At 38.6% G+C, this 72089-nt stretch overlaps 1 long non-coding RNA gene across 1 annotated transcript; it reads right to left on the reverse strand.

Moving 5' to 3' along the window:
• Positions 1-17778: 17778 nt before the first annotated feature.
• LOC140001504 (uncharacterized) lies at positions 17779-44339 on the reverse strand. The gene is made up of 2 exons (XR_011806750.1): positions 44200-44339; positions 17779-21310 (listed from the first exon to the last, which is right to left on the reverse strand). It is a non-coding gene; the product is annotated as an uncharacterized lncRNA (long non-coding RNA).
• Positions 44340-72089: the final 27750 nt, after the last annotated feature.

Consider the following 72089-nt stretch of genomic DNA (forward strand, 5'->3'; position numbering starts at 1 on the left):
TGTTCCTTTGGGATAAACCTACTCCACCATGGGCTTTACATGTCTACTGTTTCTTCAGGAAATATCCACCTGCTCCAATACAGGGTCTTCGATGGTCTGCACTGTGTATATCTGTTCCAATATGTTCCTTCATCAGCTTCTGGGGCCAATGATTCTGCCTGGATCAGCTCCTCCCCTCTCCCCTCCTTCTCTGACCCTGGTTTTCACACTACTTTCTCTCTCCCTCTCTCTCTCTCTCTTTTTTTTTTTTTTTGTGTGTGCGTGTGTGCGTGTGTGTGTTTTTCTCCCCTGTCCTTTCTTCAAAAGGTTTTTACAGAGGTTCTGGGCTCAGCTATAGCTTTGGTGAGGTTTTTGGAAGTGGCTGGAAGTGGATCAGTCCAACATGGGGAGCCCCAGGCTCTCCTCACAGTGGCCCCTACATTCGTCCTTCCAACATCTTGGCATGAACACCCAGTATAGCAGTGTATGTTTTCAGTACTTTCAATGACATTAGTCAGAAGGACAAAGGAGGAGAGCTTGAAAGAGAACTGACCTCAGCAGTTCTTGGAGAAGGGCTCAGTTAGAAGGTAACATTTATCATTATAGGAAAAAGGTTTCTCTTGACCCATCTTCAGTGCTGCCATATTGAACCATTTAGGTTGGAAAAAACCTTCAGGATCTATTGTTTTGGTCATGGGATAAGTTACTCAAAGTGCGCTTGCAGCCCAGAAAGCCAACCATATCCTGGGCTGCATCAAAAGGAGAATGGCTAGCAGGTCGAGGGTGGTGATTCTCCCCCTGTGCTCTGCCCTGATGAGATCCCACCTGCAGCAGTGTGTTCAGCTCTGGGGACTCCAGCACAAGAAGGACAGGGATGTATTAGAATGAGTCCAGAAGAGGACCAGGAGGATGATTAGAGGACTGGAGCACCTCTCCTGTGAAGAAAGGCTGAGGGAGCTGGGGTTACTCAGCCTGTAGAAGAGAAGGCTCAGGGGAGGCCTTACATACCTAAAGGGGGCCTACAGCAAATCCTGTGAGAAACTTTTATGTGGGAGTATAGTGATAGGACAGGGAATAAAGGCTTTAAACTAAAAAGAGGGTAGAATGACTTTAAACTACAAAAAGGGAGACTTAGATTACATATGAGAAAGAAATTATTTATTATGAGGATGGTGAGGCAGTGGGACAAGTTGCCCAGAGAAGCTGTGGATACCCCATTCCTGGAAGTGTTCAAGGCCATGTTGGATGGGGCTTTAAGCAATCTGATGTAGTGGGAGGTTTTCCTGTCCATGGCAGGAGGGTTGGAACAAAGTGATCTTTATGGTCCCTTCCAACCCAAACCATCCTATGATTCTATGATTTCTTGTTATTATGGTACTTCTTTTCAGTCAGGCTTATAGTTTTGGAAGACCTCGAGTTCCAGGATGCAACTTACTAGGTAGGAGAGAGTATTTTCAGCTACAGACTGCAGTGGAATGAAGTTTCTGACTGAGTAAATTGGAAGATAGCATTTGGAGAGATGGCAGAGGGTACAGATAAAGCTGGAAAGCAATACAGAGGAGAGGAAAGACATGACACTGTTACAATCTTCTAACAAAGCCGTTTGAGCAGAATATTTACTCAAATATTGCAATCACAGAAAGTGGCATGAATTACTAATAATTTGGCATATGGCTCACAGCCAATCTTAATTCGTAAAAGCACTCTTATTGACACAGAGAAATTTTGATCAGTAGCAGTTTCCTGGTTCAGCTTGTCCAGATACATAACTGCGTGATGATGTAATTTCTGTGTTTTGCTAAGAATTGCACTTCCTATCCTGCAGAAAATTCCCTCCCTGTTACACTCCTGCACAAACTCACAGGAACCTCTGGAATATTTCTTCTATCATTAGAATCTGCTTTTATAATGTTCTGGGTTACAATGTATATGCATGTTAATTTGCAAGCACAGTTTAGCTTGCTCTGAACTAGCAGAAAGCTATGTGATAAAGCTCCAGCAGTAAAAGGCCTTCTAAAAGTTAGAATGATTTAGCCCAGGTTCAGCTTGTTCAAAACTAGAATGTAACTTATTCTAACCAGAGGTCATCATAGACCAGGAACTGTTATTAATAGACAGTTTAGGTGCAGCCTCCTTCATTCTCAGGGTAAGACATTTGGCACTTAGAAACATAAGTTGTGACATCCCACTGGACTCAAGGCTGGAAATTGATCCCTCCTGGGGTCTAACACAACTGGATTCTATTTAGGAGAAAGAAGCTATATGAGCTTCCAAAGTGCTACCTCAGCACCTTATTGCTTCAGGCTATTGGCAAATGAACATATCTGCATGATGCAGGCAGCTTGGGTCTCAAAGGAAGCATTGCCATGCCAGTGGTGTGGTTGTGTCTGGAATAATTACCAAAGTTATAAGTGATTATTGTGTTATATTGCTGTGATGACCCTGTCCTGGTCCTGCAATATTTTTTGGTCAACATTTAGCTTAGGAGCAATGTGAGTTGTGTTCCATGTAGTTGTGTCATGTAGGATGCCCTCGGTTCTGTGGTAGACCTCAGGAACTTCAGGAGTAGAAACACTATGTGAGTTAAATAATTCCACCCCGATCCCAGAAATTCAAGAAGAAACATTTAGTCAGCCTTGGTTATGCAAAACAGACTCCACCTCCACAAGCCACACTGCACCTATGTGCTTAAGGCCTGGTTTTGTGATTGTCATTTTGTAATTAGCAGGTCATTTAAAATTCCTGAGTAAAGTTTTGGTAAATGCAATAGGACTGTTATTGTATTAGTCTTTCTTTCTTTCTTTCTTTCTTTCTTTCTTTCTTTCTTTCTTTCTTTCTTTCTTTCTTTCTTTCTTTCTTTCTTTCTTTCTTTCTTTCTTTCTTTCTTTCTTTCTTTCTTTCTTTCTTTCTTTCTTTCTTTCTTTCTTTTCTCTTCTTTCTTTTTTTCTCTTCCTTCCTTCATTCCTTCCTTCCTTCCTTCCTTTGGAAGATATTAGTATCGAACCTAGGAAGAGCCTCATCCTTCTGAGGAATTAAGATGTGAGCTATTTTATTTTTTACTATCATGCAAAATGTGTTGGTCATGATATTAAACTATCCTCAGTTGGTCATCTTGGACCTGAGATATTCAGTAAGTCTTCTTCAGACTGTACTTCTTCAGTTAGAAATAGCTACTTTTCTCTTTATATGTATGAAAAATGTCACTTTGTACATTAGGGTCTCTGATAATGACCTTATGAGTCACCATTATTTACAAAACATACAGAAATTCTGTTTCCATGGATAAAGGTGGAAAGTAATCACAGAAATTCTATCACCATGGCAGACATTAGTTTTCTTGATTCTCTCTAGAGTTTTTGATGTATATCACGGCTTCAAAACAGCATGGGAAAAAAGTATTTGAGAATAGCCTCTTAGAAATCTTCCATCTTTACTTCCTTGGAGGAAATTAAGTCTTCTCCATGCAACCAAAATGCCATGTGTCCTGAACCCCATCTCAAATGTCTCTCAGGTTTACAGAAGGTTCAAGACATACATCTAGAAATCATAGAATCATTAAAGTTGGAAGAGACCTTCAAGATCACTTTGCTGGCTGTGTTGTCATGCTTGTTCCCATTTTCTATTAGTATGATTACAACAGCTCTAGAGACAGACGGTGCCTCACAGTATCTTTTTAAAAGGACAGCAATGCTCTTGGTAGTACAGTGCCTGGAAACCATGTCTGTCAGCAGTCCTTACTTCAGTGAAGCGTGGTGGTGCAACGCAGAGCTTGTTTGGGAAACTAGAAGCAGTTTTCGTTTTCTGTCTTGCAAGCCATACAATGTTTTCGCTCAGCCATGTGCGATGCTCTGTAAGAAGGACTTCATTGGTCAAAAAGAAAGCCACTGTCAGCTGTCCTTTTGGCCTTGTTACATACTGAACAAAGTTCTAATGGTCAGGTTTTTATGCCTTTCTGCTGTTTGGTGGCAAAATGTGAGGAAATCAGCCTAGTGCTAGTGCTAAGACAATTTCATCAGTTGTGTTGAATGTACTAAAAGAAAATAAACATAATTACCCATCTTTTACATAATGAGGTATTCAGATATGTTTCCCTTGGCAGCATTTGAATTAAGATAGAGTATATTCTTAATTAGATAAGTCAGGACCTTCTTATGAATACAGACCAACTATATCAAAATGAGAGATGATACTTTTCTCTCAAATATGCATGTTTAATTGTCAGTGTTGACATTATAATCAAATAGATAAACCCTGATCCAAAATCCACTGAAGGGATTTAAAAAAAATGTTTTTCAGTGTATTTTGTAATACACTTTATAACAAGTTTTATTGGTGGAAATGAGTAAATATTGCAAGTGAAATTAGGGAAATTAGCAACAAACTTCTAAGCATCAGATACAAAAATATTCAGTGGAAGTAATAGTAATCACATACAGTAAATACACAGCTGTCTCAAAAATATATGCAACCTGCTCAGTCTGGGGGGAGTTGATCATGTTTTGTGTGTATGTATGTGCAGAAATTTCATATCAACATTGTACCTTTTTAGTGACTTGAAGCCATACAAACTAAGAAAAGCAGTTGTAACTAGTTTACTGAGAACCTGGAAAGGGCTCAAAGAAAACCAAGGGTTGATAAGAATATGTAGGGGTAATAGAATATAATAGTAAATTTTAAGAGTGAGAATATCAAGATTTCAACTGTAAGATTGGAAAGATCTATAACCAACTGTGTAGTTTTCTTTACAGAATCAGCTCCTGGCATCATACAGGACCACCCAAAAATCAAATCAAATGTTCAAGGACATTGTCCAAATGTTTCTTGGACTCTGGCAGGCTTGGTTCCCTGAGGAGCCTGTCCCAGTGCCCGACCACCCTCTGGGTGCAGAACCCTTTCCTAACACCCAGCCTGATCCTCCCCTACCCCAGCTCCATGTCATTCCTGTGGGTCCTGTCGCTGTCCCCAGAGAGCAGAGCTCAGCGTCTGCTCGCCTCATGAGGAAGCTGCAGGCCGCCATGAGGCCTCCCCTCAGCCTGCTCTGCTTTGGGATGAACAAACCAAGGGACCTCAGCCACTTCTCATACATCTTGCCCTCTAGACCCTTCACCATCTTTGTAACCCTCTTCTGGATACTTTCTAATAATGTTATGTCTTATATTGCAGCACCCCAAAACTGCACACAGTAACTGAGGTGAGGCTGTACCAGCAGTGAGCAGAAGGGGACAATCAGTTCCCTTGACTGGCTACCAATGCCATGTCTGACAGTCCAGGTTGGCCGTTTTGGTTGGCAGACCACTCTGCTGACTCATAATCAACTTTCTGTCAGCCGAAACTCCCAGCTTCCTTTCCATGGGGCTGTTATTCACCCTCTTGTCCCTCAGTATATTCAGGGTTGGCCCATACCAGCTACAGAATCCAGCACTTGCTCTTGTTGAACTTCATATTGTTGGTGATTGCACAGCCCACTAACTTGTCAGGATCTCTGATTTGTCAAAATCTCAAGATTTATCCTTCTTTCTTTCTCATGTGTGCCACATCTGCTCATGAATCCTTATCATAGATATCCTTTCAAACTTGGGATGCTTCCCACTGCCTTTGATCTTCTTTGGAGGCTCCTGATTTTGATTTGAACTTCTACATACAGTTGCAATATGAAGCCTGGTTCATCACCTAGTTTGCTGACAGTTTTAGCAGTCCTAAAAATGTATAAACAATGCAAAGTAACCAATACTTATATTATTATAATTCACAGATAATTATTGGATGGTATACTGGTAATGGTGAAATCCATAGAGGTTTTTGCACTCATTATATTAAATGATTTTTAAATGACAACTCACTTCTCTTTGTGCATATGCCTTTCATTATCTTTTATTACTGAAGTCAATAATCTATTAGCCTTCCTATGCCTGTGAGAAAGGAAAGACTGCTAGAGAGGAGTCTTCACTCCAGTTGAAACAGAGGTTAGTACCAGAACCCACAAATTCTAAAGCAATTTAATCTGCATGTTTTGTTTCTATAATGTTATGGCAACATTAACTGAAATTTTTACTTACATCAGGAGAAGTTTCATAACAATGACCTAATGTGATTTGGATGCTGGAAAGGACTACATAATTTGTAGTATTATTACTAACAAAAAATTACTTAGAGGTTCTTGACAGATGAAATGATGGGCTTTATTTCAAACAGTTCACTGTGTCTTTTATAACATATAACTGAGTACACACTGACATACTACATATTAACAATTAAACCCACTTTCATATGTTATGAATAGGTTATTTTCTCTTCAACTGTATAATACTTTAGGAAAGCTACTAAGGTAAAAAAGATATTCAAATGATCTAAGAACACAGAAACAAGGGACTCTAAAAACCCTGAGGTGGAAATGAAATGGAAGAAATCTGTTGTGCTGAATTTGCTTCATTACCTCATATGACACTGAACTCAATTCTTTCCATAAGGCAATTCATATAAAAATTTCAAAGATTCAGAAAAGAGGTGACAGTTCAAATTCATGTATTCCATTCAAAAAATACAACAACAACAAAAAAAGAGCAACAAGAATACAAACTTTAAGCATGTGTTAATGTTATTTTCCCCCAGAGTAAAGAAGATATGACCCTGCAAAAAAATGAAGCTGAAAGCTCCTCTGAGGTGAGAGCTTCTTCAATTTCTACAGACTTCTAAATGTTCTATGAAAACAACAAAACAATAACTTGACCTCTTAGGTCTGTGGTGGTTTTACTCAGTGGCCAGCCAAGCTTTAATACAACCACTCTCTCACTCCCCTTTCTCAAAGGGAAAGGAGGAGAAAATACGATGAAAAGGTCTCAAGGGTTGAGAGAGATCGTTCAACAACCATCATCACAGGCAAAACAGACTGAGCACAGGGGGATTAAAGAAATTTATTACCTATTCCTAACAAGCCAGAGAAGTGAGAAACAAACATCACTTAGTGGCGTGACTCTGGCCAGTAGGGGGTCCCTTTGAAGCTGGATGAAACTGGCCTTTATCTAACATTGGGCAGCTTCTGGATTCTTTTCATAGAGGCCACCCCTACAGACCCCTGCAATCAAAACCTTGCCAAGCAAACCCACTACAAGGTCAGGCTTTTAGTTTATATTAATCAGAAAAATTCCACCAATGTCAGGCAAATAAGTTTTACTGGTGGCAGGATTTTGTAATTATTCATCAAAGGCTAGAAGAGTCCAAATAAATATTTTTATGTGACAAAATGTGTCATTAAATAATCGAATGCATTTGAAGGTCTTTAGTTCTGATCATGCTCAGTGTTTCACACCTGTGGCTCATCTTTCCAGGGCACTGAGCATCTTTTATTTTAAAGAACTTGTTGCACTTTGCTGTGCTGTTTACAGTCAACCAGAAGACTAAAACCCAACCTTACCCACTGGTCTGAACATTCACATCCAGAGGAAAAGAAAGTTTATTGGTGCTCTTATACATATAAAAAAATGCATTATATTATAAATATCCATATACATAAGGATTTTAGACAAATGCTGTATAGATATACATATACAATCGCACTCTGTATCTCAGAGTTCTATAGTGTGGAAAAAAAAGAGGGAAAAAAGTGTTTACTTTCAAAAATTTGCTTATCTAAGAAGAATCAGAGATTTTTCTTAATCTGCCTATTTAGATATTGACCTTGAAAACAACCCATAAAAATTCTGTCCTGAAGGGGTTTATTTATTTATTTATTTATTTATTTATTATTTTTGCATCCTCAGCATGAACACTGTTATAAATATTTTACAGCAGAATGTGTTTTAATATAGGTTTGCACAGGTTGTAGCGCTGATGAGAAAGGCAACCGTTTACCTAGGTGATAAAACCCAAAGAGCAAGCCTTCTTTTGCCCTTAATTTTTAAGAGAATTTCAAAGTTCAGAATGAAAAGAACAATTCACATCTCCTGGCATTGTTCCAGGATATCTGAGACCACATTACGTGCTGTGTGTGCTCAGCTCATGTTTCGAAGCTTTTCTTCTACCCTAAAGGCCTAGAAATGTAATAGAAACATGAGAGCAAAGATTCTGAACTCAACCATATGCCTCCAGCAGCTGTAGATCAAGGCAATGAATTTTATTATCTATGTCTTACTCTAGCTCTGCCTAACTCATACAACTGAGTTGCCAAGTGCTTAGCAATGTTGCTTCCCGCCCCCCTCCCCGAGGAAAAAAAAAAAAAAACAACAAAAAAAACCCACAAAAACAAACAAACAAAAAAACACCTTGCTCTTTCATGGAACCAAACTTTTTTTTTATTGAAGACTACACATTAAAGATACAGAAATATGGATGGGTTTGAGAGGGTTATACAGGCAGTGCTGTTTTCAAAAGGACGTTATGTCTCTGTGGTGGTTTCACAATTAGATAAGCTTCAGCACAACACTCTCAATCCCCCTTCTCAGGTGGCCAGTAGGAGAAAACATGATGAAAAAAGGCTCATGTGTTGAGATAAGGACAAGGAGACCACTCACCAGTTACCAATATGGGCAAAAAAGGCTGAGTGTGGGGAGATTAACGTAATTTACATTTGAAAAATATTTTTGTATTTCCATACTTCAGAAACATACTAAAAATGCAATGCAACAGCAGCATATCATAAGAGTAAAAGATTGGAATAACAAGTATCCTTGTCTGTAAGGATCTTCAGACGTTGAAGGAGAAACAAGAAGGTTCTTGCAAAGTTTTAAAGAGCATATAGCTATGTCTGGCTTCCTGGTTAAAACCTGAGTACTGCATTAATTAGTTTTCTTTCTTTCTTTCTTTCTTTCTTTCTTTCTTTCTTTCTTTCTTTCTTTCTTTCTTTCTTTCTTTCTTTCTTTCTTTCTTCCTTCCTTCCTTCCTTCCTTCCTTCCTTCCTTCCTTCCTTCCTTCCTTCCTTCCTTCTTTCCTTCTTTCCTTCTTTCTTTTTCTTTCTTCCTTCCTTCCTTCCTTCCTTCCTTCCTTCCTTCCTTCCTTCCTTGATTCCTCATGACTTTATTTTTATTATTTTTTTATTTATTTAAGGGATGTTGGGAGAAACTACTAGCTCCAGCAGATCCAGAACTTGGGGATTCATCCTGCCCAGCCACTTACTTGCCTCTCTTCCTGAGCAGCTGCTTTTGGGGACATACACTTCCTGCCCCAGTTGCTGGCAGACGCCCTCACGTGCTCTTGTAGCCGGCACTGCAACCCCCACTCACTACAGTGACTGACAATATCGTCACAGGGTGCCTACGCCCCAAGTCTGAATCCAGATGGTGACACCAAATTCACTCAGACTGTCAGTAGCTGGCATTTAGTACTTACATGAATTAGAGATGAACTTATACAAAGGGATAGTTAAGAAAAGTTTTAATAAGAAGATAGGACAGACTGTGGTGATCAGGTGCAAGGCTCAGACACACAAGTGTACAGACCCACCCCATTTATATCTTTATATTGTTTTCTGACTATTTCCTGATCTGCTTCTCCCCAGTTCACTTCCTCTGAATGTCCCTTTATCAGCTTGGTTCCACCAACCCCCTCAAATATCCTAAAACCTCAAATTCTTCTTGTTCTCCCTGCTTATGAGTAGTAAAAAGTCCAGGTTGGCCCTCTCCAGAAATGTGCATGGAGTTTCTTAATGGCCCATAAATTACTGATGAGACTTTTGGTTATTGCCATAGTCTGTTATCCCATGTCTGTCAGATTTGTATCTCTGTGTGTTCTTATTTAGTGTTTCCTCCTTTACTTATTATCTCCTTTGCACCGAATGTGTCCTTGATCAGATAAGCTTAGTAAAGCAGATGTTCTCACCTTTGACATACCTTTATGCTTGTGGAGAAACTGAATTTAGAAATAAGTGAAAAACAGGCTATTACGTGTCATCAAGTATAGAGAAATGAAGCATATTTTATTTATGATATTTCATGTCTACCTGTCCAAGAGTAATACAAATATATTAATATGGATACACTATCAATATCTTAGACACTTATTTGCATTGCATTCTTTGGGAAGGAATCAAAAGATTCAACAAAAATGTTTTCCCAACCTGATTTGACTCATAGAACATACATTTCTCCAAGCTATGTTAAAGTCTCTGCCTTAGCTTTCTAGCTGACTGAAAATGCCAAAGCTATCTTTTTGTTTAAACCATCATTCTATACTGACAGTGTGGAGAATACACCTCAGGTTATAGCAGTAGCCAAAGTGTTTCTCTGAACATGTTACACTATTGAAAAAATTATCTAAATATTACTACAGATTTCACTCACCAGAAAAATAACTCAAACTTTTGGGAAACACACTAGAGAATTTCAAGGTTTGTCTCCCTCATCATTTGGTGAGTTGTCAAGCTATTTAAGCATAAATGTCTTATGCCACTTTTGATGTCCTAGGGTACTGTACATCCTCAAGGTACCCATGAAAAGCTAATGTGACTTTAGCAGTGCTAGAATGTAGAAGAAGCAGCAATGGGCAAAAAAACAGAGCACAGGATGTCCCTCTGAACATTAGCTAACTCTTCTGTGCTGAGTGGATGGTGGAGCACTGAAAGAGGTTGCTTAGAGAGGTTGTGGAGTCTCCCTCCTCGGACATATTCAAAAGCCACGAGACATGGTAATGGGCAACTAGCTCTACAGGGTCTCACTTGAGCGGGAGGGTTGGACCCAGTGACCTCCAGAGGTCCCTTCCGATCTTAACCATTCTGTGATTCTGTGGTTCTTGGACATACTTGCCAACACTATGTAGATGTCACATGTACAAAGACACCAGACACCAATTCATTTGAATATCTCAATTTTCACTATGGAATAAAGCAAGAATGATGAATAGCTGCTAAATGTGTTGGGTGGAGTATGATATTTTTCTCATCCCATGTTCTCTTTTGTTATTAACATTCGTTTTTTTCTTCTTACAATCTTTCTGGAAGCAATACCGAAAAAGAGATTTTCATGAAGGGACCTATTTGAAAAATAAATTTAGCAGTAAAACATACTGTTTAATCTATACATTGTCATTTTAACCTTATTTTTGTTGCGATTTACCTATCACATAGAATGAGAGAATGTTTCTAACTAATGAAAAAAAAGGCATTTTAAAATAATGAAAAGTAATGTAGGAACAATATTACAGTGTGTTTATGAACAACTTTTTACCAGAAAAAATCTCTGAAACCAAGATGATCCTGTGAAAAGCTTCAGTTTAGGTAAACTTGTCGTACATTTTAGGAGCAGTTATAAAACATTTGCATTGACCATGTAGTTCCTATGCTGCATTCTGACAGACAAATGTTGGTATTGTTTCTGCCTGGTACAGTGCATTCATGGTCTGTTGGTGTTGAACAATCCCATGGTTGAAAATTCTTATTTTCCAGAGCAATAGAAGATATTAGGGTCTTTTCTGGGATGGAGTTATTTCTCTTCTTATTAGCTTGTATGGTGCTATAGTTTGGATTTAGGAATAATGCTGATAACACAGGGATGTTTTAGTTGCTGCAGAGCAGCTCTCACACAGAGCCAAGGGCTGTTCAGCGACTGGTGCTGCCCTGCCAGTGACGGACCTGGGGGTGCACAGGGAGCTGGCAGGGGACACAGCCAGGAGCTGACCCAGACTGGCCAAAGGGATGTCCCACATGTGGCGTCATGCTCAGCAATAACAGTTGGGGCAAAGAAGGAGGAAGGGGGGGATGTTCAGAGTGACAGCATTTGTCTTCCCAAGGAAAAATTATGTGCGATGAGCCTTGCCTTCCTGGAGGTGGCTTAACACCTGCCTGATGATGGGAAGCAGTGAATTAATTCCCTTGTTTGCTGTGCGTTTGTGTGCAGCTTTTGCTTTACCTAGTGAACTGTCTTTACTTCAACACATTTTTTTTTCTCACTTTAACCATTCTGATTCTCTCCCAGGTCCCACCCGGGGAGAAAAAATAAACAGCTGTGTGGGGTTGTGCTGCCTGCCAGGGCTAAACCACAACAGAGTTAAAACAGGCTAATCAAGGTGGATCAGTAATATGAAAACTACGACATTTTAAAATCTCTTCTAGTGCATATGCCTTAGCAGAGGAATTTTGGCATATATATGATGCAGATATCATATGGTCATTTATAGAGGTTGTGTATAAGCCTTCTAGACTTAAAAAAATAATAATAATATTGACTTATGAGTATAGCTCCCCAGATTACTAACACCTTAGATGAGGATGCTCATTAAGATGTGTACTTTTGGGTTTGTGTGTAAAAAGCCTTATTTTTTTAACAAATATTACTGTAGAACGTAGAGAGGATATGCAGCTGCAGAAAGCAGGAGTAGAATTCTTCAGTAGTATTCAGGAGTAGAACTCTTTAGTAGCATTTCTTCTTGCTTTTACACGTGGCAATTTTTAAATCAATATAATTTCACTGATCCTGGATTCTTGTAGTGATCAAAATGAGAGAAGACTTAGGTCACTTCTTATTTGGAATATCTCAATATTATGTGTTTTCTTTCACTGATTCTTAATTTAATAGCTGCATGGATACTTGAATACCTCATAGTCCTGTTTAATTTCATCTTTTTGTCTAATGCAGTGTTAGATTTAGAGGAAAGGATCATCATCTGATTTTGAAAAGGATTTTAAAAACATCCATGTCTTTACCAGAGATATAGTAGCTCCTTAGAAACGTGGGTGTCTGTCATGTAGGCACAGAAAGAAAAAAGTAAGTACAAAGTAGTGATTATTTCATTTGAGTGCTTTGAAGCTCTCTCTGCTAGCAACATACAAGCTACTTGTTGTTAGCATATCTGCCTATTTTATTTGAACAATTTGTTTTACAGCAATAGTTCTAGGCTCATGGCACATTTGTTAATCTTCTCTAATTTTTGAGATGTGATTCACATCCAGTCAGACCTGGTGTTCTGTAACTTTTAATACCACAAAATATTTATGCAGAAATTCTGAATAAGAAAAAAAAAATGAAGTTGTAGATTTTGATGTTTGTATCAGTGAAACTAATTCTACATCATGCAATATTTCCTCTGCAGGTATTTTTCTCATCTCTTTCATTTTGGTGGATTGTTCCTCTTTATTTTCTCTTTAAAATACTATTACTTTCTATAAAGTGAAGCAGCTAAAATGAAATCTGCTATGGCAGGAATTGGTGGGAATGAGTGTTATAGATAGATAAGGCTATACAGATAAACAAGGAGCTGATCACCTAACCTAAGCAAATTTGTGCATGTAATCTAGTTTCTTTTCATTAATGGTTGGGTTGGTAAGTGAACACTATGCATAAATTTATTATGGGATAAAATTGTACTCAGGAACACGTAGGCTGAAATAACAGACAAAATTGAACAGTGGCATATGCTGAAGCACTTTTGGAAAACATAAAGAATTTCAGACCTTCTGTTGCTTAAAAGAAGAGTAGACAATGAGACGGACAAGAGCAATACTGCCCCAATATTTAGGGAAGGGGTGAACTAGCTGGATGAATTTTTCCACATGTAATTTCATTGTTATCTGCTCCAAACTACAGGTTTTATACTCCTTCATTTGAGATGAAACAGGGAGAGAGCTGTACATTCATCTGAGCATGAGGTTTAAAGTCAGATGCTCCACCATTCTCTCAGACTGATTTACCACTGCAATTTTGTGCAAATCATTACCATTTCATATTTCAGTGAGCCCATCAGTCCATAAAGACTGCAGTATTTGCCCATATCACAATGACATTGCATATATTAATTTATACGTATATTTTGACAAGTACTACAGCTATTATATTTGCTTAAGAATTAACCTGGTCTTTTACCATGAGAGGCAACCACCTTTCTTATCAAATACCCAAGGGAAATTTTAAGTTCCCTGTTTTGTTTTACCACTTTGATAATTTCAGTGGCTTTTTGAAAGAATTAAAATATCTTTAACAACAACAACAACAAAATCTTCATCCTTCTGAAATGCAGACAGCAGTCATGATTTATTTGTAGTGATCTTACAGACTAACTTTTATTGTATTTTAAATGAACATAAAGTTGTTGTGTTATCTTTGAGTAAAACAGGATAACTTTCATTCTGGCTGCAAAAAGAGTGATCTGCATTTGTTTATGCAAAGTCACATATTCTTCAGACTGTTACTGCTCTCCCAGGGTGCCCTATCTTTTATGGCACAGAGCAAGATCTGTCTTATCTTGTGGTTAAAGTTTCCTGATGATTAATGGCATGCAAAAGTAATTATCAGACAGTTATAAATTAAAGCTTAATATTAAGCTTAATAGTAGAGCTTAATATTATTGGTCTCTTCTCCCTGGTAAGTGATGACAGGACACAAAGGAATGGCACAAAGATGTGCCAGGGGAGGTTCAGACTGGACGTTAGGGAAAATTTCTTTACTGTCAAGATGGTCAGATACTGGAACAGGCTTCCTAAGGAGGTGGTTGATGCCCAAAACCTGTCAGTGTTCAAGAGACATTTGGACAATGCCCTCAGAAATATGCTTTAATATTTGTCTAGTCCTGAAGTGGTCAGCCAATTGGAATTGATGATCTTTAATGGTCCCTTCCAACTGAACTATTATTCTCTTCTCTTCTCTTCTCTTCTCTTCTCTTCTCTTCTCTTCTCTTCTCTTCTCTTCTCTTCTCTTCTCTTCTCTTCTCTTCTCTTCTCTTCTCTTCTCTTCTCTTCTCTTCTCTTCTCTTCTCTTCTCTTCTCTTCTCTTCTCTTCTCTTCTCTTCTCTTCTCTTCTCTTCTCTTCTCTTCTCTTCTCTTCTCTTCTCTTCTCTTCTCTTCTCTTCTCTTCTCTTCTCTTCTCTTCTCTTCTCTTCTCTTCTCTTCTCTTCTCTTCTCTTCTCTTCTCATTCCATTCCATTCCATTCCATTCCATTCCATTCCATTCCATTCCATTCCATTCCACTTATAAAAGCTTTAAAAGCATAAATAAATAAGCAGACATAATAGCTCCTAATTGTCAGTTGCATTAAATATTAATCACAACAACATAACTAGTATAAGTGTTATTTCTTTGCAAAGTGCATTGGCTGTACTTTGTAATTGCCTCAGGTAATAGTAATAGTAATAGTAAAAGACAAAAAATACCTTTTTCTGAAGGAAGAACAATATAGACTGAAGGATTTTTTTTTATTTGTAAACAAAAATATCTGATAAAAGCAATACATAAGGCAAGTAGGCTAAAGGAATCACAGTTTGGTTGGTCAATTTGGGGTATTAGTGGGATAGGGCTGGATGACAGTATCAGCTCAAATTGAAACTCAGATATCATTTACTTAAAGACCACTGATATTCAGATTTGGCTCCATCTGTTATGGCTAGGACTGTTTCTGAGTCACTGCATTCTCTGAGAAAATACTTGAACAGTCTGACAAAACTTACATGTGTTGAGGTAATTCTTGCTTCATAGGGTAGAAGACAGTGCTGGAGAGCATTCATTCATGGAAACTTTTTAAAACTTTGTTCACATGAAAGAAATCCTCAGAGAAAGGGATACTATGTCAACATCACTTTAGTTTTATGGAGGGAAGGTAGCATATCTACGGAATTTCTCCCAAACAAACAAAAGCCAGTGGAGACAGAGAGTAATTTCAACTCAGAGATATATCCCTGCCACAGGATTTTAATACCTTCCAATGATGCATCTGGTATTGATCACTATCAGAAAAGAGATTCTGGCCTTCATGAACTTCAGGTCAAATACACCTTCATGTGGAAAATAAAATAGTTCCCTGGTCCAGATTCAATTGTTACATTACAAAATTTTGGAATCTGTTTATGACAGCAGTGGACCCACCCCAGTGTAAAATTGCAAAAATACAAATGAGATTAGTCAAACATTATTGTTTCCTCTTGGACCATCTTCACTGTTTTCCGTAGAGATAATGAAGGCAGAATCAAAACTCCCTTGCTGGATTCTTTTCACAATTTCCCCCAAACAAGATCATGCATTAATTTATGACTTTTTATACTACAGATTGAATTTTGATACTGAATGAACTATTCACTAAGTAAGTTTAGAGTAAGTTTAGATGAATACTACAATGAGTGCAGTTTTTTTTTTTTTTTTTTTTTTTTTTTTTTTTTAAGGCAAAAGAGCAAAAGAGAAAGTACTAATAGTTTAAGATTATTTCATATATATTTTTTTTTTTCTGAAATTGCAGATGAAAAATCTCAGAATGGATATAATTAAAATCTGCAAGCCACAGTAGTCAAAATTAGGATGTCTGCAATTGCTACAAACTAAATTTCAAAATGGCTTAATTCCTCATCTATATGCATAAGTAAAGACGACATGGGCAAAAATTATTCTGATAAATAGATATGTACAAGAGCTGAAGCATCTTTTCTTTGATTACTGTTGGATGGGTTGACCTAATTCCTAAAATAATTTGCTAGATGTTTGATAACTAAATGTTTGCTCAGGTAAGGAATACACGTGCCATTTGAAAGCTAGCAAGAAAGCAGATTTTTTTTCCCTTCCCTTCCCTTCCCTTCCCTTCCCTTCCCTTCCCTTCCCTTCCCTTCCCTTCCCTTCCCTTCCCTTCCCTTCCCTTCCCTTCCCTTCCCTTCCCTTCCCTTCCCTTCCCTTCCCTTCCCTTCCCTTCCCTTCCCTTCCCTTCCCTGCCCTGCCCTGCCCTGCCCTGCCCTGCCCTGCCCTGCCCTGCCCTGCCCTGCCCTGCCCTGCCCTCCTCACCCTCCCTCTCCCTCTCTTTTCTCTTTTCTCTCTTTTTGTTTTTGTTTTTCTTTTCTCTCTTTGTTTTTGTTTTTGTTTTTGTTTTTGTTTTTGTTTTTGTTTTTCTTTTTCTTTTTCTTTTTCTTTTTCTTTTTCTTTTTCTTTTTCTTTTTCTTTTTCTTTCTTTTTTCTTTTTTCTTTTCCTTTTTTATTTTTTATTTTTTTTCTAATATAAAGTGGAGGATTTGCTATGTGCAAAACTTTTGACCATTATAAATGGGAAGATAAAGACTTATGAAGGTACAATCAAAAAGATTCATATATATAATAAAAACTAATTATTCAGGACGACCCTATTTGCACCTCCCTTTTAAACCTCCAGTAATATGAGAACAAATAATTGTGGAGACAATTTATGCCCTGTAGAGTTACAGAGTCTGATTCACCAGTGAATTACTTGAATATTACGTCAATGTAGCATGGTGTTGGGGAAGACTTATAATAATTACCTCTTAGGTGTAATCAGGCAGTTACATATCCTAATGAGATAAACCGCATAAGCAATTATTGTAGATGTAAAACTGTGTTCAAAATTTGCATCTCTAAATTGTGGGAACAGAAAAGATAGCCCATCCTTAAATATCCATCTTTGTCTTTTGTATTTATACCCAAACCCATGGCTACATGATAGCTTGTAATTGCAAGATTCTAAATCAGTTTAAAATACTGTAAGTTTGTCCAAGTGATTGCTATTTTACTGAAATATTTTAATAGTGTTACCTGACAAATTGAATTTTTGTTCTGATACCAGAAGCAGTATCCTAATATTTTGATGTTCAGTAACAAAGTGTAAATTAAATGAAAAGGGATGCTGGTCATTTTCCAGAAGTAAAATGGAAATAGAATATCAATTAGCTATAGCAATATACCTGGGTGTAGTTGTACTCTGTCTAAATTTCGCCACATGCTAAAGTGTAAAATTGAAAGGAGAGAGAGAATGGAAAAGAAAGAAGGGAAAGGGAGGGAAGGGAAGGAGAGGGGTGGGGAAAGGGACATTTCAAACCTTTGGATAATTTCATTAGCAACATGTGACCAGATATATGGGCAGAATCTGTGGTGCTCATAGTCAACAATCAAAACTCACTGGGATGACATCAACATTTTTTATTAGTGAAATAACAGTGACAAATCTGAAAGATGTACTGCTTCCTTACTAGCTCATTAGCAATGTATTTGATTTATTAAATAGTTTTGTAAGGATATGACTATATTTGCATTGCATAGTATACTGAAAAACAAACAAACACACAAACAAACAAAAACAACAAACCACAACACATTTCTGATGGTTTATAGTTTCATCAATATGTGAATAGCAAGTCAGCCAGGTTTACTATTATTTTTCTTTTTTGTATTGCCTTGAAAGTTATGCTTTAGGAAACTTGATTAAAGTCAACATTTCCATTTGATACTTGAAAAGCATATAAAACTGGAAGAGAAGAAGGAGAGAAAACTTGTTGCATCTAGTTTATAAGAACATTTTGCCATTGATTTATGCCCCTGTCTTTTGAAAATGTAGTTTAAAATATGTCCTTGAAAACACGGATCATCTCATGCTGCCAAGTATTTACCAGATAGCTTAAGACTTTTGTCAGTGTTGTGAAATCAATTTTCATTTCCTGAATCAGCATATGGAAATATTCAGTATTAGGGCAGTTTAAGATAGGCAGCCAGACTTGATATCTTCTATGATTTTAACAAACAGGCTTCCACAGCAGCAAATTAACTACCAAATTCCAAAAGAGAACAACTTTTTCATCTTGCATTTCATCTCATTACAGACTTGCTTCTAGTATCATTTAGTGTGCCAATATTTGTATGTATAAACATTTCTGTGCACATATATATGCATTTACATATAGACACAATATAAAATTTATAGCACCTAAGTTTTAAAACATTTTTCAATTCAGTAATTTTATCTTTGATACTCTCTTTATGAAAAATATTAAAACTCCTAATCTTCTACTGCTGCATTTCTAGCAAGGAATTTCGTAGATCTTGTGAGCTAAATAGTAATTGCAAAGGTAACTGAAGAAATTCTGAAAGTTGAAGGTGGTGCTGTGAGTAGCTTTTTTGTCTATGAGTGGTTAAATACTGAAATATCTGTCCTGTGGAAGTTGCTGGTCCTTTGACATTTTTTTCTCTTTCTTACTGGGACAGCTAGTTTCAATACATTTTTTTTTCCCTTTTTTTATTTGTTTGTTTGTTTGTTTTGCATTTGTTACATTCTTATAAAATAGAAAATTCAGAAAGAAGGGTTATATTTTGGCATTTATGCTTAGAGAAATGCATTTCTCTCCTGACCGTCTTGGATCTGTCACACTCTTGTTCCCTTCACCCGTTCTGATACTGACCCCTGCCCATGGAAGGCCATCGTGGTGCCCTGATGGTTCCCACCACCTATTTCCTGAACAACTGGAGAAAGTGCCTGGTAGCATTAGTGAAACAATCCCTCATCTTTCCCTTCTCCCCATGACATCTTTTAAACAAGTTTTTCTGTTTTTTCACTGCATACTGCAGTACAATTTGCATTTGAAACAATCCACAACTTGAAGAGATTTCTTTCTTGGAAATTAATCATCCAATCTGCATATTTTTTCACCCTAGCACTCCAATACTACTGAATTTAATACCAGTAGCGTCTAAGAGTAGAGTGTTGACTACAAAGCACAGAAAGCACTGTCTTGTTTGTTCATAATTATAAATCCCGTCCAGTGCTTTATATGACCTGTCAATTTATCACAGAAGCTGTAAGTTACTCTGAAATGAATCCCTTAAAATAGCATGCAGCTGCTTGTTCACTAGTTTACACAAGGTATTATGCCATTTTTAAAGTCAGTTTACAAATTTAAAATACGAAGCAACTTATTGATTCATATTTGAGTGCTACAAAATCAATCAGTGTAAACAGGTTCAGTAAATTATTTAGACACATTAAGAAAGCAAACTGAAGATAGAAAAAAAAACTGACAAATGATGAGAGCTATTGTGCAAAATACAATGGGTATTTGAACATCTTTCATGGTTTCTGTGCTTATAAAACACCATTTAGTGGCTAATGTTATAAATTATTTTTCATGAACTTGAAAAGAGAAAAGCACTGTGGATTTGTCAAAATTGATTTTTATGTGAGTTATGATTAGGCAGGGAAATACTGCTGCTGCCTTACTGGAAGGGCACAAGTAAAAATTTTATGATTAAAACCCTGGTCATATAGTCAGTCTCCAATATGTTATACCTGTATTTAGAAGACCGATTTCCTCATAAATCTTGTGCATTTCTAGTTGTCTCATGATGACTTTCCAAACCTCTTGGGTTTTGTTGTGGTAACAGCTTAATTTATCTCATTTCAACTTCTGTGATGAAAAATTGTCAGGAAACTCTACAATCTCCCCAAACATTTGTTGTCTTTTGGTATGCTGTGCATATACCTGACACTTTATTGTTTTAAAAGTTCTTTCTTTGATTTACTGGACTAAATTAATCAGATTTATCCTTAGTCTGAAGGGCAACAATGAGATAGCATTATTGTACCCCAAATCAAGTTACAGGGATGTGGAAAGGTCGAAGGGCACAATGACTACAGCAAAGCAGAAGTATAACGATAGTATCCCCTGGTATGCGCTGACACAAATACCTCCAATGTCTTCAACAGGACCATCAGTAAACTCACAGATAGGTAAAAAGGAGCAACGTGAATTAATCTTATTCCAATTTATTCTTACATTCTGTAGTACCAGCCCTAGCATCATACTTAGTGCAATATTTTGAAATAAGAGTTTCCAAATATTTCTTATGCATGGACTAGAGATGGACTTTAACACTCATAAAAAGTGTACTGTGATCAGGAGACATCAACCAGGCAAAATTATCCAGATCCAGACTAAACTAAACTAAGCTCAAAGAATATTTCTATATGCCTTCAATTCAATGTCCAACATTTACAGTAGAGTTTGTATGTAGTTTTATCTTGCACTGTGCTCGACCTAGGTCTGTTTTTAATTTGCATACATGTATTCCTACAGAAAAAAAATGTATTAATCCAACTACTCCAGCAATAATGCTTTTTTCCATTAGTAGGATAGGTTTCTGTGAAGTCATTTGAATTATTTAATTAATAATTCTAGGAAGAAATAGATTTTTGGCAGAGATTGCTGAACACTTGTGAAAGCAAACTGAGCGTACACTTACCATGAAGCTTTAGTACAAGAATTTCAATCAGACAGAGAGTATTTCTTTTTCAAAGTGGCAATGTCCATTGAAATACTTTTGCAATTAAGAGATGACAGATTTGAAGAATACAAAATGTTTGTGATAATTTCAATGGGTACGCATAAGAATGCAGATTACAAAACCTTTCATCAATCTTCCTCTATCATTAGCTTCACTTTGTCAAGCAACTTCTTCATGGAGATAGACAGGAAAATTTTTCTGGCAGCAGTATTCACTAGAGGTAGGGTGATGCAAACACATTAAACTTATTAAGACACCCACTCTTAGTCTTCTTCCTTGTTTTTTTGAAGAGAAGAGTTAGCTTCTGTCCTTGGGTGGAGATGGATCAAAGATGATATAAAGCATGAGGATGACTTCTAACTTGGTGGGAGAGAAGAACCCTGAAAAAAAAAAATATCTGTTCATAATTAGCAAAGAAAAAAGAGCAAAATGTAGATATTACTTGATATAAAATGTTGGCCCACTCAGTACTTAGCACAGATGCTCCTTGAGTGAGTCATTTGTGCAACATACTATAAACACAAATCAGTTAAATTCTTGGAATAGAAAAACATAGAAAGGAACTTGAGCTTGTTCATATTCACAGAGATATCCCCTTTACATTTTGAAAATCTGGTGTGTATGAAATTAGCAGAATTAGAACCAAATTTTAATAGAATTGCTTTTTGATTAAAGTTTGTCATCTGTAAGCTACTCAGATTTGGAAGACATGACTACATGATTTTTAAAATATTGGTTATATCATTTAATTAAATTTGTTTTAAATCTTTAATTGCCTGCTCAGTTCTCTAGGCTTTGGTTCAGCAGAGCACTTAAGTTTGTGCCTGTTTTCAATCCTATTGAGTACACTCATGGAAGCCAAGTGGACTAAGCATATAATAATGTTCTTAACAGGACGTATGCAAGTGTTTTGTCTGTGAGCATAATATTCAAAAGTAACTATGTACACCTTCAGTCTAAAGTATTCCTGTGTTTTCTTGTTTCATTATATTCTTTAACCATCTATTTAAAATAGCACATTAACGTATGTTGAAGAAAATTTTGATCAAACTACTGCCAAATGAGTTGAAAAATAATAATATATATACACGTATATATATCCATATATATCCATATACATACATGTATATATGTATATATACATATACATACATATATATACACACGTATATATGTATATATATACGTATGTATGTATATGTATATATCATATACATATATATATATATATTTTCTCATATATATATATAATACATACACACATATATATACATATATATATGTATATTCCATCCAGCTGGAAAATAGATACTTTAATTTTTTGAGAGTTTAATATAATTTTCAAACGTTGTATTCTGAAATTAACACATGTGCTTAACAAGTTATGTATTATCAAAATTAGATTTTTTTAATATAATTTATTAAATATTAATTAGATTTGCTAAAATGGATGAGAAAGAGCAATCAGATTTCCTTCCCCTCTGCTTACAACTCTATAGTAACAAACTGAATATGCCTCATTTTTTAATAAGTTAGTCTAGAGTGGCTAGCTACTTTTGGAGCCCATTTTTGGATTCCAAAAACATTATATTTTATTGTATGTATAGAGTTTCTGGATACTTCTTTCTACAGAAAATTAGGTAAAATTTTGTCCCATTTTGAGAAACTACCATCCATAAAATCTGTTAGCGGCTGATGTTGGTGTATGGATTAAGTTCTCTCCTAAGTACTTCCTATGTTCTGTATCTTGTGCTCACGAAATTTCTGAGTCAGAAAAAAATAGCAATAATCTTGCAGCTCCATTGCCCTACAATCAAATCACTAAAAAGAAATAAGGTTTCTCACCATATTTCAAAACTATTAAATTCTGTACCTGCAGAAATTTCACAATATTTTTCTAAAGTTCATGTACATTCTAGTAACTCATTGCACACAGTTCTGTGTTGAATTTACATATATGTTGACTTCAATGTGAAATCTCAAAACCATGGAATACTTGAGGTTGGAAGGGACCTCTGGAGACCATCTGGTCCAACCCCCCCATGCTCAAGCAAGGACACCCAGAGCAGGCTGCCCAGGACTATGTCCAGGTGGCTTTTGAAGATCTCCAAGAAGGAAAGCAGGTCCCACAACCTCTCTGGGCAATCTGTGCCAGTGCTCCACCACCCGCACAGCACAGAAGTGCTTCCTGATGTTTAGACAAAACTGTGTTCCAGTTTGTGCCCATTGCCTCTTGTTCTGGCACTGGGCACCTCTGAAAAGATCCTGGCTCTGTTCTCTTTTCACCCTTCCTTCAAGTATTTATAGACATGGATAAGATCTTCCCTGAGCATATCTCTTCTTCAGGCTGAGAAGTTCCAGTTCTCTCAGCCTCTCCTCATAGGAGGGGTACTTCAATTCCCTTATCATCCTGGTGGCCCTCTTCCAGATTGCTCCATTGCGTGCATGCCTCTCTTTATGGGGGGCCTAAAACTGAACACAGTACTCCAGGTACAACCTTACCAATGGTACGTAGAGGGGAAGAATCACCTCTCTGGATCTGCTGGTGATACTGGTCTAATGTAACAAATTCTAAGTTTTGGGTCTTTTTAGCAGGACAGGCCCATTCCTGACTCATGCTCAACTTTGTGTCCAGCAGGATCCCCAGGATCTTTGCTGCAGAACTGCTTTACAGCTGGCTCCCCCACCCCCCCCTCCCCTCCCCCCCCCACCCTCAGAATGACCTGTTGGCTTGGGGTGATTTCTCCTTGTTGAACTTCATGAGATTTTTGTCAGCCCTCTGAATGGCAGCATGGCCCTCTGGTGCATCTTCTACTCTCATCAATTTTGTGTAATTTTCATACTTTCTGAGGGTGCACTCTACCCCATTGTCCACATCATTAATGAAGATGTTGGGCATGACTGGACCCAGTGTTGACCCCTGTGGTACTGCACTCATTACTGGCCTCCAAGTAAACTTTGCACCACTGTCCACTATACTCTGGGTCTATCTGTCAAACCTGGTTTTGATACACCTTACTGTCTGCTCATCTAGCCCATCAACAGATTCTCTGACAGTGCTAGGGGTCTTCCTGAAGCCAGGAAGACAACACCCACTGCTTTACTTTGGCTTATCATAAACATGCAAAAGCTTTTCAGGTTGGTCAGACATTACTTTCTCTTGGTAAATCTATACACATACATTGCAGAATTAGGGCTATTAAACATTGGAATAATTATGCATGCTATGGGTCATGGTTTAGTCTTTTCAGCTTTGTGCTGTCTCAGTGATGAAGACATAACTTTTTTTTTTTCTTTTTTTTTTAAATTTTTATTAATTTAGTTATTTCTGAAGTGTCACCTTGCATTAGATCAATGGGGAAATCATGTAGTTCAGTGCAGACCTAATAGAAAAAAGAGTTATATGGTACATGCCTTCAAAGTAGGCTTTCAAGCTGTGGAATTTGCTATACCAACACTTGACTGAAAGATCAGAGTACCATCATGGTGTGCAGACAAGTGTATGTGCCCGATAGACAATTGCACATTACTGGTATGTATGTTTTTGTGTGCGTGGAACTGCTGGAGAATGAAAGGGTGCTTTATTTATTTATCTATCTACCTATTTATTTATTTTGTTCAGGATGCATAACTTAGAATTGTAATAATGTTTTTTGAGGTCTGAATAATATTGAATGATTGAGGCCACTGGAGACCTTTCTGGTGTTTTATCCTAATAAATTACAGAAGGCAAATAAATGCTAAAGTTTTCTCTAATTTCAGTTCATCACATATTCTCAGAACCTCAGAACTTTAGGTTGAAAAAGTCCTCCAAAATCATCAAGAACAATCACTAACCTAGCATTGCCAAGTGTACCACTAAACTATGTTCCTAAGCACCACATCTGTGAGACTTTTGAATCCCTCCAGTTATGTTTACTCAACCACTTCTCTGAGTAGCATGTTCCAATGCCTCACAACACTTTCACTGAAGGAATTTTTTCTAATATCTAATCTAAACCTCCCTTGGTGCAACTTGAGGCCATTTCCTTTTGTCCTATTACTTGTTGCTTGGGAGAAGAGACCAGCTTCCACATTGTACAATCTCCTTGGAGGTAGTTGTACAGAATTATAAGGTGTCCCCTGAGCCTCTTTTTCTCTAGGCTACTTGACATAAGAGCAGTCCTTTTCTGCAAATTTGACATCCTAATGTACCTCATAGAATTCACGTTTCTCAGAAATAACCCTATAAATAGAGTAAGCTATATTTACTATAATAATTGATTCTGCAGAGCTTTCTAGATATCCCAAAGTTCATATTATTTATTTTCTAAGTTGAAATACAACAGACTATTTTCTAACATGCTTTGAATGTGAAATACCTATGATAAAATAAGGCTATTATACTTACATTCAGAATTATAGAATAGATTGCTGCTACATATAGCAAAGGTCAGAACTGAAATGAGGGTATTTTGTTTCATGTGTGATGATACCAAAATACTAGAAGTGCCTCTTAGTTGATCACTGTTGAAGATATTGATAGTGAATCATCAAGACTGTTTTTATAGTGGGGAGCAGCAGGTAAGAATGAGGGGGTAGGAAGTATATGCTATTTTAGTATCTTGAAGATTGGTTGCTAAACACTATCATGAAGTGTAGAATAGATTTTACACTATTCAGAACAGAAAAAGGAATAAGAAACTTTATATTAAAGAAAAGGCAGCTGTTGTTTATATAATCACAACTACTGGGAATGATCTAAAGATCATCGTAGAGCTCAGCCAAAAAAGTAGATTGCAAGATTATGAAACAACTCCTTTGCAGTGTCTTTTAGCCCTCAGCAGTTCTATGAGTCTGTACCTGGATTAAGAGATGAAGGTGGAAATAATGGGATAGTTAAATGTTGTTGCAATGAAAGTTACAATGAAAATATAAAGAATTTATTCTTTATTTGCATATTCTCTTGTTTCAGAAAAAGTCGACCAGTGTTTGCCCTATTCTGGAACAGACCCTTCAGATATTTCCTCATAACTTTGGGAAACCCGGAGATGAGGAATCATGAGTGGCTCTGGAAAGGAGAATAGGAAACAATTATTTACTTTTTCTCACAGCACAGGGACTAACAGACATGAAATGAAATTATGGGGTAGCAGGCTTCAAGCACACTAAATAAGTTAATTTGTGTGGTACTCATAATAAAGTTTTCCAACTTGCTGCCACATGGTGCTAGTGATGCTGGAGGCTTTGATGAGTTCAAAAAGCAATAAAAGAAATTCAGAAAAGTAAATCCCTTCAAGCCCTATTAAAAACAAAACCTTTGATACTGAAAGTCCCTGAGTCACAGACTGGGAGGTTATTTGGGGAAGTATCCATCATGGTTGCCCCATGCTTATTCTCTCTTTCTAGGCTTTCATTACTAGCCAATATCACTCAGCTTCCTGGGGTAGATGGAACTCTGGTTTTACTCAGCATACCCTTTCATATATTCTAGTGTATTACAAGAGTCATTTTTTTAACTGTGTCTTGTGAGGGGACACGATTTCAAGAGTCCGGGCTTGCTCTTTAATAGATATTGCTGTATTAGAGCAATATAGCTTTTACAAACCTCATTGTTAATCCTTCACATTCCTGTGAACTCTTGGAAATATAAACTAGAATACCTAACAGATTGAATCTTTTTTATAGGTCCATTAGATTGATTACACAGTGAAAGCTGCCCAGATCTTTTTGTATAAAAAACACAAATTAAATGCAGTCATCTGCTGTTACACCATGTTAGTACCTGTTCATTGTTACTTGAATAGGTAGCAGTTAACTTCCACAGGAAATGTAGCATTTGACATAAACTAGGGCTCCAGTTCAGAATCAGATCCCTTTATATATGAAGAACTTAATCCAAATCTAAAAGCCAAGCAGCAAATTCAGTGAAAGAGGGTTCCCCCTACAACAAAGTAAAAATTATAGGAAATATTTTACAGTGTAGCTACTATTTCATTAGTCCATAACTAGCCTAAAACAACTCACAGAATTTGCAAAGTCACCTATAGCAGGCTGATGTGGGGGTTATAGATGGGATCATCAGCAGAAGTTTTCTCCAAGTCTCTGAGATAATTTAATGTCTTAAAATCTAAAACAGATGAGATTTTAATGTTTGCCTGTACAATATCATTTTCATTGAAACCTGCCAACCTCAAAGATCCTGTTCAATTATGGCAATTTCGCATTGTGGGAAAACAAAACAAAACAAAACAAAACAAACAACAACAAAAACAGCACTACAAACATCCACATCTTATTTTGAAACATACTGGTTTTGGATTAGCTAACTGCACTTTAGTTCTTGTACTTAGAATTGGGTAGAGCAGCTATTCTCATGATGTATTTGCAAAATTTTTATTTTTTTATTTTTACATGCTTTTATAACTACTTGGCAACTCTTTCAGGTAAACTGTTTTACTCCTTTCAGTGTCTTCTGCAGTGAGAATTCTTTCATATTCCTGCTTTTTATCTGAGTGGTGAAAGAGTCACAAACCACTTAGTGAACTATTTGTCAAAACATATGAATTCTTGTCTGCAACCATGCTATTTACATCCATGTATTCTAGTCTGACTACGTGAATTTCCAAGAAGAGTTCCACAGAACCTTATTTTTACGTGTTTATGATTTTGTTTGTTGATTCCCATGGTGACTTAGCTCTATGGTCTAGAGTATTATGGGTGAGAAGCAGTAAAGGCCTTACTGAAATCTTTCTTCTGCCTTTTTGTGGATGCACACATGCAGGGAAAGTGTGACTGGCAGACACAGAAATGCCTCTTTTCTTTCCTGAATCCCATGACTGAAATCCAAGGAAAGTGCACAAGATTTTTGGATTTTTGTACCAAGATATGTCACAATTTTCTCTCTCTTTTTTTTTTTTTTTTTTTTGATTTAATACATTAGTGTTTATAGCTGGATTGCCAATTTTTCATATTTTCATATATATATTACATGTATATATTATATATATATACAAAGAATTATTACAAAACAGGTCAAAGAGGTAGTAAAAAGTAGTAAACTGGGTGTTATTTGCACCCTAAAGCACACTTGATAGTTTTTCTTATTGTCTAAGCCTTTAAAATTTTTGCAACGCATATTCGTTAAACATACATATTACCTTTGAATCTCTCTTTAATGCTATTAGAGTTCTTCATATTAGATCAGTTACCATTTAAAAACTGTACTTATCTGTGGAGGTTAGTACAATTTATTTCATACATTTACTGTCCATCAGCATGTGCCTGAAAGCAGTTTCTTGCTATTTGTGTCTCTGTAATGAATATTAAAACATCTCATCTTCTCATAATGCTATAATGGGTCCTGTGATGACAGACTCTGAATGAGAAACAGATGTTGGTGTTTACCTACGTATAATTTACAATGATGAGTGGTGGTAAGTTGGTGTTTTTTTTTCACAGTGTTTTTTGTTTGTTTTTGTGTTCTTGCCAGCACAGTTGAGTCTATGTCAAATTTCTGCAAAATATTTAGCATGTTGTTGTGATCTCTTAAGTCTCTCTCTCTCTTCCTGAATATATATATAGAATCATAGAATCGTAGAAAAATTAAGGTTGGAAAAGACCTTCAAGATCATCTGGTCCAACTTTCACCCTATTACCAATGTCACCCACTAAACCATGTCCCTATGCACCAGGTCCAACCTTTCCTTGAACATCCCCAGGGATGGTGACTCAACCCCTTCCCTGGGCAACCTGTTCCAATGCCTGACCACTCTCTCTGAGAAGAAATGTCTTCTAATTGTTTTAATTGTTGAAGAGTAGTGCTTTTGTTCAATTCTTTTTTTAATTGTTGAAGAGTAGGGGCATGACATTTCCATTTTTCCACTCAACAGGGACATTGCCCGAATGACAGGAGTTTTCAACTATGATGGAGAGAGACTTGGCAACTACATCAGCCAGTTCCCTCAGGACCCTGGGATTAATGTCATCAGATCCCATAGACTTGTAGCTGTTTAGATTCATCAGGTGGTCTTGAACCTGCTCTTCACTTACAGTGGGTGGGACTTTGATCCTCCAGCCTCCATCTACAGGTTCAGGGAAATTAAAGACTTGAGAAGCTTGCCTACCAGTGCAGACGGAGGCAAAGAAGTTGCTGAGTACCTCAGCCTTCTCCATGTGTGTCGTTACCAATTACTCAGATACAGGAACTCACTCTTAATATAAGAAATTAGCCACCTATAATCACTTATCACACTACTATTTTCACCCCTCAGTCTATTTTCACAAATATTAAAGGTGCATGGTGGCCCTCTGGTTCTCCTCCTGTCACCCCAGTGAAGCAGCCCAAAGGGAGCTGGGTCCTCTCTTGTGTTCTTCCTCGAGGCTCTGTGCAGAAGGGATGCTACCTCAAGGGCTGGGGGATGGGAAAGAAGCACTCATGCACAGTGCCGTACCAGGGGGTCATCTAGTTCCACCCCTAGGTCCCATGCCACGGTCCAGTTAATTTCCATGAGTGGGTCCAATGGTGCTGTCTGGTTTACAGCCATGCCTGGGTCCCACGCTGCATTCCAGATTATGGGCACACCTGTGCTCCATGCAGCTGGCTGCCTCATACTCCTGCCTTCGCCCCATGCTGCCATTGTGCCATTGGTTAGGCCCAGGCCCCCTGTCACTATGTGGCCGAGGGGGCGGCCTGTTCCCTGCATCTTTGCGGTGCCAGTGGTACCACCTGTATGTGTCTGTGGGCTGCGTGCCAGAGGTTCTCTGAGCACTGGTGTCAGTTGTGCTGCAGGCGCAATCCCTCTGCCCATGACACTTCTTCTCATTAGCTGCCTTCATTCTCGGTGCTTCCTTGGACTGCATTGCTGTCCTCACACCGAGGAGGCCTGCTGCTCACCTTGCTGCTTTGGCTCTTCTTCCTGCCACATAAGTGGCAGGAAGTTCAACAAGGCCAAGTTCAACAAGGCCAAGTGCCGGGTCCTGCACCTGGGGTGCAATAACCCCAAGTAGAACTACAGGCTGGGAGAGGAATGGTTGGAGAGCTGCCAGGCAGAGAAGGAGCTGGGAGTGATGGTGGACAGTCGGCTGAATATGAGCCAGCAGTGTGCTCAGGTGGCCAAGAAGGCCAACGGCATCCTGGCTTGTATCAGAAACACTGTGACCAGCAGGGCTAGGGAGGTGATCGTCCCCCTGTACTCGGCTCTGGTGAGGCCGCACCTTGAGTACTGTGTTCAGTTTTGGGCCCCTCGCTACAAGAAGGACATCGAGGTGCTTGAGCGGGTCCAAAGAAGGGCGACGAAGCTGGTGAGGGGCCTGGAGAGCAAGTCCTATGAGGAGCGGCTGAAGGAGCTGGGCTTGTTCAGCCTAGAGAAGAGGAGGCTCAGGGGTGACCTTATTGCTCTGTATAAGTACATTAAGGGAGGCTGTAGCGAGGGGGGGGTTGGCCTGTTCTCCCATGTGCCTGGTGACAGGACGAGGGGGAATGGGCTAAAGTTACGCCAGGGGAGTTTTAGGTTAGATGTTAGGAAGAACTTCTTTACTGAAAGGGTTGTGAGGCACTGGAACGGGCTGCCCAGGGAGGTGGTGGAGTCACCATCCCTGGAAGTCTTCAAAAGACGTTTAGATGTAGAGCTTAGGGATATGGTTTAGTGGGGACTGTTAGTGTTAGGTTAGAGGTTGGACTCGATGATCTTGAGGTTTCTTCCAACCTAGAAATTCTGTGATTCTGTGATTCTGTGATAAGCCAGCTGTCAGAGTGCCCAGAAGCTCAGCGAATGGCAGGCCAGTTGCAGGGGTCCTGTTTTATAGGGCCCAGAGCAAAGACAGGGCAGTGGTGGCCACTGTGACCTCAGCAAGCCTCTGTAATGGAGTGGCCCATACATGGCCAAAGGTGGCTGTGTTAGGAGTGGCCTGGAAGATCCCCTCACGTGGAAGAAGGAGGAGGGTTTGGGGGGCTGAGGGCCCCTTTTCTGGGGCTGGCTGCCCTGGGCCATTTGGCTTGCCAGAGAGAAAGGCTGCCCCCCACCCACAGGGACTGCCCTTCACCTCCCATCCTTTTTAACATTGGTTTTTAGGTAATTAAAATTAATTTATGGAAAAGAACAGAAGCAAGATACATCTTCATCCCTAATTCCCAGTGCAATTTGTGTTCTGAGTGTAGAATTTGTTCCTCACATTACGTCTAATCTAAATCTCCCCTCCATTTGTTCAAAGCCATTATTTCTTGTTTCATCACTACACTCCCTGATAGAGTCCCTCTCCAGCTTTCTTTTAGGCCACTTTTATGGGTTAGGTTAGGTGGAAAAACAGCAGGACTTTGCAAAATGCAACCTTATCTACTTTGTTCCACGTGTTCCACATGATATTTTCCAGCTCAGGCTCTAGCCTCTCATCAGTTTAACATAGAATCATAGAATCATTCAGGTTGGAAAAGCCCTCCAAGATTATCTGGTCCAACCATCCCCTTACCAACAATGTTATCCACTAAACCATGTTCCTAGACACCATGTCAAACCTTTCCTGGAACACACACGTATTATCTTTGGTGAATAACTGCTAATCTAGATTAGGAAAAGAAATTATGTGCTTAGTCTAACCTCAGACACTGGAAAAATTGTGGAAAAAAATTATCCTGGGGGATATTGAAAGGCAGTTAAGGAGCAAATGAATTATTAGACATTACAGTCAACATGGGTTCATGAAGGGAAAGTTCTGCCTTAGTAATTTTTTCTCTTTCTGTAATAAAGTCATCCATTTGATGGATGAAGGGAAGGCAGTGGATATAATCTTTCTGGATTTTAAGAAGGCCTTTGACACTGTTCCTCACAGCATCCTTCTGGATGAATTGCCCTACTGTTAGGTTCTCTCTACACTGGATGATGAACTAGCTCAACAGCACACCTCAAAGGGTTGCAGAGAATCGGGCTACATCTGTCTGGCAGCCTGGCAGATGGTCATTAGCGGTGTTCCCCAGGGCTCAATTCTAGGACCAGTCCTGTTCAACACTTTTATCAGCAATCTGGATGCAGGAGTGGAATGCATCCTCAGCAAATCTGATGATGATACTAAGCTGCGAGGTACTGTTGCCTTCTTGGATGGATGGGAGGTCTCACAGAGGGACCTAGATAAGATTGGAACCAGTCTCTGCACCTTGGGAACTGATGGCAGGATGCATAGGAATGGCACAAATCTGCACCAGGGGAGGTTCAGACTGGAAATTAAGAAAAAAGTCTTTGCTGTGAGGATGGTGAGACACTGGAACAGGCTTTCTGGAGATGTTGTTGATGCCCCATGCAGTCAGCATTCAAGCATGAGTTGTATGCCCTCAATAATATGCCTTAACTTTTGGGTAGACTTGATGGTCTTTTAAGGTCTTTTCCAACTGAACTATTCTACATATGAATAGACATTTTCTAAACTCACCACTCCTTTCCAAAAATATGTTGGGCAGAACATAAAAATGCAGAAGGCACCTCCAGAGGCAATCTTTTCCTTTGTTTTTCCTAAAGCAGACCAGTGGCTCCAGAGATAATAAAAATGGGGAAAATACAGATCTTTTGTCTCTCCTTATTTTGATTAAAGTAAATTGGTACTTCTTGGATAAAAAGGACGTCCTAAATTTAAATCAGTTGCAATTTCAATGTGCTTAGTCTTTTGTTTTAAATTTATTTTTCTTTTTTTCTTTTTTATTTTTCTTTTCCAATTTTTTGGTTCATGGAATGGCAGTTGTTTAAACCATAAAAAACAAACAAGCAAATAACATCAAAAAAATCAAAATCAATCTCCAATGTGAATAAAGGTTATCAGTATATGTGTTTTGATCACTAGCCTTATATTTTTTTTCAAGGTCATTTAGACCAATCATGCATCCCATATATTTGCAAATATTGCCATCAATATTTATCTTGCTATATATATATTTTTTTTAATTTTGAAATGCTACATCTTTCTACTCTCCAAGGTCTTAATTTAGGGACTCCTTTTAAATTCACTCTTCTTTTACTAATTTCATCCTTCTGCTTCTCTTCCATATCCTGAAAATGCCTTTTCCTCCTTGGCATTTAGACTCTTCAAATATTTATAGATTGTTACCATGTTCCCCTTTAGTCATATCTTAGACAAACTATGCATATTTAGCACTTGCAATCAATCCTCATACATCAATCACTCCAGAAGCCTAATCATTTTTGCAGCTTTCTTCTGATCTGTCTCCAATATGTGAATAACTTTCTTATAATAAGATGCCTAAAATTAAATACAATGGGTCATGTCTGCAGCTCATGTAAATCAGTGTAGCTTAGCTGAAGACAGTGTTGATTCATGTTAGCTGCAGTTAAAAAGCAACATTTCTATTGCAAAGATATCAGAACTGTATAGAGTTTGTCCAGTAGTGAAGCCTGAATTCAAGCTTTTTGAGACTGTGTGTCATAAAGCCTCTTTGAATGCATTTCCATCACTTAGCTTAATTTTTGAATGATGGTTTTTCCAGTAACTTCGTGTAAGTATCTCATTTTGTTGTTTTGTGGAATTCTTTGCCCTCCCTACCTCCATCCATTCCATCCTCAGTGCAGCTACCTGTCCCTGACCTTCATCTGGAAGATTCTGTATACACACCACAGCCATGAAGAACTGATGCAGGCTCAGAGTAGTTTTGGAAAGGATTGTTCTGGCACAAACAGTAATCAACAGCAATGGCTGGCACCCTCCAAAAAACAAGTCTACTCTATGGAAAGAATTGTTGTAATCCTCCTTGCAATAGTTCTTGAGTCTTCCACCATCTTTGTCACTCACTCTCCCAACTCCATCAAGCAGTCATTCATTCAGCATGTTTAATTCCAAATCTGGTGTTTTTGTTGTTGATTTTTTTTATTTTTTTTGGGGGGTGGTGATGGTGGTGGTGGTTGTGGTGTTGTAACCTGACAAAGTTAATGAAAACTAGTAAAAAGAGAAACAGAAAATTATTAATATATATGTATATATATATATATATATATATATATATATATATATTTAAACTAGCTATGGCTAAAGGGTAAAAGTAGCTGCCCTAATTAAGCTCATGATAGCTCTTGGCCTCCTATATTGTTTATAGAAATAAATAGACTTTTTTAAAGGATTAATACAACATTTAGACCAGGTGTTTCAATTGTTCTTTTCCAATAAGCTGTGAAGGAAGCTAAAGGAATACAGGCACCTAAAATTACTGCCTTCAAGGATACAGTATAGATACCATTTCTTATGTAGCTATATAAAATTGGATTGAACTAGTATAACAAAATAAAAATGAAGCTGATAAATAACTTACAAAATAGGCTATCACTATTAGATACAAAATGTTGTTATTCCATTAGAAACACTGTAAGAGAAAAAAAACGCCATAACAATTCAGCTTTACAAGATTAATCTCCTGTAATATGTTAGCATATATTACCCTCTCATTACTGAAGAACGTTATTTCAGTATGTCACTATGGTCAATTCTATCCTGAATTGACACTATTTGGGAAAAGAAAAAAAGAATAATCTGCATTGTTAAGCTTTCAGCAGTACTGACTTGATACTTCTACTTTTCACTAACATAATACAGGTGGCCATACTTTAGAGAAATCTGCAATATTGCAAATTTACTGTGGCTGTGCTGAAACTTGGTCTCAAATCAAGATAGCATTTTCCCCAGGCAATATTTTTTTTTCAGACTGTATCACTTATTTACGTCAAAAACTTCAGAAACCAAGGAAATTTGTAACTGACAAACATTAAAAAAAAAAAAAAATCTATTGACTAGTTTGCTATTTTGTAAACTCTTTTACATATAGATACATACCCTCCATTGTTTTCCAATTTATACACTTTTTCTTTGGCCTTTTCACTGTAAATGAGTGTTTTCTGCTTGATTTCCCTGAGAACTATTTAGTATGACTTCAAATTCCACAGGGAGGAGTAAACCAAATGCCATCTGAGCTGTAAGCCATATGTCAAAACAACTTTTCATTCAATATCAAGGGAGTCACATAATATCATGGGAGTCAGAGATGATAGTATTTGCTCAAATAATCATGATCAGAAAATTGTGATAAAAGGAATTTTTATTGTTGTTGTAAGAAATTTATATAGGGAGAAAATTTCATGAGATGTTGCATATATTAGTATTGTGCTTCATTATACAAATATATGAAGAAAGACATGAAGTTTTCCTCTATGCTAATCAGCATATGAGCCCTGCTCAAATAGATTACACTTTCAGATACCACTGAGACAGACTGACAAATGACTGTAAGTTATGTGGCAACAGGTATTTGGCATATAAAACTCCTGAATAATTAGGTAATCTGTTTTATCTGGGTAGGATTATTCCCCTCAGGGCATTCTTGAAAATTGTGCACAGTACTTCCCTAACTACTTCCCAGGATGAAACTTCTCCAAACATGGGAGTTCACAATATCACTGTATTTTACAGTTTGGTTGTATATCTGATATTCTGAAGGCAAAACCTTGGTTTCACTACAAACCTGCTGATGGCTATACTGAATCCTGATGACATTGGGCCTCAGAAAAGCTATGTTCGTAAAATTTCTCAGCCTTTCTCCTACCACTTCCTTCACTGCTTCAAACTCACATGAACACATTCATAACTGGGATCATAAAGGGCAAGATGGATGACCTGTGGAATTACAGGCTTGTCAGCCTCACCTTGATCCCTGGAAAGATGTTGGAGCAGCTAATCTTGGAAATGCTTTCCAGGCACATAAAGGAGAAGAAAATCATCAAGAGAAGTCAGCATGGATTCATCAAGGAGCAGTCATGCCTGACAAACCTGAAAATCTTCTACAATGAAGACTAGCCTGATGGATGAGGTGAGATCAGTGGATATTATCTTCCTGGACTTCAGTAAGGCCTTTGACACTGTGTCCCATAAGATTCTAAAAGAGAAGCTGCTGAAATACGAGATGGATGAGCAGACAGTGAGGTGAATCAAAAACTGAACACCCAGACCCAGTATGTAGTGCCCACTGACTTGTTTTTGGAAGTCTGATAGGTTATATGACTGATGTATTCCCGTTTTTCAAAATGTCACACACAGAGCTTCTGAAAGGAACTGTTCCTATGTTGAGAAAGGATCCACATGTTGCTGAGATAGGGAGGCTACATGTGTGCAGCAGCACTGCAATCTCCTATGTGTCTTAAAAATGTGTTTCAGTTGCAATCTTTGTCTCATAGATAAATGCAGGGAATTGTCCATCCACCTTACTTGGTATTTGGCTTCTGCAGACATTGTTCTGAAATATACCAGCAGCTTTGATTTCAGACCAATGCATCCAAAAGATCGGCTGAAAGACAAATTTTAATTTCCATCAGATGACTGGGGTTTCACAAGAAATAAATCTAACCAGGAAAATATTCTTCAGAATACAAGGTCTGAAAACAGGAAAAATATCAAGATTTGGATAGATACATCATCAACATTTCAAGATATATGTAAGTTAACAGTATTTTTTGATATTATTTTTTGTTGGATTTTAGCAGCTTTTTAATTTGTCAATTACGATGACACATTTTCAGCCTGCTTTAATAGCTGCAACTAATTTTTATATTTTTTAATTTTATTTTTTATTAATTTCTCATTTATCTGAACAGGAACTTGCAATGCTCTCTTTCTGTCAAGATCTTTCATTGTTTGAAACCAGATATGAGATGTGTGAGTCCAGAGATGTCACTGACTGTGAAACCATATATTTCACACTGTGGTGATTTCTTCTTAATGTCTAGAAGAGCACTAATGAACTACTCTATTAATGCCACTATACTCTGGTCCCTCTGGAAAACAAAACAAGGTTGTAAAGAAAGGAATTCTATTAATTGTGGACTGAAGCTTGATTTTCCGCACAGTCTATATATGAGAATTACCTTTCTACTCTTCTTATTATAATGTAAGTAAAATATACTCCTAGACAAAATCTTCAGAAGATTTATCATCTGTGCTGTCTCTGTTTTGATGGGAGTTTTTTAGTCAGTCAATAGTACTAATTCTGATCACTACAGCTAATGGTCATCCTATCAAAATTCTGGAAGTAACAATGTATATTTTTTTCAAAACTACGTTTAAGAAAATTTCACTGGAATGTATTTTCAGGGATTTTTTGGTTGTTTGTATTGGACGTTGGGAAACGAAGACCTTAAAAAAAGGAAAGAAGTAAGATCTTACCTTTTAAAAATAATGTGTTTCACATTATTAAGCAGCACTTTCTCTCTTATGTGTTTATTTCACTTCAAAGCATGACCGTGCCACTTCATCTCCAAAGAGTGATTTTAACACTCTACTGTTTTAACACCGTTAAGTGGAAAGCAGTCAAAGGATGTGAGGGAGTTGTTTTGTTGTGCATTTAATGCTGTAGAGTATCCATCAGGGAACTCTTAAAAGATTTTTCTTTTTCCTCACCAAAGTGTCCATGAGTAAAATTCCAATTTTCTGACTAGTTCTCTGATTAGATTTTGCAATTCTGTCCTGTGTCAGACAATTAAAAAAAAAAAAAAGAAAAAAAAAAAGATCAAGCTTTTGTTGATATTCATGATTTTTACAATATTACACATTTATCAGCATTCCATGGGTTACGTTTCCTGGATTTGCTATGAGGGAAGCTTCACAACTGCTGAGCTTATCTTCAGGCACCAGTCCTAGGGTGCTCTGTAACTGTGCAAGGCTGAAGCTAATCTGCTGTTTAGCACTCTTCCTATGGGGATCTTGAGCACTGCAGCAGCTTAGCTCTGGCTCTGTGGAACTGAGGCACTCTGGATTGGATGCTGCTGCATATCCGAACCATCACTTTCACACTGCTTTCTCAAGGTTCCCCTTGGACCTCCTTCATATAGGAGTTCGCACCAAAACATTCTTCTGTGGACCAAGGTTAAAATGAGGAATATCTTCACAGGAATCACCCTCTATCTCTTCCTTAGGAAAGAAATTAAAGCAAAACAATACCTGATTAGGAAGAGCTTTGAGAGGAAGCTAGGCCAGAGCTGCACCACGCAGTTCTCATCATATCATGGAGCTGAATTAATGAAGTGTTCTCCTTTAAGAAATATAACCTTATTTTTTGAGAGAATTCCTGGAACAGGTGGAGTAGTTACCTATTTTTAACCAACACTTGATCAGCTATTGTATGCTTGTGCTTATCTTACCTCTTGAATCTGGTTTAGTATTTGCTTTCAGTTAAATAGAGGAATGCCTCCAAAGAAGCCCTACTAGTAAACTCTTAATGAGACTTTTGTAGGCTGTTACTTATACTGCAGACTTCACACCACCATATTTGTCCATGATCTGAACTTAATTTTATGCTTATTTTCCCTTAAATACTTTATTTTCTTACATCCAGTATTCAGCACAGAAAAAGAAAGTGCCGTATTATTACCAAAATAAACGTCTTAGCATGTTACCTTTTATAAAGCTTGAATTTTATTGCCATGAGCACTGTTTGACCATAACAAAAGTGTCATGCAAACCCTTCTGCTCATAAATGGTACTTATTTCATCACCGCTGTCATTATATTTAAGTTGATACATATGTGGGATTTTTTTCTAATTCAGGCAGTAGGAACAGATGTATGGCTTTGCATGCTCAAGAGGCTTTTATGTATTGTAATGGCAAAATATTTTTGTATCCTTCTGCAAGATGTTTTAAAAAAAAAACAACACATAGGTTGAGTCTTAATGCTAAGACTAACATTTTGTTGAGTGGTCCTAGAGATTTCTTCTGTAGATGTATGCATCTAGAAATTAGCATTTAGAAAGAGCAGTATGAACTAAAGTGTGGAAGTGTTGACTTTGCTATGGCTGTTACTTTAACACATTTTGTGATTAATTCATTAATGCATCAGCTCTGGAAAGTGAATATGACACTTCTCTGCAGTATTCTGAGAAAATCCTGATAATACTTTAATCTACAAGATTTTCAGCAAACTGCTTGAGGTTTTCAGAAAAAAAAAAAAAAAAGTGAAAAAAAAAAAGTTTCCCTGATGGAGTTATCTTTAAAAAAATAACTCTAAAATGTCTGTCTCATAGCATATGTTGCTGCAGCATAAAATTCCATATTTTGGTCAATAACTTGCCAGCAATATAAAAAAAATTATGATTTTCCACACCAGGTCAGATCTAATCTAGTCTTCTGTGTCAAACCATCTTGCACAGGATGTGAAAGCAAAGTTTGAAAGCACAGAGCAGGTGCAGTAACACTTTCTCCTGCTTACAGTACTCAATAGTTAAACCAATTTTTAAGCCAATAAAGATTTTTATATTATTGCTTAAAAATGATCAACACTAGAAAAGTGATGAAGATGATACGGTGATAATTTTTTCATATAAGACTTTGAGTCTGGAGATTTTGCGATTTGCCCTGAGACACAGTGCTGTTCCATTTACCAGTGGACTTTTTTTCAGGTGAAGTGATGTAATATTGTCATTCTTCATATCAAGAGACTAGACTGGTTAGCTTGCACTAATTAGCTAAGCACAGAGAACTGTGTTACTATCAACCCAGATAAAATGCCATACTGCAAGAAAGTGGTTGAGCATTATTGTTAGCCACTCCCCAATCCTACCTTCCTATATGGTGGAGATCATTATACCCGTGTACTGCAGTGCTGATATGCTATCAGCCTAGAGCTTCTCAAGGAAGACTAAAATCCCTCAGGAGAAATATAAAGGTCACTGTAACTACAATGGTTTTGGCAGTGTTTCTCAGATTCAGTAATGTTGGTGGCTGTGTATGACGAAAGTGATGAGGTCCAGTGTCACTGGGGAGCCATACAACACAGCTATGACTTGTGAAAAGTCCCACTGGGCTGGTTGTTAGTTGCCTGGCAAAATAATATTACTACTCAACAGCACCTAAGGGTCTCCTTCTGTATTAAAATGCCGAAAAGGAGCGAAGGAGTTGCATTCAGTTGTTTATACTGTTTGTATAGGTGATTCTAACAGATGACATCTGTACTGAAGAGAAAGAGAAAAGAAGCTAATGATATTGGGAAAGTCAGATAAGCAAACAGGAAGACTGGCAAGCACTGAGCCTGAGGCTGCAATCAATTAGTTGGTTGCTGAACATCAGTTCCCTATATTATATTTGCCAGCAGTGGTGAAAGATGTACAAAACCCACAAATCTATGGAACTTTCTATTCAAACACATTTTAAAAGGAAAGAATCTGCCATAGCATAGATTCTATCACCATAATAATTGGTACTTTTTCAGTGCTATCAACTTCCTCAAAAAAAAGATCTTTGGAATATAGAGATGTGAACGCAGTTGTCTCATGTAATAAAGCTCAAACTAGGGTCCAGTATTTTAATAAGAAATCATTAGACTGAATAGCTTCGGGTGATATCTTTCTTCACTGAATTCAGCAGCAAAATTTCCTTGACTTCAGATAGCAAAAAAAAAAACCCTCTTCAAGACAGATATTAAGCTGCAGTAATGGCTAAAAGATAATTAATTTATTTTGATTAAATGGAAATCTATATCTATCTCACAAACATAACAGGAGAAGAGATTTTATTGATTTTTTCCTCATTGGCTGTATTTACTCATATGCATTAAACTAAGAATCAAATAATCTTTTAAGGTCTTCTTTTATTCTTTAGCAATATCCACCTATAGTGTTTATTTATTTATTTATTGTACTTTGCAATAGGTAATTTTAAGAACACAAAAACAATCTTCTTGCAAATAACCAGGTAAGTAACCCAACTTGTGCAGCAACAAACTTTAAAATCACTGCTGCAATGAGCAGTGCTTAGGAGGAGCTGTATGCCAAGTGCTTTTGGGCCCTGGTTAGAGTTCAGAGATCGCTGCTTGATGAGTTGCCCCAGTGCTAACTGGGCATACTCTGATTACTGGGGGATGTATTCTGTGTTATGAATTTTAACTGATAGGATGCTGACTTTGTGCTATACTTGTATGCCTCTTGAAAATAATTAAAATAAAAAAGAAATTAAGCTTTGTTGAGGTAGAGAGGTGAACAATAGGTTGCCAGCATGGGTAGTTAGGTAAATGAGATTTCTTGTGAGCAAATGGCAAAATTATACAGATGACAGTATTTGAGGCTAGTGAGGCATTTCAGCTATGTGTGCTTCTGTTGGGAAAAGATCTGAACTGTCCAGAAAGTCCTTGGAATGAACTGGTGACAGTTATGAATGCAAATGGTGAAGAACTCACCTAGAGAGACTTCATTTGTTTCTAATAGATAGAGAGGAATTGGTTAAGAACATTGTTGTACAAGGCAGTAAGGGGTGAGAAAAGCCAGGAAAGAATAGAGTTCATAGGAAAAAGAAACAACAGAAAGAAAGAAAAAAAAAAATACAGGAAATGTTGCTTCTATAAACTTAGAATTGTCTTATAAGACCTCATTGGAGTTATAGAAATCTAGGAGTATTTAGAGGGAAAAAATATTAAGAGAATAAATGCAAACTATTCCCTATGAAAGAAAGATAGAAGGTATAAAATTTGTAAAATTATGAACAAATAGTGCTAAATTATGAGCTTTTCATGCAGCGTATGAAAAGATGAAGCAGGGGAACTTTCTAAGAGTAGAGAAGTATTGCATAAATGTGAACCTACAGAATCAAAAATTACCAAGGCACACAATAGATTTGAATCCAAAAGGCCATGATTGCAACAAACATAATTCTTTCACCACAGAAAAAATAGGAAAAAGACCAACTAAATAACTGATCAAAAAAAAAAAGACAGAAAGCAATCAAAAGCTGATACTGCTACGTCTTATATTTTTTAATACTTTTTGCACATCACTCTTTTTTAAGAGAGTGAGATGCAATTCAGTACTGCAGTAATATGTAATAAAGAAGAAAATTCAAACCCAAGGCTTTAAATAGGAAGAAAGAGGTTAAGAAAAGAGGTTATTAATAAGCTAGATGTTTCAATTAGTGGTGATGCTTGAAGAATTAGCTGATGGAACATCAGAGATGATCGAAGTCCTGAAAAGTCAAGGGCAATAGTTGAGGATCAGGAACAAATGTGATCTTTGAAAGGAATGTGAAGGAGTATTAGGAAATTAGACTAATCAGATGAATTTCAACTCTTGGAAAAACACTAGGAACAAATAATCAATCTATTTGTAAGCATATAAAGGAAAACAAGGAAATTAGTAACAGTCAACATGGATTTGTCAAGACAAAATTATATCAGAATAATCTAATTTCCTTCTGTGAGAGAGTTACTGTGGACAGAAAATAAGCAGCAGATGTCACACAGAGCTTTTAACACTGCCTCATGATATTGTCATTATTAGGCCAGGGAAGTCTATTCCAAATAGATTATAAAAAGTGGGCACAAAAAGACTTGAATAATTTTACTGATAAAGCATTTATCAATATTTCACTGTCAGATTGGAATGATTTGTTGCAAACAGCTTACAGGAGACAGTTCTAATTCCGGTTCTCCTTTCTGACCAGAAAGAGGCAATTGATACTGTGCTTACTAAGCCTACAGGCAGAACTATAGGATTTAGCAAGTGGAACTTGGTTGAGTGTGGCCAGACCTGTTGTATTTGACCCTTTATGTCTCTATCCACATGCATGTCTTGCATTTAAGCAACACTTCCATATGAAAATTCACCATGCAAATATGTATACTCACAACTTGGATACACTAAATATATAGTGGTCACAAAATCCTACTCTATCTTTTGGAATCTTTTTCAGTACTTTCAGATGTTTCATTATAAAATGTAGTTATTGTAAACTTTCTCTACAAACTTTGCTATAACATGTTAATAAAATAAATTGTAATAAGCTATAATAATTTGTGAAATAATTTGAAATAAATATAATAATTTGTGAAATAATTTACATTTGTGAAAGGTACTGACCTTTCCAGATTGAACTTTTGGTGGGTTTTTGATAATAAACAGTGTTATTCCCCAAAAGTCTAATTGTAGCTTGTTTTTAATCTTCTTTATCCCACATTATCTGGCTAGACATGTGGATAATATTGTACATTTCCTTTCCTGACTATAAAAACATAAATTGTTAGGAAAAAGTGAGATTCGTTAGCATAATGTTTCCCACTTTGATGGGTAGCTTTCACAATTTCAAAAGTAATCTTGCACTGTTATATCCATTATCTACTGAAAAGTCAATGCTCCTATAAACAGTATTCAAATTGCAGGAAGGAGATGAAACATACAAGAATGCCAGAAAAAGTGAATTTAAGTTTTACTTTTTAATAAGAAATTTTCACTTTTGGAAATCAGTTAGCATCTTATTTTTGCATTATTTTTGTATTTTATAGCTTGCTATGTTTACATTGCCTGCCAATAGGTGGCACTAATAATTTCTACATTGACTGAATGGCAGTTCGATTGTCTTTCAACATTATTGGAGATATATCCTAATGTATCTCACTGTTTCATTATCTTTCGTTTCATGGTGACTTTACCCTGCTGGGCAGCTAAACTCCACCATAGCCACTCTCTCACTCCCCGTCTTCTGAAGGACAGTGGGCTAAAACATGATGAAAACAGACTCACAGGCTGAGATAAGGCTAGGGAGATCACTCACCAATTATTGCCATGGGCAAAACAGACAGAACATAGGGAGATTAACACTCTTTATTACCTTTCACTAGCAGATTACTGCAGTGTGAAACTAAAAGCAAACTAAAAACATCTTCCCCACATCCAACCTCTCCCACCTCCTCCCCCCCAAGCAACACAGGGGAAAGGGGAATGGGGGCTGTGGTCAGTCCCTGGCGCTTCATCTCCGCCGCTCCCTCAGGGTCCCTCTCTGCCCCTGCTCCCCGTGGGGTCCCTCCCATGGATGCCGTCCTTCCCGAACTGAGCCTGCGGGGGCTGCCCACAGGCTGCAGCTCTTCAGGAACTGCTCCCACACGGCTCCATCCCACGGGGTCCATCCCCCAGGAGCAAACTGCTCCAGCACGGGTCCCCCACGGGTGGGCGGCAGCTCCCCCCAGACCCCCTGCTCCTGCGTGGGCTCCTCTCCACGGGCTGCAGCTCCGGCCCGGGGCCTGCTCCTGCGGGGGCTCTCCATGGGCCGCAGCCTCCTCCAGGCCACATCCACCTGCTCCACCGGGGGCTCCTCCACCCATGGGGGGGCTGCAGCGTGGAGATGTGCTCCATGTGGGACCCATGGGCTGCAGGGGGACAGCCTGCTCCACCAGGGGCCCCTCCACAGGCTGCAGGGGAAATTCTGCTGCCTTGTGCCTGGAGCACCTCCTGCCTTCCTGCTGCACTCCCCTTGGGGGCTGCAGGGCTGCTGCTCTCTCACCTCTCACTCCTTTCTCCCAGCTGCTGTAGCACAGCAGATTTCCTTCCTTCAGTCTGCTCTCCCAGAGGCCCAACCAGCGTCACTCGTGACTTGGCTCTGGCCGGCAGCGGGTCCATTTGGAGCCGTCTGGAGCTGGCTGTGATCTGATCTGGGGCAACTGCTGGGCTCTGCTCACAGAGGCCACCCCTGCAGCCTCACTGCTGCCAAAACCTCACCATAAATATCCAATACAGGTTTTGAGTTAAATTTTGTTTAACAAAAAAAGGATTTTTGTATGAAGATATGAATACTGTAGATCCAAGAAAATTATCTTTTGTGCACAGAACTGATACATAAACTCTAAACAAACATTACTTTTTGAGGGATCAGAATTAATGTGCACAAAGTTAACAAAGGCTGAGAATAGCTGATCCCCAGCAACTGAAGTCTACATTTTACACCTGAAGTTAAGATAAAAAAAATACATAAATAAGGGGGGAATGACTCCAAAACTTGTCATATTTCTCACCCTGACTTTATGTGTTTACCTTGAAAAGTTTTTGAATGTTGTGTTTAGAATAATTGGAATAAATAAATAAACTTTTTATTATGCATTTCTATTATGCAAATTATGGATCTGCTGGTTAAGATTCACCTGACCACATGCATCTATGCCCAATATTATATTTTAGGCACCAGGGTGATTATTTGTCCTTCTCTATCTGTGAAATTTAATTACGCTGTCTTCGTTTCAGCTTTGGGATGGCACTATTTTATGCTATTGTAAGAACTGAAAGGATAAGGCAAAGAAGAGCTGTGTGAGTGAGTTTTCTATGCAACTCCAGGAAGTGGCAGGTTTCTCTTAGTACATCAGAGGCAAAGGCATATCCAGTTTTCACATGAGCATGTATTACAATGGCATCTAGGTGTCACTAGCCCACGGTACTTCTTCCCTTCCAGCTGAATAAAACCCAGGGTATGATATGCTATCAGGACTTAAGATTTGCTGAGTTCTCATGTGAGTCAACCTGGGCAGACAAGCTGCACAAGGCCATTTATTGTGGTCTGTGTTGTGTTGCAGGTCCAAATTGTGCTCTGATGTATGAGCAGACAGCCAAACCCAGTGCTGTTCCAAAACACATCCCGTTTCCAAAGAGAGGGAGATAAAGCCAGTTATTTTACTAACACATCTTTCAGTTTACAAATACAATTTTTGTTTTGTTTTGTTTAGTTTTGTTTTAAGAAAGTTTAGATGAGTTGATTTTTGTCTTTAACACAGTTGATTTTTGGCTTTACACTAAAGCTTCTTTTTTGGAAGATTCCCCCCATATTGTCTGTTTTCTGATCTAGTCACAGCACTGTTTTTGGGGGCATGCTGGGCTAGAAATGTGTTGTTAAATACAGTTGAAACTGATATATACATAGGAGGACTACCTTATAAAGAGCATTTGGCAATCAAAAGTATCACATGTAATTTTATAATATAAAATTATCAGAAGTATTATATATATAGTACCTGTCCAAGGAGTTCAGAAATATGGATGTTTCTATCCTATTTCCCTGTGCAATGAGGGAAATTTCTATTAGGAAGGGAAAGTTGTCACCAATTAAGTTAGCATACAAACACCACCTGTGAAAGCCAGAAATCATTTACAGACCCTCTGTGTGCTGTGAGAATGCTATGTGCTTATTGCATCATGTGTGAGGAAGAATAGAAAAAGTCCAACTGGAGGAAGGAGAGAGGGAAATCCAGAGTAAGGACCAAACAAAATGTATCTGAAAGCTGACGAGTATGAATTAGAAAATATTGTACAGACCATCTTATCATTGGTATGTTATTGCAATACAAATAATTACCATTTTTCACATGTTGTACATAGGAAATAAATTATGCTAGGTCCAGTACATTTTATCTATGAGTCTTCTGACAACTATTATTGGCAACAGGAAGGCTTTGAATATCTAGGGGTTCCTCTTAAAATTAATGTAAGGCATCCACTTGAGGCTCTATCCAGGCATATGCAAAAACTAAACCTGTCCTGAAGACACACTTTAAATTGAAGACTTTCTGAGTATCAGTAATAAGGTTACATTCAAAACAAGGAGCGAGTAAGTCAAAAGAACTTTGCTGGAAGTCAGATATAGCCTGTAGAAATGAGAAAAGAATAACACTCTTCAGCTCATACTACTTTCTGGTATCAATCAGTCAGTTTTCTGGTTGCCTTTAACAATGTCCTATAAACACAGCTAAACATTTCTCTCTCTTCTCTATCACAGTCTACTTCCAGGTAGACACTGACAGTGCCTTTGTTTATATGGGGATACAAAGGCAGGGTCATTTTAGGTGAAACTGCTAATCCTGGCCATGAGTTTCTATCTTTTTATACAGATACAATGACTGCAGGTCATTGAGGGTCACTCATCTTTCCTCCTGTGTTCTGCAACATCAGTAAAGAACATTATACAACAAGGTCACCTCTGGTACTGTCTGGCAAAGACCTCAGAGGAGAGAATCACTGAGAAGGGTATAATCTATTCTACATACAATTGTTTCCACAATCTGGAGATCTTTTCCTTCATTTTTCATTTTTTTACTCATCTTTCTCTACCTTGCTAGTTTAGTTTGTACTTTAAATATCTTATGAAGACTTCAAATTGCTTGTCAGTGGGGAAAAAAAAATAATAATAAAAGGCCATGAAAGGACAGCTTTCTTCCTCCTCTTCTTTCTGCTCTCCATCAGGCAGAAACAGAGAGTATTCAGCTCCAGAGACTTCTTCATTTACTGGTAGAAGAAGGTGTCCATTGCTTTTCTACCTTACCATGGCTGTACCTTCACCTGCATTTTTGTTTTGGAGTGCTCATTATTCATGCTGTTAACTATGGATCTCATTATTATCTGTTTTCATCTCTGTAATGTCCTGATGAATCATGAAATGTCACTGTACTGACTTATAGCAAAAAATCAAGTGCCAATACATTGTGAGCTCCAGCTTGTGAAGAAATCATTTATTATAAAAGTGTCAGATCTCTATAAGCATATCCAAAGTTCATGGCAAATGCAAGGTAATTTTTTAATTTTTATAAATTTCTATACATCCTGTAACAGAATTGTTTTGTGATTTTTAAAAGAAATTTTATTTTCTTTTACCAAATATAACATATGAAATACTATATGAATAACTGTAAAATACTATGTAAAATATTATATAAAATAAACTATATTTGAAGTCGATTTATTTGTGGTAATCTTTTACCCTGGGTCTTCACTGACTGCCCCAAACTCACAATAGGGTATGTACCAAAAATTTTAAAACATCCTAGGCTGATTACACGCATGTGTTTCCTCTGCATTTCTTGCAGTATTCTTGTGAGTCTTGATGTGATGTAACACCTTTCACACTTGAGTATCCCAGAAAGTGTTTAACAAAGAAATAACACCACCATCTCCTTCAGTGTAGTGCAATATGATATGTAGGGTCAAGAGGGCAGAAAAAAGAGCATGTTTCAAGAGGACAGCATGTGAAAAAGAAGGATGCATTTTCCATCATTTTTACTTGAAAATGTTGTGTCTAAGAACCATAAACTACAGCAAATTACACATAAACTCAGCTATTAGTGTTGATATGAAAGATCCTGTTGTACCAACAAGGGACTAAATAATAACAATATAGGTGTATTCACGAATATAAAAGTTTATATGTAGGAAATAGATGCTTAGGAACAAATCTAATGTCATTATAGATTGTGGCAATATTACTCGACATGTCTGGGAATGCACTGTCAAGATGAATTAGATCCCACCTTTATTCACAGAATGATGCTGTCACAGAGAAAAAGAAAAAAGAAAAAAAAAAGTATTTCTATTACAGGTTATAGCCTATTGTCTGTACCCCAAGGCAAACAGAATGAATGTCTAAGGCATAAAACAATATGTAATGGCAAAGTTGAACTGGCTCTCTGAGCAGTACAATTAGAACAGGAGTGTTTATTATTGATCTCAAACACCACAGTAGAGATCTCCTTCCCTTTGACTATGTTTCAGACTCTCCACCCTGAGAAAACTCCTGCAAGGTGGTTTCAGTATGCCTCAGTGCCATGCCCCAGTCTGTCTCTAGTCAGCTTGCTAAAGTATCAGTTTGGACCTAGCACTTCACAGTACTTATTGTGTTTAGTGCTACAGTATCTTGGGAAATGGGAAGTGGCAGTCATCCTGACCCTGAGGCAAGAGAATAAAGAGTAGTATTCCAGAAAGGGCTTGGATGTTGTCATGCACATTATAATGAAAAGCTCTATAAGCAACATCATGTACAGTATAAACACTGTTCTTTAGGTAAAACCAAACCCCAAACTGAAACCTAAACAAAACAAACCAACCAACCAAAAAACAACTAAACCCAAAATTTTGCAAATTTAGGGACAAATCCTTCTCAGCACAACAGATAAGAAGGGTTTTGTAATTAAAAACAGGATTCAAAACTGTGCTGTAAACTGTTCAGTCAGATTGGAAGTGCCAGAAGCTGAAGTGCACCTGAAGCTCTGTCATTTTTGAGAAATTCCAACATTTATGTTGGGGTGTACTGAGATGCAACCATGCAGGCAGGTTGAAGGTTCCCACAGAGATATTTAGCTTTGCAGAAATTCACACAGAGTAAATTAAACTCTTGAAGAGCCTAATTAATTATGAGTTTTGCTGCCTGGCAAAAATGACTAATTTATCAGTACATCCTTGCTCAGAAAAAAAAAAAAAATCATGTATAATCAAAGGTATGATTTCATGTTTAGCTGAAATGTGAAGGTTGGGAACCAGAAATTGTTTTGATACTGGGCGTTTTGTTAAACCAGCTCCACGCAGAAGTTTTAATAATAGTATAAGCACAGTAATTGCATAGCAACAGCTAATGTGAACATAACACACATAATGGAGAGGTTTGCCTAGCCTGTAGAAATTAGATACTGAGGGTGGGATTCATCTCATCTAATTTTAGGGCTCTAAAATGTGCATGTCTGTCTCCAAGTTGGACTGTAAAAGAGAGAAGGTACCCAGAGCTATGCATCTGACCTGTTTTAAGTGTCTGCTGTGGAAGAGTGTGAAATGTACTCCAACAGTCATATTGTTTCTTTCCACAGAGAGTTTATGGTTCTTTCTATTCAACATAGACTGCCTGAAGTGTTTAGCTGGGATGTAGATGTACATGTTGTAGGCATTTGCATTTGTTCAAATGAGACCTGTCCAAATTACACTATCTGGTATTATTCAGAAATGTTTTGAAAATAAAATGTTGCAAGAGGAATATTTAAGACTTTTTACCTTGAATAATTTCTAAGGGCAATATTTATAGTTACCATGCTGTCAGTGGAAACACAAGGTTGTGATAAATAAAGTGCACAACTGTCTGTGGGGAGCCTTGTTTCAGTAAATCTCAAGTTTTCTTAACTAGCGTTTAAGATTCTATTACCACAGAATCCAAAACTATTATAATCCTTTTAGACTGGATGGGTTTAGACTGGATGTGAGATAACCTTACAAAGACATTCATTTTTATTCAAAAAAAAATCTTAAACCAATTCCAGTCATGAATTTTCTTTTTAAAGGTAGGATTCAAGAAAATTTCCTGCTATTATTGCATATGTGGACAACACCAAGCTGAATGTTGTGGTTGACACACTGGAGGGAAGGGTTGCCATCCAGAGGGACCTGGACAGGCTTGAGGTGTGGGGCTGTTCAAACTTGATGAAACTCAAGTGCAAAGTTATGCACCTGAGTCAGTGCAATACAAGCACACATACAGGCTGGCCCACAAGGATGATCTGAAGGCTGGAGCATTTCTCCTGTGAATACAAGCAGAGGGAGCTGGGTTTGTTCAGCCTGGAGAAGAGAAAGCTCTGGGGAGACCTCATAGTGACCTTCCAGTGACTAAAGGGGACCCACAAGAAAGCTGTGGAGGGACTCTTTGTCAGGAAGTGTAGTGACAGGACAAGCAGTATTGGCTTTAAACTACAACAGGGTGTGGTGGTTCCGCTCGAGTTGGCAGCTGAGCTCCACCACAATCACTCTCTCACTCCCCCTCCTCAAAGGGGAGAAAATATGTGAAAAGGGCTCAAGGACGAGAAAATCACACAGTAATTATTGTAACGGGCAAAACAGACTCAGCATAAGGAGATAGTAAGATTTATTGCCTATTACTAACAAGCTAGAGAAGTGCGAAACAAAGGAAAGAAACCAAAAACATCTCCCCCCCCCCCCCCCCATCCACCCTCTTCCACCTCCTCCCCCCGAGCGGTGCAGGGGAATGGGGGAATGGGAGTTATGGTCAGTCTACAGCACTTCTTCTCTTCCGCTCCTTCTCGGTCACTCTCGTCCCCTGTGCTGTGGGGTCCCACCCACGAGATACAGTCCTTAATGAACTGATCCGGCGTGGGCTTCCCACAGGCTGCAGCTCTTCCAGAACTGCTCCAGATATGGGTCCGTACCATGGGGTCCATCCCTCAGGAGCAAACTGTTCCAACCTGGGTCCCCCACGGGCAGCAGCTCCTGCCAGGTCACCTGCTCCTGCGTGGTCTCCTCTCCATGGGCTACAGGTCCGGCCCGGAATCTGCTCCGGCAGGCGTCTTCCACAGGTGGTAGCCTCCATTGGTGCAGGGCCACCTGCTCCACTGTGGTCTCCTCCACAGGCTGCAGCGTGGAACCCTGCTCCACCGTGGTACTCCATGGGCTGCAGGGGGACATCCTGCTTCACCAGGGTCCTCACCACAGGCCGCAGGGGACTTCTGCTCCTGCGCCTGGACCACCTCTCCCCCTCCTTCTTCACTGACCTTGGTGCCTGCAAGGCTGTTCCTTACTCCTCTCACTCTCTCAGCTGCTGTGTGTGGTGCAGCATTTTTTTCCCTGTCTTAAATATGCTCTCACAGAGGCGCAAAACAACATCGCTTATTGGCTCGGCTGTGGTCAGCAGTGGGGCCCTTCCCAAACATGGGGCAGCTTCTAGATCCTTCTCACAGAAACCACCCCTATGGCCCCCTGCTACCAAAACCTTGCCATGTAAACCCAGGGGAGATTTATATTGGATATAAGAAAGAATTTCTTTACTCAGAGGGTGGTGAGGCCCTGGCACAGGTTGCCCAGAGAAGCTGTGGATGCCCCATCCCTGGAAGTATTCAAGGCCAGGCTGGATGGGGCTTTGAGCAACCTGATCTGGTGGGAGGTGTCCATGCCTATGGCAGGGGGCTTGGAACTGGATCATCTCTTACAGTCCCTTCTAACCCAAACCATTCTATAATTCACAGAATCACAGAATCACAGAATCACAGAATGGTTGAGGTTGGAAGGGACCTCTGAAGATCATCTAGTCAATCCCCCCTGCTAAAGCAGGGTCATTTAGAGCATGTTGCACAGTATTAAATCCAGGTGGGTTTTGAATCTTTCCATAGGAGACTCCACAGCCTCTCTGGGCAACCTGTGCCAGTGCTCTCTCACCTTCACAGTAAAGAAATGTTTTCTTATATTCAGATGGAACTTCCTGTACTTCAGTTTGTGCCATATACTCTTGTCCTCATGCTGGGCACCACTGAAAAGGGCCTGGCCCTATCATCTTGACGCCCTTCCTTCTCCAAGCTAATGCAAGGGCTTTAGGTGGCTTACCTGTGATAGATATAATAAGAGCTATTCCACCAATCTCTTTCTCCTGATATTTATATGATCTTCTCTTCTCCAAGCTAAACATAACCAGCTCTCTTAGCCCCTCCTTGTATGGCAAGTGCTCCTGTCCTCTAAGCATCTTAGTAGACCTCTGCTAGACTTGCTCCAGTAACTCCACATTCCTCTTGTACTGGGGAGTCCAGAACATGACACAATACTCCATGTGTGGCCTCCTCCTGAGTAGAGGAGGAGGATCACTTCCCTCAACCTGCTGGCAACACTCTTCTAAATGCACCCCAGGACACCATTGTCCTTCTTCACTACAAGGGCCTTCTTCACTACAAGGGTCTATTGCTGGCTCATTGTTGCTGTCCACCAGGTCTCCCAGGTCTCTCTCTGCAGACCTGCTTTCCAGCAGGTCGGCCCCCAGCCTGTACCCCAGCCCCCATTCCTCCCTAGGTGAAGTCCATGCAATTGTCTTTGTTGAATTTCATGAGGTTTGTCACCATCCAACTCTCCCACCTTTCAAGGTCCAACTGAATGGTAGCAGAACCCTCAGGTGTATCATCCACTCCTCCCAGTTTTGTGTTATCAGCAAACTTCCTGAGGGTTCACTCTGACCCTTCATACAGTTCATTGATGAATAAGTTGAACAAGACTGAGCCCTGTACTGACCCCTGGGGGACACTGCTAGATACAGGCCTCCAACTAGACAACACTGCTGATTACTACCTTCTGAGCTCTGCCATCCAGCTAGTTCTCAATCTACGTCACTGTCCACTCATCTAATCCACACTTCCTTAGTTTATTTATGAAGATGTTGTGGGAGACAGTGTCAAAGTGCTGAAGTCAAGGTAGATCACATCCACTGCTCTTCCCTCATCCACCCAGTCAGTCATCTCATCATATAAGGCTCTCAGAGCAGGCTGAGGGGAGGCATCATGATGGCCTGCAGCTCCCTCATGAGAGGAGCAGAGGGGCAGGTGCTGAGCTCTGCTCTCTGGGGACAATGACAGGACCTGAGGGAATGGCATGGAGCTGGGAAAGGGGAGGGTCAGGCTGGGTGTTAGGGAAAGGCTCTGCACCCAGAGGGTGGTTGGGCACTGGGACAGGCTCCCCAGGGCTGTGGTTGTGGCACTGAGTCTGCAAGAGTTGAAGAAATGTTTGGACAAGAGTCTCAGATATACTATTTGATTTTTGGGTGGTCCTGTGTGGAGCCAGAGGCTGGACTCAAGGATCCTTGTGGGTGCCTTCCAGCCCAGGATATTTTATAATTCCATGATTCTGTAAATGGGGACTGTGGGTGGGGATTCAGTTTAACCAGTCCTAGTCCAAACATATGTAGTCTTCTTGTTGTTGTGAGAACAAGGTGCTTTATAATTTGAACAAAACAATTCTAAAGCGAGTTATTCTTAGGAATACAGCTCACCATTGGATTTTGGTATAACCACCATTCATCTGGGTTTGCATTTATTATTTTCACTTTGCATACACCTGATGACAGTTCAAGTCTTGGCCACAACATGTCACAAGGAATGTCTTTAAATGTAACAAGAAACAGTGGAATAAATAACAATTTGAAGAGTGTTGGAATCAAGTCAGAGCCCCATTTAACATCATTATTTGAAACAGAAGTTTCTGAGAAACATCCTTGTTAAATGATATATGATATACTAATTAAGAAAGTACTCATTCAGAAAGTGGAAGGTGTTCCTCTAGCCTTTAGGGTTCTCATACCCACAGCTCTCACACACAGGATTTTCTAACCCTGCATTACAAGATGTTCTGGATGGAAAGACACTTTATAATTTTGTTGAAGCTGCAATGCTCTATAGCTCGGGATGCATGAAATATAAGACCAGAGAGAATGACTCTGAACTAGCAGATCTAAAGGCTTTTAGGTGGGAGAGACCTCTGGATGTTTTGATTTTAGTTTCAGGATTATTTCTATATTTTTGTCTGATAGCTCTCTAATATAAAATACATAAACAGTCCTTGGACCACAGACCAGTATCCCAGGTTGTCCTCTTGTTAGATTATATGACCCAAATTAGTAGAGTAATATACTTACATTTGATTTCATTACATGTCAAAAGAGCATACTTACTCTATGAATTTATCACATGTACTGAGGAATATGGAATTCAAGATGATTTACTAGAGAGGATATTGAACTGATTACCCAGACTATCTACATAGGTATGATTTGTTTTGAACCATCATTGAACAACCATGAACAACGGTGACCATGTAAGAAGAGGTTAAGATGTACCTTGCAAATGTGAGCTCTCCTTAAGCTTACTCATACAGATTATTTAAAGCAATAATAGCTTGTTATTGGTAAACTAATAGAATCTAAAATCTTTCTAAGACATTTCCACTAGCCCTCAAATAATTTTCAGAGAGATTCTCTCCATTTTTCATTTTGTAAAGAATAAAACTGTCAGCACCATTCAAACATTGGTCTCAGTATTAATGAGAGTAGGGATGAAATTAGTGTTCTGCATCTGCATTGTACTACCTTATTGAATTTTTCCAGGGATTTCTTTGATTTTCTTGGTGCTGCATCAATGAAGGGGCTCACTGTTCATTATGACCTTCTAATCTTCTTTTTCGGAGTATTTCTCTCCTATGTTACTCTACACTGTAAACATGGCCTACATTATTTAAGCTTTTTTTTTTTTTTTTTTTTTTCCTTCATTATTCTGAATATAACTGAGGAATAAAAACCTGTAATCATATTACAAAAGTCTGCAAAGATGGTATTAGGGTGATTAACTGTAAAGAAAGTTGCAATTATAACTGAAAATTATGTTATTCTGGAAAGTAGATTCATGTTTGAGACACATTTTTTCTTGTCTCTTCTGCCTACATTTCTGTAATGCTAGTATGTCTGTTTGTATAACCCATGAGTTCTAAGCTTTTCCTGCCTGCCTTTAACACCCTTTCTTCTGTATGAGGAAGTCATATACCTGCTTATATAGTGAAAACTAAATATCCTAACAGGTCTCACAAACTTATAATTCTGCATAAATAGCTCCCTATTTGTGTTCACCATGTTTAATATAACATCAACTAATAAACTACTTTTAATCATTTTGAAACAGAAAGTCAGCAGCTTTACTTCAATTTGTTGCTTGTTTTCCTAAGAGCTATTTCACTTTTGTCTGTAGCAGGTTCAACTCAATAAATCTCTACTCTAGGTTTACAGGAACAACATGAGTTTCCACAGCAGGTTTTGTAATTCAGGAAGCTTCCGTAAGACATTTCTGCCTTTCTTTACTGAATTGCAATAGCACTTCTTGGCTCTGGTGAGGCCTCACCTCGAGTACTGTGTTCAGTTTTGGGCCCCTCGCTACAAGAAGGACATCGAGGTGCTTGAGTGGGTCCAGAGAAGGGCGACGAAGCTGGTGAGGGGCCTGGAGAACAAGTCCTACGAGGAGTGGCTGAAGGAGCTGGGCTTGTTCAGCCTGGAGAAGAGAAGGCTCAGGGGTGACCTTATCGCTCTCTACAGATACCTCAAAGGAGGCTGTAGTGAGGTGGGGGTTGGCCTGTTCTCCCACGTGCCTGGTGACAGGACGAGGGGGAATGGGCTTAAGTTGTGCCAGGGGAGTTTTAGGTTAGATGTTAGGAAGAACTTCTTTACTGAAAGGGTTGTGAGGCACTGGAACAGGCTGCCCAGGGAGGTGGTGGAGTCACCATCCCTGGAAGTCTTCAAAAGCCGTTTAGATGTAGAGCTTAGGGATATGGTTTAGTGGGGACTGTTAGTGTTAGGTTAGAGGTTGGACTCGATGATCTTGAGGTCTCTTCCAACCTAGAAATTCTGTGATTCTGTGATTCTGTGATTCTGAATCTCAAAAAATGAATGCTCAACATTCGTTAGCTAGTATCCTATTTCTTAGGAATGGAGAATATTAGAGTGAATAAGACCTCTCAGACCAATCACTCCTTTCTGCTCTCTAGACAACCACAATGTTCAGTATCTTTCAATATATTTGTATATATTTATCTTTAGTGAACTATAATGCCTACAGTAATGTTGATAACTATATATTACATGTAAGAAACTTGAGGTTTACAGAAACAATGCTTCCTTCCTTCCTTCCTTCCTTCCTTCCTTCCTTCCTTCCTTCCTTCCTTTCTTTCTTTCTTTCTTTCTTTCTTTCTTTCTTTCTTTCTTTCTTTCTTTCTTTCTTTCTTTCTTTCTTTCTTTCTTTCTTTCTTTCTTTCTTTCTTTCTTTCTTTCTTTCTTTCTTTCTTTCTTTCTTTCTTTCTTTCTTTCTTTCTTTCTTTCTTTCTTTCTTTCTTTCTTTCTTTCTTTCTTTCTTTCTTTCTTTCTTTCCCTAGATGGGAAGGACTTAGAGAATATTTTCAGCATGTGTGATTTAAGAACATCTTCATCAAACTTTGAAAAGAACAGAATTGTTACACGAGGGAAGCTGTCCTCTTGCCTTGAGGAAAAAAAAATTAAAAAAAAATAACAGAGAAGTGGGGAGAGGGAAAATAACTGTTCATGCGATTTAAGGCATTTGAAAGATATATATATATATATCTTTTTAATAAGCTGGATTTTTGTTTTATTTTTATTCTCTTCAACTTGTTCCTGTCCATTCTTGGGAGAGAAGGCCTTAAATGATCAGAATCATTCTTGTGTGAATAATACAGCTTGGGTTTTGGATGACAAAATGCAGTATGTTCAACAGTTTTCTTTGCCTGGATAAAACAATTCTGGACCATGGTTGGGTACTTGCAACTGTGCTGCAAACACATAAGCAAAACAGAAAACATGACTAAACCTTATTTAATTTTTGGTAAGGGTCTTCACCCCACCTGGGTTTTCTGTTCTTCTTAAATCTTATTCCATGGTCTCTTCATATAAGATGAACTACTCCAAAATGCTCAAAGAAAAACCCTGGGGTTTTCTAAGAAAAGAAATCTTTTTCTAAGATTCTAAGAAACTGGTTGGTCTAGCGAGGCTACGGCATTGTATAGATATCATGAAAATGCAGTAACTTTTCTCAGTTGTTTGCAAACTGAAGGAGATACCATTTAGTAAAACAGTCCAATTGCCTTTGAGCTGTTAAACACATTTCTGTGAGAAAGTAAGAATCAAAGAGGGTGCTAATGGCATCTTTGAAAAGGTACAAATAATGGACAGAAAGGGATCCTTGCTCCCTTAACTAATTCTACAGTGTTTAGAAAGCTAGAGAGAAAATGCACAGAGAAAAGTGCTGGATGTGTTAGGAAAGCTATTCATCAATAGCAAACTGTTTGGTAGAGATAATTGAGAGAGAAAGGTGTCTGATTATGAATAGGAAGATGTGACAAAAGGAAGATGAAAACAAATGTTGTTTTTTAGACTGTCTGATTATTGTCATTGGCAATGGTGTAACCTTAACTCTAAATACATCCCTAAGTAGTCTGTTGTGAGGTAGCATTAATACACCATTTCAAATTGGTGCAAAGAAGCCAATGCTCTAACTAGCATCTTAAATACATTCATCCTCCAGCAGAATCACTTTGAAATTCTGTTGCTTGAGGGAACCGGTAGATTTCAGATAGTACAACATTTTCTAATGAGGAGGAGGTGGAGAAGCCTACTGAAATATATTCTTGCAGAAAATTTGCATATTAATGTAGTCTTTTTTGCCCTTGTACATGCAGTCTATATTTCATAGCTATTCAGGAAACTTTCATGAAGAATTTATTCCTAAGTGAACATTCACAGCTGCATAACCTCTGCCTTGTTTCCACTTCTGCTAGAGCCTTTGTATATATATTTAAATAATCAGTTCCTTTAAGTATTTCCTAGAAAATATTCTTTCCATTTCTTCATGAAACGATGGCAAGATGAAAAGTAGAAATATAAACAAAACTGCACACTTATCTGGTATTTACTTCTGTTGACAGGAGAGTTTTCAAAAATTAAGGTGTATCTCAAAAAGACTAGAGAAACAGATGTCTTTTATAAAGTACTCACTGAATGAAACTAGTGTTAGACCAACCAGAAAGAAGAATGGTAACAGGTGCATGCTGAAATTGTCCCATGTATTGCAAACCATGGACTGCAACACAAGGAGTATCTTATCTCTAAATATACACTTGTGAGTTAGTAATGAGAACTGGTTTGGTGGAGGGGCTAAATGGCTTCTGCTGCTCTGCAAAGCTGAGCTGACAAGTGATTTATTTTACCTTAGTCAAGAAGTGTATGAAAATCAGCAAAACTACAGCTTATTGGTTAAGGCTGAGATCCTGAAAGAAAGGTACCTAATTTTTAGGACCCTACCTTTTAATTGAGAAGATTAGGTAACCTCATTCCTCAGGGAATGTCAAGGAAAAGAGAAGGCAGAGGCGAAAAGTGGATGAATGTCTTTTGGTCAGAGTACTTGGAAGCCTGTGTATATCTTCCCTAAAAGAGTAATTTTCATGAAGTGCAAAAAAGTTTTTCTGCTTCTGACACATTCATTTTTACTTCTAAGAATTCCATGCTGCTTCTTCAGCATTAGACATTCAGTGACACCAGCGTCAGTCAAACTCTGGTCATTTGACCGACTGCTCACCACTACTTGATTAGTTTATGCACAGCAAGCTTGACATATTACTTCTCTGAGTGCATCTAGTTCTTCATCTTCATTAATATGATGAACTAGGCCATATTATATGGAGAAAAATGCAGAAGGAGTGACTGGCCTGTGAAAGAATAGCCAGCTCACAATAACAGTTTATATCAGAGATTGTATCCCTTGAAACAAAAACAAAGCCAGAACCAGTCTAATTCACTGAGAATAACCTGCAGAAATTCTTGCCAGTTTGGTTCATTGCTCTGCTACCATTCCATTGTATAACCTTGGGTAATTCATGTAGTTTGGGGGTATTTTGTATTTCATGTTATAATGGGAATAATATGATTTATTAATCTCACAGAGTTGATGTGAGGTCTTTTCAATATCAGAAAAGTGCAGTATAATTTCTATGTCTGAACCTCTCTTAACCTCCAAAGTATTACAATGATTAAATATTGATTAGTTTATAAAAAGCTATGTTGCAGCATTTACAGCCAAGAGAGGGAGTGTTAATCTGTGGCAAGAAAGAAAAGCATGAAACACTGATGGGGAGCTGATGACTCAAAACACGGCTATATAGATCCTTTGAAATGCCTTTATAGATCTGTGAAGAGCAAATGCAAGGGCTTTATGTGGCTTATCTGTGATAGATATAATAAGAGCTATTCCACCACTATCTTTATCCTGATATTTATATGATCTGATGAATATATCTGGGCAGGCAGAGTGGGACCACAAAGGAGCAAAACCACATGGAAATGGCAGTGCAGGTGCTCTGGAAGGTGGATGTTGCCCTTACTATTATACGAATGACACAACTAATTTGTTTTGGTATGAGAATGTAGAATGAGGATGAAGTCCCAGCTGTCTCTGTTCATCAGCTGGATGTTGCCCTAGGCCAGGGGCATGCTGTTGCTAATTTTAGTTTATTTTGCTGCTCAGCTCAGCTTGTGTCTGTGATTCACCTAGTCATTATGATCAGGAAATTCAGTCATTTCTGTTTTTCAGACTCCATGCATGGGTGTTTGTAAAGTGTAAAAAACTAGGTGTAGATGAAAGCTGTTTCTAAATGGCATATGACTGCAATACTCAATTGCAGGCATCTGTCTGCATACAAGAAATCGGAACTCTCAATCTTAGCTCTCTATCCTGAATAAATAAGTGTTAGACCATGGAGAAACAGGTGAAAGCAGTGAGCATTAATGCTATTAATCTAGAAAATCAGTTAAAATTTAGCCTTGAATGGACCTTAGGAGTTCTTACAGTGCTTTTCTTTAACCCAGTGCAGTTCTTGCCATATCAAAATAGCCTTGAAATACTAAGGGGAAGAGCTGAGACTAAGCACATAGGGTTGCATGCCTGACATAGTATTGAAAGTATGCCTTCCTGCATCTAGTATTCCCTGCTGTGCAATGTCCTCCTGAAGTGCCATGTGAATGCACCTTTGCCCCTTCAGAAATGGAAGTGCCTTTTCTCTATTCTGTTCTGTGCTTTTCTCAAAGATGAACATTTGATATCATCCTCCACCTGGGGATCAAATTTCCTTGTGAACCTAGTGAATTCCTCAGTCCAAGGAGTTTTCAGAGGCAAGTCTCTTTTATTTATTATTAAAGTTAATTCTGCTTTGTGTACACTATTTAAAAAGTGCTCTAGGAATTGAGAAGGAAAAACAATCCCATAAACCTTACACTGTTTTCCATAGGTTTTATCTGTAGGTTTCTAGTAAGTATATAAGTTCTGCAACACTTTATATGTATAACTGTATATCTTTTTCAGAGTTTTTATTGCACTAACAACACAATCCTAGACTTAAGAGAAAATGAAACAGAAAAAGACCCAAACATTGGTTTTACAGTGCAAAGCCTTACCTAGTGGTTGACTGGAACACAAGGTATAACTTTTCGTATAGACCCCTGCCTCTTCCAGTTTATGAAATATTGTGGTAGGGAAAGATTTTGGGAAAGCAAAGGTAAGGATATCAGATGTAGGAGACAACTGAATGGAAATCTTTCCCTTTAAAGGTGCTTCAGGTCTCCTTTTGATGTTAAAAATGTATCTCTTGCAGATCATAGTAGAGATTCTGAGCTGAGTATATTTTATGCTGTGTCTATCTCCTATTTGGTTTAGGAGATCTATTTTCTGCCTAATTGCTGTGTCTTGAAACTTCAAGACTGATGACATTACTTTACATAACTTGCAGAATAGATTTCTAATGGATGCATATTTTCCTAAAGTTTTGTACATACCTTAGCATAAGACAAAGCTTTGAACACAGTTGCTTTAAATGATGTGTTTCATTGGTTAAAAGCAAAGAGAACCAAAAATAATAATAATAATAATAATTAAAGAGAGAGAAGAAAAAAAAACATATCGTTTTCTATTTTTATTTTTCTATGCTATTGCATTATGAATATTACATATACAAAAATAAACAAACAAAAATAAATCAGAAGCAAATAGACTTGTGGATTTTTGGATGTTCTCCATGGAAAAAAATGACAGCAAAAATATCCTTCCTGGGATTTCCATATTCCAGCTCAGATATCCTTCTGGAGATTACCTAGTTTATGGAAAAATGTAGAGGTCATAATTTATTTTTCTGAGACAGTAACTGTTCCTCTTGCAAGGCTTTTGTGTATTTATATCATATTAAGCAAGAGTTCAAGAAGGAGTTAACGCTGAGCAGTGGCCTGCCCCCTCTGTTTGTTTGTTTATTTATTTATTTTGGAGTCCTGATGACTACTTACAGTTTTAAGTTTGTGGTACAAAAACTGAAAATTCAAGTATTTGCAAAGTTTGGACGTGACCATGTATTCTAAAGAGTACCTGAAACTAAGTCACTGTGGGAAAATATGCACAAAATAAAAAAAAAAAAAAAAAAAGATTTTTCAAGATTCAAGATTTATTTATTTTTTTTAACAAGAGATTTTTTACTTATATATATATATATATATATTTATGTATGTGTATATATGTATATATAGTGCTATTGCCTAGGAAATTACATTATGTCTTCTTGGTGCATTAACACTATAAATTTTATAGAAGAATTTAAAAAGACTGAGTTTTGCATTGTTCTTTGCACAGTGAAATGGCTTGAGTTTTGAGGTGAAAAACATGTTACTGAATACGCAACCCTAACTTGTTACACAAATGTCACCAAAAAGGGCAGGACACCTCAGGCTACTAGTAAAAGGATAGCAAAGCTTTCATTCCTGGATCACTGGGTTGCATCCGGCTGTGTTTAGTAGTGCCCATAGGTCATTAAGTGAGATGAATTGGATGTTGCAGATCTTCTTGCAAAGGGACAGGTATTCACAGCATTGAACCATCACTATAGTCATTGCAATTGGCAGAAGGGCTGATGCTTCCCTCCAGTGCAGGTCTGAGCTACAATAAAGAGAGACTGTAGGCAACCTGGTACTGCTGCAGAAGTTTTAGTAACTCAATCTTCTACCATTTAGTTGAAAACAATTGCTGCACTCTGGATGGGACTTCAATCTCCAAGGCTGTCAGTCTGACACTCCTGAAATATTAAACTCATTACAGAGAATAGATTGGGATGGGAAACTTGTATTTGAAAGCTGTAAGATTTAAACTTAAACTGTATGAGAGGCTAGTGATGTCAGATTTAACACCAGATCTGACATCAGAAAAATGAACTTGAAGCCAGATTTTTGATTCCAGAAGTGGTCTTGAGACTACTTTTTCACCAATTTGAAGGTAAAACAAGATCCAAAAAAAATATATATGAAATATATAGATATATAATTTTATTTATTTATTTATTTATTTATTTGGAGTGGGGGCGTAAACTTAGACAATTCAGCTTTTTTTATTTAGAATACCAGCACTATCCTTGCTGATTGCACCAAGCACAGGGCAGGTGGAGAGAGAAGTAAACCACATTAATTACGAGAAACAGTAGCAATACTCATAGAAAGACCGATCTTGGATTGTTCCACTAATGCAGATGGCAGTCACAAACCACATTAAATCTCCACAGGCCTGAGGCTTGGTAGGTACATGCTATTTACACATTCATTTGCTCAGCTGTTCTTCCGTGTGCCTTGAAACACCATTCACTTCCTGTGGTTACTCCTGAAATCATTCTACATCCTGAATTTCTTTGGGGTGGTTCTCCTGCAGAAAATGCAAAGCTGTAGGGGCAGTTTCCCAGCCTTGTTCATACTGAACTCCTTCAGGGATTTGCATAGAAGTTTCTCCGCTGTGAGAAAGCTCTAGAGAGACTGGCAATTTGATCTTGAGAAAAGGGTGTTTAAAAGTGCCTGACACAAGGGATTCTTATGGTCTCACATATGCTCCTTCTGGTAAGGTAACTCTGTATTTGAAACGTGAGCTGCAAATCTGAACAATGAGAAGAACATGAAAAAGAGAGCTGTATTTCATCCTATTCTACAAGACTGAAATGACTCCAACTTCTTATATGCTCCAACTTTCTTATATGTTGTCTTTAAGCATTGGAAAGCTGATATTTATATCTAATAGATCTAGAACATGGTCCTGCTTTTAACATCCTTTATTCAAAATCATGCAAACACGTATGAGTAGGTCCTACTTTTCTTCAGTGTGTCAACAACATATCCTCAGATTGTGTATGTATGCTCATATAGGAGTTTGTGTACAAATAAAATTTTTGTTCAGCTGATTTATTACTTCTTAATGGAAAAGACCCAATTTTTATTTTCTATATTATTATATTACTATATATTAGATTTTTATATTATATTTTATTTTTAAATTAATATTTCTCCATTAGCCAATTTGTATTGGGACAGGGACTATTTAACATCTTTGTTAAAAAGTGATATGGACTGTGGGATCAAGTGCATCCTCAGCAAGTTGCCAAGCCATGTGTTGCAGTCAAAACGCTGGAGGTAAGGGATGCCATCCAAAGGGACCTGGACAGGCTTAACAGGTTGGACTGTGTGAACCTCCTGAAGTTGAACAAGGCCAAGTGCAAGGTCCTGCACCTGGATCAGGGCAATCTGAAACATTAATAGAATTGGGTGGAGAATGGATTGAGAGAAACCCTGATGAGAAGGACCTTGGGGTGTTAGTTGACAAGAAGTGCAGCATGAGCCAACAATGTGCACTTGCAGCTCAGAAAGCCAACCATCCTGAGCTGCATCAAAAGAAGCAAGACCAGCGTGTTGAGGGAGGGGATTCTACCCCCTAATCTGCTCTCATCAGACCCCATCTGGAGCCCTGAGTTCAACTCTGGGCCCCCAGCACAAGGACATGGAAGTATTGCAGCAAGTCCAGAGGAGGATGACAGGGATTAAAGAGCTGGAGCACCTCATCTATGAAGACAGGATGAGAGGTCTGGGGTTGTTCAGTTTTGGAGAAGAAAAAGCTCTAGGAAGAACTATAGTGACCTTCCAATACGTATAGTGTGCCTACAGGAAAACTGGGGAGGGACTGTTTGTCACGATTTGTAGTGACAGGACAAGGAGTAATGGCTTTAAACTAAAAGAGGAGAGATTTAGTTTAGATATGAGGAAGAAATTCTTTATTATGAGGGTGGTGAGGCACTGGAACAGGTTGTCCAGAGAAGCTGTGAATGTCCCATCCCTGGAAGTGTTCAAGGCTAGGCTGGATGGGGCTTTGGGCTCTGGTTTGGTGGGAGATGTCTTTGCCCATGGAAGGGGGGTTGGAACTGTGTGATCTTTAAGGTCTCTTCCGTCACAAACCATTTTTTGATTGTATGATTTTATGATTCTATGATTCTATTTCTCATTGTTTGCAATAAATAATGTTTATCTCAGGTATAGACAACTGTATAGATATTTAAGATTGATAAAGGTAGATCCTACGCAGTGTGTTAGGCCTTATGCATCCCATTCACATAGACATCAGTATAAATAAAATCAATTATGTTCTGACAGTATTTCTGCTGCTTCTATTTTATGTTCTCAATAAATAAATAAATAAATAAAATCCTTACTTCTCAGGAAGAGAAGGAGATGTAAAAATACAGACTCTACGCAATTCATATATTTGCTATCAATCTTTTCTCTGTATTGCAGTGGAAGACATAATTGCTACCAATTTTTCAGCAATAAGGACTTGGTGTCTTTTAAAGGTAAAATACAAAGAAAGTCGGTCATTATAAGCCTTGGTGATATTTCTCCTTCTTATTAGAGCTCAAGAACAAGATAGTCACTTAACTACAGAAATGATAGCTCTTGTTTTTAAGTCATTGTCCTTTATGCATAAACCTCATATTTTAGAGTTTAACTACCAATTTATGCACATTTTTTCCCCACATATAACCCCAGAGGTGTTTGCTCTTTGTATCACTGAATTATGAAAAAAATGATTTTAGCAGAGACCTCTTTAGTCCCATTGTATTAGTATATTACACTGAAAAGGAACAGTGATTACCTTTTGATTACCTTCTCTCTTTCAAAACTGGAAGTTCAGAAATGGAGCTGTAAACTGTAAATAGAATAGAAGTTGAATGAGATTTGTGAATATTGCTTTGGGAGTGGTGGGTAATAGATATGAGTCTGTGTCTCAGTTTGGTGACCACTTATAATTGTTTCCTTGCCTTTTCACACCCTTTCCCCATACATCATAGACTGCGATTCTCTTTAAAGACACCCAAACTCCACTCAGATGTACTCAGTTGCTGATATGCCATAGCTGGAGCAAAACACTATACTGAGACAGCAAGAGTGTTTCTGGTGACTGGAAGTACAGAGTCTGCAGTGCTTCCCAAGAGTATTTCAGTCAGCTTTCTGAAGAGAAGAGCTTGCCCTCAGTTAAATCCAGTGGTACTATCTCTAGTCTAGAAAGCTTTTCTGTTGTAGACTCTTGGAGAATGGAGAATTCTTGGAGAATACCCCGAGGAAGCATCACTATTTGTTTCATCTCTTATTATATTATTCCTCACATTTTGTTTTTGTCCCTACTGAATGCCCTGGCATGGACAAGCCTATGTTTGTCCTGAAAAGAAATCAAAAGCCCTTATAAAAAAAAGGCAAGAACCATGAAAAATAGAGAAAATGAATTAACAAATCACAAAAGAAATATGATTAACATTCCTAAAAAAAATAAAATAAAAAAATTAAAAAGAAAAGGAGAGAGTCAAAGAGTTTGTCAGAGGACCAGAGGGCCAAGAACTTTACTCTGCTTTCTCTGGAGACCACAGGGCTGTTGGATGGTGAGGCTAAACAGACCTTCAACCTAACCTGGAACAACCGTCCTTTTGGTTTTGTGTTCTCAATTGATTATACACTTGGTAGACTTTTTATTGGGAAAATATATTGCAAGCCAGTATTTCAGAAGTGATCATCAGGGTTTTGCTGTCCCCTCAGGTTTTTCTGGTGAGTTTGAATGCATTATCAATACAGGGCCTTGTCTTTGAAATAAAAGTGATGGGTTACACTCCTATGTGGCATTCTCTTTCTGGAGACAGAAAGCAAGTGCTGCACTAAATACGGAACAGACAGATTACTATTTGAAAACTGTAGAGAAAAGGCATCTCAAGATAGGATGCACTTGATACATCAAACGCCATACTTGAAAAGCAAATATTCAATATGGAAGATGAGATCTCAATAATTTGGATTGAGGCATTATGTGTTTGTGGTAATATTTTAATAAGGGGCTTATATAAAATGCTTACGTAAGTAGATGAAAACAATAAATCCTGTGTACTTGAGGTATATGTGGTGTTTGTTCAGTACTGCTAAATGTCAAGCTTTAGAGCTGCTGAGATATGTCACTGCTCACTTTGATGATTTAGCAGTATCTATTGTGCACGTAAATACCTATCAGGGAGTGCTATAGCCCCAGACTACCTTTCACTTTGTTTATGGAATTTAATAAAACACACTCCAAGGATACTGAGTTCCTTTCCACACATCAAGGAATTTGTGCAGAAATAAGTAGTATAAACAAAGAACTAGTAATTGCTTTTTCTGTTGGCCAGCATCTCTGTGTTTCATGAAAGCTTTGTCTGCACATAAGTGTTGCTGTTCCATGTAAGCTGGGAACTTGTTTTTTACAGGCAGTGAAAATCTGTTTATTTTTCTACTACAATGAATGTTTAGGCAGTCAAGTGGCTGCTTCAAGCAGTGCAGTAGGTATGGCTTTTTTTTTTTTTTTTTCCCCCCACATAGGATTTAGAGTATTTCTAAAGTCATAACATGTGTATCACTACATTCTGAAACATGGAATGACAAAATTCCCAACACCTACATTTGTTACATTAGGCAAAATATCACCAGAAGGTAAAGGGAGGTGATTCTTCTTGAGAGAGGTCCCGGGTTCATATCCTGGACGAGCCCCCACAAGGAATCACTCCTGTGTATCCGTCAATATGGGGGTTTCAAAAGGTATTGAGGCCTAAATAAATTTGCTCTCCCCCTTCTTACCAAATTCCCAGGGCTCAAGCCCAAACCACCAAAGAAATGATTCTCTCCGTTCTACCGCTTTGATAATCAGTCAGCCCCCTTCCCACCCCAGTACTTGGGAAACTGACCAAACACCACAGCAAATACACCAACACTTCTAAACTGTTAGTTACTTAGATAATGCTCCCACCTTTTTTTTTTTTTTTTTTTCTTGTCACACTCAAAGCATTTAAGGGCAAAAATAAGATCACAAGATACACCGCCAGGCCCATATATTGGGCACCACCAATCAAAACTTGGATAAAACAGCACTTCTTTTTGGTCTGTCATGCACTTCATTCATCTCTGCCCACTCCCCTTGTGGAGAATACGGAACTGCAGGCCGGAACTCCGCACTTGCTTCACAGCGACGCTGCGTCTCACTCATACAGCACAATCATGCAATCACACAAAGAGGTCTCTAGCACATCTCATTCATACCACAAGAATATAATTTAGAATAATAACCAAATAAGTATTGTCTCTGACTCTGTTCTTCGTGGAGTGACTTGTTCCACTTTGTTTCAAACCCTTACACTTACACAAATACTTTCAACACAAAATACCTGGACATTTAAGAATAAGACATACAATTATTAACACTCCAGTTAGTATCCCTCCAGCAGCTGAAAACATACCATTTGTCTGCAGCTTCAGGAGGTCTTTGTCTGCTCCTGCAGTGAGCGGCTGAGAGGGGAGTCCCCTCCGAGCAAAACACTCAGGGTGCACCTAGGGGCGTCCGCTCCACAGCTGATCCTGCAGCCAAGCAGAGTGTCTCCTGCCTGGCTCACCAAAATGACACAGAAAGCTGACTCCACAATCACTAAGATTGTAAAGTAGGCATGTTTACTCAGTGCTGGACAGCACAGGGGGGGTTGTCCCACCAAAGTCGTGCACGCCTAATGTGGCAACTTGCTTTGGTTATACCTAGTAAAGAGTTACATATACATTGAAGTTTCCCAATACTCCTACACATATGCATAACCTGTCCCTTTGTGAACAGTCCTCCTTATCTCAGACCCCTTGGTTAAAGTCTGAACCATGAGGTTGTTTTGATCTGGTTCTTGGCGTCCAAGGGGATCCTGTTATCTGGAGGTCTAAGCGCAGCACAGGCACAGTACATGGCAAATGTAGCACATATTCATTCTTAATCAATCGCTCTCTAATTTCTAATTCCATGTTTCAGCTTCAGCATACTTGCTCTCTTCCGGATCCACGGGCATTCTACTATTAACATTAATGTTCAAAGACTGACAGACCCAGTCCTCCGTGGACCCAAATATCGGCCAAAATACATGGGGTCTTAAGGGTTCTTTTGGTCATTCTATCATATAATACTGGACCATTTTTAATTTACTCTTTCATTTTTGGGGGCCCCTATTGTTCCAATTTCTAATCATTATTCCTAATGGACTTTCTGGTGGTATGTCTGGTAATTTGCTCCCTTTCTTCTGGTCCTTGGTCTTCAATTCTTTCTGACCCATTTAGGAATTTTACTATGGCAACTCCCACAGCCCTTGGTTACCTTAGTAAGAGTGTCTTGCAGGGGGTTTAGGACCTATCACCCACCCACGAATCCTATAGGAATCGCTTCAGTCCTTCACCGGCCAAGTCCCTTGTGGGAGATTGGAACCGCAGTTAGAAGACCTCCACACTCGCTTCGGAACTAAGTTCCGTCTCAGTCACACTCTTACACACAGGCAACCGAATCCCACCCAACCGAATGGTATACTCCTTAAACACTTACGACTCTGTCATCTTCGTTCGGATCTTCGCACGCAGAATTATGGACAAAATACAGTGCTGCAGCCGGCAAGGGAGCTCATAAAAAAATCAAAATCTTTGTTTACCTTTATTCAGGTTCAAGATGGCATTAGTCATGACCTTACTCGAACAGGAGCCACCAAATGGTGGGGCGCCTCTCCCAGATCAAATCAGAATTCAGGAACCAAAGCCATCCCGGACGAGCCCCCAATTGTTATAAATGGCTCAGTCTTCAAAATAGGACTATAATCAAAGTTTACAGTTTATTAAAGGAATAGAGGTAAGCAAACAGAACTGGGTGCACCGGGAGTCTCTGCTCCACCAAGACGCACACCAGTTACATCAAGCAGCTGATTTTTATGCTCCTAGGCTAATACATATTCATTACTACTTCTAAAAAAAACAGGGTTATTATAATTAGTTTCTGGAATCCAAACCCTCCTACAGGAGCATGCGTATCAGTCTCTGGTGGTGTCTCTGGGGGTCTCTGGGGGCCTCTCGTGATGAAAGCTCATAGTCTTCCTCCCCCTTGTCCTTCTCCTTTGTCCAGGTTGACTGTATGTCAGAGACTTGTGCAGCGTGCCCTGCAAGCTTTGTCTTTTAGTCGTTCTTCAGCTTTCCCCATCTCCTTAATCTCCTGGCCAGATATCAGAGACTTGCATAATGTCCCATGCAATAGTCATAATATTTAGCAGTTATTCTGAACTCCTCTCCCCCCCAGATACTAGAGACTTCAAGGAAAAGCCTACAAATACATTTCCCTTCAAGCTCTCTATTGACACGAATTGCTAAAACATTCCTTTGCAAGATACAAGAACTATATACATTAACCACTCTGTTTTTCTTAGACTTGTGGTTATACAAGGGTATGTAAGACAGAAGGTCACATTCATCATACCATGCGGCCCTAGCATTGTTCCATATTGACACGAATTAGATGAGCACATTTCACAGGCAAAATATCACCAGAAGGTAAAGGGAGGTGATTCTTCCCCTCTCCTCAATGTTGGCGAGGCCACACACAGGGTACTGTGTCCAGTTATGGGTCCCCCATATGAGAGGACATGTATGAGTATGGGAGTCTGAGTGGCACATGGACATAATGGAAAGAGTCCACCAAGAGGATGAAGGGACTGGAGCACCTCTCTTGTGAGGAGAAGCTGAGCGTACTGGCACTGTTCAACTTGGAGAGCAAGAGGCTCAGGGGGAATCACAGAATCACAGAATGGTGTGGGTTGGAAGGAACCCTAAACATCATCCAGTTCTAACTCCCTGCCATGGGCAGGTACACCTCCCACCAGACCAGGTTGCTCAAAGCCCCATCCAGCCTGGCCTTGAATACTTCCAGGGATGGGGCATCCACAGCTTCTCTGGGCAACCTGTGCCAGGGCCTCACCATCCTCTGAGTTAAGAATTTTTTCTTATATCTAACCTAAATCTTCCTTCTTTTAGTTGAAAGCCATTCCCTCTTGTTGAATCACTCCACTCCTTGACAAAGAGTCCCTCCCCAGCTTTCCCGTAAGCCCCTTTTAGTTACTGGAAGACCACTGTAAGGTCTCCCTGGAGCCTTCTCTTCTCCAAGGGTGAACAACCTCAGCTCTCTCAGCCTTTTCTTTTAGGAGAGGTGCTCCAGCTCCTTGGTCATCCTCATGGCCCTCCTCTGGACTCATTCTTCTACTTTTGTGTCCTTCCTGTGCTGAAGACCCCAGAGCTGAATGCAGCACTCCAGGCGGGGGCTCATGAGAGCAGAGCAGAAGGGGAGAACCATCTTTCTTGACCTGCTGATCATGCTGGTTTTGACACAGTCCTGGATAAGGTTGGCTTTCTTGGCAGCAAGCGCACAGCGCTGGCTCATGTTGTGCTTCTCATCAATAAACAGGCCCAGGTCTTTCTCTTCAGGGCTGCTCTCAATCCATTCTCCACCCAGTCTGTATTTGTGCTTGAATGGATCTCGTCAATGTCTATAAATACCTGAAGGGAAGGTGCAGAGAGGATGGACTTTTCAGAGTGTCCAGTGCCAGTGCAAGAGGCAGTTGGCACAAAATGACACACAAGAGGTTCCCTCTCAACATCAGAAAGTACTTCTGTGCTGTGTGGGTGATGGAGAACTGGTACAGGTTACCCAGAGGTGTTGTGGAGTCTCCCTCCCTGGAGGTTTCCAAAAGCTTCCTGGACATGGTTCTGGGCAAGCTGCTATGGATGTCCCTGCTTGAGCAAGGGGTTGGACCTTATGGCCTCTGGAGGTTCCTTCCAGCCTCATCCATTCTGTGATTTTGTGTTTGTCACATTAACTTAATGGGATTTTTGGACTGGGTGTTCACATGCTAAATAAAAATGTTGGCAAAATTTCCTGCATGGTCCAATCTTGGTGTAAAATATTTCTTTTAGACATCCATATGACCATTGTTCTGCCACATTATTATTATTAATTATTATTGTTATTATTGATTGATTGATTGATTGTAAACCATTTGGGGAAATAGAAAACAATATTGTTGATCCCAGAATCAACACCTTTGTCCAGAATTTAGATAGTACAGTAAAGAAACTACTTTACTAAGAAGTATTTTCAGCTCCACAGACTAAAGAACATATAGAAGCTAACATAAACATCTGTTTAGACATAGTCTTTAGAGGTCAAGGCTAATTTCATTTTTTGAGGTCATACTCCATCAGCATCAAACACAAATAAACTGATATCTGTATTGTGTAATAAATCAGGCTTGTGCCTAAATTTCCAACTTCTTTTTCAGCCTGAGCCCCACTTCTATTGTATTAAGGATACAAATACCAAGGTTGCAATGAAAGGTGGAAACTGTTCTATTTTCATATATAAGACTCCTGTATATTTCTAAGCATGTTATAGGAAACACATACAGCAGGTATTAACAGCAGCACTTTCCATGTATTATTGGGAACACTCTGTTTGTTTTCCAAAGAGGATTGGAAATGAAAGTTTAGATATAAGTAAGTGCAGAAATACTTTTTCTTATGCTCTTTCTTATTCTTCTATGTTTATAAAAGCATAGGTTGATTGCTACATTTCTGAACAAACACCCCTCCCTAGAAATGCTGTGTAAAGAGAGCTGCATTGTACTGACTTCTATTTCCTGAGTACAGAAGATAAAGCAGAACTGTTCATTAATTGTTCTCTGAAAGAGCTGATGCCTGATTTCAGAGGAATTAGATGTCTGTTTACTGTTTAGATTTCTTTGTGGAAATGACATTTTTTCTTTTGTAATATTGAAGTGTTTGATTGTAGTTTGACCCTCCTGCCAGCTGCTTTGTTTTGCCACAACACATTTTTGAGGATTCTCTGACCACTTAGTTGCTAGCTGTTTAAGCAAAAACTTTTCAAGAGCTCTACTAAGCTACTGTGGAGAGCCATATGAAAGGGTTTCTAGTGAAGGGTGAGGATTTTGCAAACACCAAGGCATTGTGTCCAGGCTTCTACCTTCAGACCTGAAAGTGGGGAAAGGGAAAGGGAAAGGGAAAGGGAAAGGGAAAGGGAAAGGGGAAAAAAA

The sequence above is a fragment of the Anas platyrhynchos genome, chromosome 1, assembly GCF_047663525.1.
Source record: "Anas platyrhynchos isolate ZD024472 breed Pekin duck chromosome 1, IASCAAS_PekinDuck_T2T, whole genome shotgun sequence".
NCBI classification, from domain to species: Eukaryota; Metazoa; Chordata; class Aves; order Anseriformes; family Anatidae; genus Anas; species Anas platyrhynchos.